The sequence below is a fragment of the Gracilinanus agilis genome, chromosome 6 (assembly GCF_016433145.1).
Source record: "Gracilinanus agilis isolate LMUSP501 chromosome 6, AgileGrace, whole genome shotgun sequence".
Classification (NCBI taxonomy): Eukaryota; Metazoa; Chordata; class Mammalia; order Didelphimorphia; family Didelphidae; genus Gracilinanus; species Gracilinanus agilis.
Genome location: NC_058135.1, coordinates 192,584,870 through 192,656,958, shown reverse-complemented (window position 1 = coordinate 192,656,958; position 72,089 = coordinate 192,584,870). Strand labels below are relative to the sequence as shown.

General features: G+C 37.4%; 2 protein-coding genes across 2 annotated transcripts in view; both read left to right on the top strand.

Annotated features, from left to right (window-relative positions):
- The window catches only part of LOC123252442 (sodium-dependent phosphate transport protein 2B-like), a 108,271-nt gene extending 90,640 nt beyond the window's left edge, over positions 1 to 17,631 (top strand). Inside the window, 7 exon segments of the mRNA XM_044681752.1 lie at positions 711 to 906; positions 1,647 to 1,742; positions 2,217 to 2,337; positions 11,306 to 11,473; positions 14,595 to 14,711; positions 14,834 to 14,958; positions 17,176 to 17,631. Of these exon segments, the coding sequence (XP_044537687.1) occupies positions 711 to 906; positions 1,647 to 1,742; positions 2,217 to 2,337; positions 11,306 to 11,473; positions 14,595 to 14,711; positions 14,834 to 14,958; positions 17,176 to 17,631 (1,279 nt within the window).
- A 26,533-nt stretch (positions 17,632 to 44,164) lies between these two features.
- Positions 44,165 to 68,472, top strand: LOC123252440 (sodium-dependent phosphate transport protein 2B-like). The gene is given in 14 exon segments (XM_044681751.1): positions 44,165 to 44,243; positions 51,421 to 51,552; positions 53,544 to 53,687; positions 54,567 to 54,678; positions 56,511 to 56,706; positions 57,439 to 57,534; positions 58,008 to 58,128; positions 60,719 to 60,886; positions 64,971 to 65,087; positions 65,209 to 65,333; positions 67,930 to 68,308; positions 68,311 to 68,346; positions 68,349 to 68,399; positions 68,402 to 68,472. Coding segments are annotated over 14 exon segments (1,827 nt in total).
- The last annotated feature ends 3,617 nt before the right edge of the window (positions 68,473 to 72,089 follow it).

Here is a 72,089-nt window from a genome sequence, read left to right as displayed (position 1 = left end):
TGGGTAAAATATGAAATGGAATTGAACATAATATAAATAAAAAAATTATAAAAATAGAATGGAAAGAACACATTTATTAAGTGTTATTTTATTTATTTATTAAATATTATGATTCACATTACAAGTCTCTGATCTAATTCACCCTTCATACAATGAGCATACCTGCTCCCCCTCATGACTGCTTGGGACAACATCATTGTACCTGGGAGGGAAGAACACTTAAATGAGAAATGAAGAGGCCCCTTCCCATGTGACACTGGTTGAGCAAATCCCAAGAAGCATTCCTTGTCTTTGAAATGAAAACATCAACTATGTTGTCTACCTGCTTCACAGAAGTGTTCCCCCAAATACAGAAGAGCTTTGAAACAGGAAGCTCTATACCAATGCAAGAAAAGGGTGGTATTATGGTAGTGTGTGTGGACTATGGGGTTGTTATTCCCCATGTGCTCTGTCCATTTTGGGGAGGGAAAGAGGGACCTGGATCTATGCTGTCACTGCTATGTAGGAACTTTTGGCAAGTGCAGGACAGGTTTGGGTCACTGGAAGTGTTCAGTGACTTGCTCTTGGTCCTAAACTAGAGGTGGGCCCTGAATCTTGGTCTTCCTGACTTTAAGTCATGCTTTCTCATTCTGCACACTCTAAGCACTTCATGGTATGCATTGAATTAACAGACTTGTCACTCTCTCTTTCTTGGGATGTTCTTCCTCTAGAGTTTTTACAGCAGCTACTCTCCATGATTTATTTAATTGGTTGTCAGTGCTGGTGCTACTGCCTGTGGAGTTGATCACGGACTTCCTCTTCCACATCGCTGAAAGAATAACGACTTCCTTTAATATCCAGCCTGATGATGATGCCCCTGAACTCATGAAAGTCCTCACAGTTTTCTTAACAGAACTCATCATCCAGGTGTGCATCAAGACTTATTCTGATTTTACATCTGAGTCATTAAGAAAGTGAAATAGCACCTGTGGTGAACTTGATTCACTTGGAAAGGGTATTAAAAATGTCCTCTCACAATCTGATAGAGCTAGTTGGATATTTTTATACTATGATTCACTCATTTCATTCCCAAATAGAGAATACAGCTAAGGAGCAAGCTCTGAGTTGCTTCTGGTACCACATCAGTAGTTTTGCTCCACTCCACCACTTTGGCAAAAGAGAGACCCAACTATGTAACCATTTTGCACTTGAGGCCTTTTTTTTCATGATGTGCCATAATAGTTGTGTCTTCATAATAGAATGTACCTTCAAATCAGGTCAAAGGGGAAAATCTTTCCCAAAGGATGCTTCATTGTTCATTCCATAGCTATCAACCAATAAGCATTCATTAAACACCTACCACAGCCCAAGCATTGGGGGATACAAAGACAAACATGAGATATTCATTGGTCTCAATGAGCTGGCAGTGTGCTGGACCCCCCTAAAATGGTATAAAAGAGTTTAACTGTCCTCATCCAGATCAATAAGGCAAAGGTTAAATATTTAGCATAGTCTTAGGGAAATGAGACCAATCTGTCTCCCTTTACACACATTCTGTTTTTCTCTTCTGTACACTGGAACCCATAGGAGAGTAATTAACTTTTCATTCAGAAATCATAGCTGAGGAACAGGGCAAGTCTTTTCCTCATGTCTGTTGTTTTCTGCAGCTGGATAAAAAAGTCATCACTGATATTGCTGCAGGAGTTGCAGAAGCTAAAAACAAAAGCCTGATAAAGATTTGGTGTAAAACTTTTAAAAATGTGGTAAGTATCATAAAATGATTCCAAGGGCATAGAGAGTGATTCCTCCTGTGATACTGAAAGACTTCAAATCCTATGGGTTTCCTATAAACTCAATGCCCAAGACCAAAGCTCTAGTCACTCTGCTCTAATTAAAGCTCAGAGTAAGGGGCAGAGTAAGATTTCTCCAAGATAGGGATAAAGTAATTATCTGTATAGGTCTTCCTTCTGGGGTAACAGCTCAGCCTGGGTGCAACTCAGCTGGCTTTTAGGAAAGAGCCAGATGTTGTATACGTTATTTTCTATTCTTTCAGCAAGTGTTCCATAGCAAGAAGGGTGAAAGTCTTCTCTGGGGATTAAGGGAAGGATGAGATAGAGAAGAAGGGGAAGGTGGGGATTTAGTGGCCAATGGTGGTCACGTCCTCAGGGCTATGAATTGTATCTTCATATAATACCATCCTTACTAACAGATTTTTCCCCCTGTATGGTATCTTTTAGACTTTTAGCAATGTTACCGTTCCCTCACCAGAAAGCTGCACCTCTCCCCCTCTCTGCTGGACTGATAGGAATATGACCTGGACCCTCAAAAACACAACGTATAAACAGAACATTGCAAAATGTGAGTAAGAGATCTGCTAGAAATTCGACTCTGCTGAATTTCTAACTCCATTCTCAATTATTGCTACAGTGAAGGACAGGACCAAAGAAGTCATGGGCAAACAATACCTATGAGGTACAGGTGTATGAAACCTGGGAAGATGTAATAGTCATCAGCAGGGTCCAGACTGATCACATTCTGCATTTATTTCTCTTCTGGCAGTAATTGTTCTTGATTTGAGAACAGATTACCAGACCAATAAGGCAGCCTTGTAAAAGGAGTCTTGAAGGGCACATCCTTGGGGAAAGAGAAAGTGGGCTAAGTCTCCCTAAGGAACAACCCAGCTCCTTTTTGCCTGGTACTAATGGGTGCCTTCTTTACCTGTGATACAGAAGACAGGGCAAAGAACTAAATAAATCTTCATCAAAGTTGTCTGGCCTACTGATACCAGTCAAGGCTAACCCCTGAGTCATTTGGAGGAATTCACCCAAAGTCTAAAACGAGACATATAGCTCTTAGAAATATAGGATGCTAGAGTGAGGAAAACATTTACTTTCACATGTAATTCTTTTTTTTTTCATTTTTATTTAGAGTATTTTTTCATGGTTACATGATTCATGTTCTTTCCCTTCCTTTTTGCTTCTCCTCTCCTGTAGCCAATGTGCAATTCAGCTGGATTTTTCAAGTATCACTGATCAAGATCTATTTACATATTAATATTTGCAATAGAGTAATCATTTAGAGTCTACATCTCCAATCATATGCCCATCAAACCATGTGATCAAGGAAATGCCTGTCTTCTGTGTTTTTCCTCCCACAGTTCTTTCTCTAGATGTGAATAATGTTCTTTCTCTTAAGTTCTCAGAATTGTCCTAGATCATTGCGTTGTTGCTAGTAGAGACGTCCAGTATGTTTGATTGTGCCACAGTGTATCCATCTCTGTGTACAATATTCTCCTGGTTCTGCTCTTTTTGCTCTGCATCAATTGCTGAAGGTCATTCCAGGTCACATGGAATTCCTCCAGTTCATTATTCCTTTTGGTACAATATTATTCCATCACCAACAGATACTACAATTCCCCAATCAAAGGACATACCCTTATTTTCCAATTTTTTGCCACCACAAAGAGAGTGGCTATGAATATTTTTGTACATGTATTTTTCCTTATCTTTTTGGGGTACAATCCCAGCAGTGGCACGGCTGGATCAAAGAGCAGGCAGTCATTTAAAGCCCTTTGGGCATGATTCCAAATAGCCTTCCAGAATAATTGGGTCAATTTACAACTCCACCAGTAATGCATTAGTGTACCAATTTTGCCACATCACCTCCAACATTTATTACTTTTCTTTGCTGTCATGTTGGCCAATCTGCTAGGTGTGAAGTGGTACCTAAGAATTGTTTTGATTGGCATTTCTCTAATCATAAGAGATTTAGAACACTTTTTTCATGTGCTTATTAATGTGGTTTCTTTATCTGAAAACTGCCTATTGATGTCTCTTGCCCATTTGTCAAATGGGAAATGAATTGATTTTTTTGTATAGTTGATTTAGTTCCTTATAAATTTGAGAAATTAGACATTCATCAAAGGTATTTGTTATAATGATTTTTTCCAATTTGTTCCTTCCCTTCTAATTTCATATGCATTGATTTTGTTTATACAAAACCTTTTTAATTTAATGTAATAAAAATTATTCATTTTATGTTTTGTGATATTCTCTATTTCTAGCTTGGTCTTAAATTATTCTCTTTCCCCTAGATCTGACACGTGTACTATTCTATGTTTATTAAATTTACTCTTCTTTTTTTAATATTTAAGTCATTTACCTATTCAGAATTTGTCTTGGAATAGGGTATGAGATGTTTACCTAGACCTAATTACTCCTATACATTTTGCAGTTTTCCCAGCAGTTTTTGTTAAACATTGGGTTCTTGTCTCAAAAGCTGGGATCTTTGGGTTTATTTTATTCTATCTTGCTGACAGCATTTACTCTAAGTCCATTCCATTGATCCTCCTTTCTGTCTTTTAGCTAGTACCATATTCTTTTGATGACCATTGCTTTGTAGTACAGTTTAAGATCTGGTACTGGTAGGCCCCGATCTTTCAATTTTTTTTCATTATTTCCCTTGGTATTTTTTAATCTTTTGTTCTTCTAAATGAACTTTGTTATATTTTTTTCTAATTCAATAAAAAAGTTTTTGGTAGTTTGATAGGTATGGCACTGAATAAGTAAATTAATTTGAGTAGGATTGTCATTTTTAGTATGTTAGCTCATTCTTCCCATGAGCAATTGATATTTTTCCAATTATTTAGATCTAGTTTTCATTGTGTGGAAAGTGTTTTGTAGTTGTATTCATATAATTCCTATGATTGTCATGACAAATAGATTCCTAAATATTTTGTATTGTCTAGAGGGATTTTAAATGGAATTTCTCTTTCTAACTCTTGTTGCTGAGATGTTTTGGAAATATATAGAAATGCTGATCATTTATGTGGGTTTATTTTGTATCCTGCAACTTTGCTAAAGTTGTTGATTATATCCACTAGCTTTTTAGTTGTTTCTCTAGGATTCTTTAAGTATAACATCATGTCATCTGCAAAAAGTGATAGTTTAATCTCCTCATTGACTATCTTAATCCCTTGAATTTCTTTTTCTTCTCTAATTGTTACTGCTAGTATATTGAGTACAATGTTAAATAATAGAGGTGATAATGGGCATCCTTGTTTTACTCCTGATCTTATTGGGAAGGCTTCTGATTTATCTTTTGCAGATGATACTTGCTGATGGTTTAAGATAAATACTGTTTATTATTTTGAGGAAAGGTCCATCTATTCTTATACTTTCTAGTGTTTTCAATTGGAATGAGTGTGGTATTTTGTTAAAGTCCTTTTTCTGCATCTATTGAGATAATCATGTGATTCCTGTTGGTTTGGTTGTTGATATGGTCAATTATATGGATGGGTTTCCTAATGTTGAACTATCCTTGCATTCCTGGTACAAATCTCACCTGATCATGATGGATAACCCACATGATCATTTGCTGGAGTCTTTTTGCTAGTATTCTATTTAAGATTTTTGCATCTATGTTCATTAAGGAGATTGATCTATAGTTTTCTCTGTTTTTGGTCTGCCTGGCTTTGGAATCAGTACTATATATGTGTCAAAAAAGGAATTTGGTAAAACTCTTTCTTTGCTTATTTTGTCAAATAGTTTGTATAGTATTTGGTCTAGTTGTTCTTTAAATGTTTAATAGAATTCACATGTGAATCCATCTGTTCCTGGGGATTTTTTCTTAGGGATTTCCTTAATAGTTTGTTCAATATCTCTTTCTGATATTGGATTATTTAAGTATTCTATTTCTTCTGTTAATCTAAGCAATTTATATTTTCATAAGTATTCATCCATTTCACCAAGATTGTCATATTTATTACCATATAATTGGGCAAAATAGTTCTTAATAATTACCTTAATTTTCTCTTTATTAGAGATGAAATCACCCTTTTCATGTTTGATAGTGTTAATTTGATTTTCTTCTTTCATTTTTTAAATTAGATTAATCATTACTTTGTCTATTTTAATTGTCTTTTCAAAGTACCAGCTCCTAATTCAGTGCCTCCTTCATTTTCAATTTTATTAATTTCTCCTTTGATTCTTAGGATTTCCAATTTAGTTTTTATCTGGGGATTTTTAATTTGTTTTCTTTCTAGTTTTTTAATTTGCATGCCCAATTCATTGACCTCTTCCTTCTCTAATTTGTTGATATATGCACTCAAGGATATAAATTTTCCCCTGAGTACTGCTTTGGCTGCATCTCAAAGATTTTGATATGATGTCTCCTTATTGTCATTCTCTTCAATGAAATTATTGTTTTAATGATTTGTTCTTTTAAGAACCAATTTTGGAAAATCATATTATTTAATTTCAAATTTATTTTTGATTTGCTTCTCTATGTACACTTAGCAATTATAATTTTTATTGCATTATGATCTGAAAAAATTGCATTTATTGTTTCTTCTTTTTGCACTTGTTTGCAACATTTTTGTTCCCTAGTACATAGTTAATCTTTGTGAATGTAACGTGTGCTGCTAAGAAGATGTATTCCTTTTTGTCCCTCTTTATTTTTTTCCATATATCTATTAGCTAAAATTTCTAAGATTTCATTCACGTCTCTTACCTCTTTCTTATTTATTTTTTGGATTGATTTATCTAGATCTGATAGAGGAAGATTCAGGTCCCCCAGTAGTCTAGTTTTACTATCTATTTCCTCTTGAAGCTTCAGTAGTTTCTCCTTTAAAAATTTGGATGCTATACCAATTGGTGCATACTTGTTGAGTACAGCTATTTCTTCTTTGACTATACTGCCTTTTATCAGAATGTAATTACTTTCCCTATCTCTTTTAATCAGATCTATTTTTACTTTGACTTTGTCAGATATCATCATTGTGATTCCTGTCTTCTTTTTCTCAGTTGATGCCCAATAAATTTTGCTCCAGCTTCTTAACTTTACCCAGTGTTTGTCTATCTGCCTCCTGTAGACAACATATGGTAGAATTTTGGTTTCTAATCCTCTCTGCTATTTGCTTTCATTTTATTAGTGAGTTCATCCCATTCACATTAAGAGTAATGATTGCCACCTGTGTATTCCCCATCATTTTGATTTCTTCACCTAGTCTTGCCCTTTCTTCTTTCACTGTTTCCTTCTACATGAGTATTATGCTTTTAATCAGTCCCTGTATTTCTCACCCTTATTTTACTTTCCTTCCCATCCCCTCCCTTCTTATTCCCCTCTTATTTTTCTTTAGGGTCTATTAAATTCCCTCCCCACTTTTCCCACCCTTTTGGTAATCCCCACCACATTTACCCCCGTTGTTTTCCCCTCTCAGCTTCCCTGTTGGGCGACATAGAATTAATTCTATACCCCAGTGGATCTAGCTGCTCTTCCCTCTCAGGATTGATTGCACTGAGAGTAAGGTTTAAGTAATACCTATTACCATTCTCTTCTCTTTTTATAATCATATTCTTCCCCTCCCCCTCCCATGTGCCTCTTTATGTGGTATAAATTATCCTATTTTTATTCTTCCTTCAAATTTCTCTTGGAGGCATCTTCTATTCTCACCCACTCTTTTTTTTTTTGTTGTTGTTGTTTTACATATTATCTTAAACAACTTTGTATCCCAACCTCTACCTTTGAATAGTTCTTCTATCTACTATGATAGTAAAAACAGTTTTTGATCATTACAAATATCCTTTTTTTCCATACAGGAATATAAACAATTTCACCTTACTGAAGCACTTACAAAATAATTTCCCCCTCTTTCTTTTCATGTTTCTCTTGAATTTTGGATTTGGACATCAAATTTTCCATTTAGTTCTGGTCTTTTCTTTAGGAATACTTGGAAATCCACTATTTTGTTAAATGCCCATACTTTCCCCTGGAAGTATATAGTCAGTTTTGATGGGTAGGTGATTCTTGATTGTGGACCCAATTCTCTTTTCCTTTTGAATATCATATTACAAACCTAGCAGTTTTTTAGTGTGCAGGCTGCCAGATCCTTTGTAATCCTTACTGATGCTCCTTGATATTTGACTTTTCTCTTCTTGACTGCTTGCAATATTTTCTCCTTAACTTGGAAGTTCTTGAATTTGGCAATTACATTCCTGGGGATTGTCTTTTGAGGATTTAATATAGAAGGTGACCAAATGTCTATTTTGCCCTATTGTTCAAAACTATCAGAGCAGTTGTCTTGGATAATTTCTTGTAGTATGTTTTTAAGGCCTCTATTTTTTCCAGGTTTTCCAATAGACCAATGATTCTCAAATTGTCTCTCCAAGATTTATTCTCTAGGTTCATTGCCTTCTCAATGAGATATTTCATGTTTCCTTCTATTTTGTCATTCTTTTTCCTTTGCTTTATTAATTCTTACTTTCTTGTGAGATCATTAGCTTGTACTTACCCAATTCTAGTCTTTAAAAACTGGTTTTTAGCTATGATATTTTGATTTTCCTTTTCAGTTTGGTCTATCTTGCTTTTCATGGCATTTAGAAAGTCAATTCTGGTCTTCAATTTGCTTATCATTTTTATAATTTCTTGGCTTCTTTTTCCATGTGGGAGATTCTGTCTTTTAAACTGTTCTTTTCTTTTTTAATTACTTTCATTTCTATTTTCCAATTTTCTTCCCATTTTTCTTCTGTCTTTCTTACCTGGTTGTGGAACTCCTTTTTAAATTTCTAGAGGTCTTGTGACAAATTTCCTTTTTTTAAAAATTTTGGATGTTTTTGCTTGTTTGTCACTCTCTTCTGTCACTTCTGTTCTCTGCTCTTTTTTCTCTATAGAAGTTTTCTAGTGTCAAAGGCTTTTTCTTATTTTTTCTTTAGTAATTGTAGATTATAGTTCTTGGGTATTGGTGGCCATTGCTCTGTTAGTTTTTCTTCCCTTCCCAGCCAGAAGTGTGAGGAAGGAGAGCAGGCAGTTCTCTGTGTATCAAACTACAGAGTGTTTTTTGCCCTGAGGCTATTTTTCCAGACTCTGCCACATCTGATTTATCTCTTTGAGGTACAAACACAGCAGTGGTATGTCTGGATCAAAGGGCAAGCATTAATTTAAAGCCCTTTATGCATTGTTCCAAATTGCCCTCCAGAATGTTTGTACCAATTCACAACTCCATTAGCCGTGTATTACTCTCCCAATTTTGCCACAACTCCTCAAACATTTATCACTTTCCTCTGCTGTCATATTGGCCAATCTGCTAGATTTCGCATGTAATTCTTATAGACACTAAGGTCATTAAACAACTGCCTCTGAGGACTTGACCAACTTTATTCCTCTGTCCCTTAAACATTTGCAGGGCATTGTTAATAATCCAGATATTTGAAGTTTCTCACCTGCCTGACACAGTAACCTGTTGAAAGGGAGGAATAACTTGCCTTCCTGAAGTGAAATATTACTATCCCCATTTTGTAAAAGATAAATGATGCCCATAAAATCACATAACCAGTTAAGGAAGAGATGAGGCTAAGACAGTGATGGGCAAATAATTCCCTGTGGGCCAGATCCAGGCCTTAGTTTGCCCATCACTGCCTTAAGTAATTCCCTAATCACTAAATCTGGATGCGGAGGCATAGTGATTAGGGAATTGCTATGCCTCCACATCAAGATTTAGTGATTAAGGAATTACTTAAGGCAGTGATGGGCACACTACGGCCTGGATCTGGCCTGCAGGGAATAGTTTGCCCATCACTGGTCTAGGGCATTCTTTGCATGACACCTTGGCTCTTGGATACCATTTTTAGCTCAAAAGATGTGAACATTGCTGAGTGCTGTTACTACTATTATTAATATTTGCTTATCTTCTCCCCAGAGCTTGATCCCTCCCTTGCTGGATTTATTTAAGATTTGGGATAGGGGCTACTCTAGGAAGTTCCATTAACTCTTTGATGTTTCCAGAATAAAATCTGTAAAACTCCCTGCAATTCTATTTTAGTCAATCAGTTAATCATATTGTGGGATACTCCAATGTACTGAGATGAGGGAGATTTATTAAGGCTGTAACTGGGTCTTGGCCCTCAGGGTACAAAAGTTTTCATAAATCTCTATATGCATGTGTGAGAGAGAATGAGAGAGAGAGAGTATCTGTGACAGAGAAATATATAAAGATACTTATATATGAATTCCAGATTCACAACTGCAATGGAAACAGCCCCAATCCTAGAGTGAGAAGTTCTGGATTCAAATCCTACCTCTGGTACACATTAACTGTGTGACTGTGGGCAAATCACTTTACTTCTCCCTGATGTTGCTTTTCTCATCTGTAAAATGAGAAAATGTAATAGAGAGTTTCTCAGTTCACTTCCAGCAATATGCATTCAGCTTTATAGAGTACAGGGTTAAAAAAATTCTGTAATGGTTTCAGAGAAAAACAACTATTTCTACCTACTAAATGTCTAGTTTACTACTAGGGAGAAATTTAGGAACTGAAGTTCAAACATAGTCCCATCAATATGAATAATCTCCTCATAAAGTCAAGTGGATGATGTTAGGGTTCCAGAGTCAAAAAGACCTAGTCTAAATCCGGCTTCAGAGACTTATCTGGGTGACCCAGAACAAGTCAACATAATCTCTGTCTGTCTCAGTTACCTCATCTATAAGATGAAGAAAATAGTAGCATCTACTTTTCAGGGGTATTGCGAGGATCAAAAGACATTCTATTTGTAGAGTATTAAAAATATCTTAAAACACAATATAAATGTCAGCTATTATTATTATAATTATTTACATGACATTTTTAGTGTACAAATCACTTCATTATTATTCCTGTACAATTAAACTAAACTGCAAGTAAGTGATACCAACTCAGACAAGTCAATTCCTAGGAAGGGGGAAATGTTATCTATGGTATAAAGATCAAAGAATGTTGGAGCAGGAAGGATCCCTTTGGGTCATTTAGTCCAACCCTCTCTTATTAAAGAGCAGGAGGCACAACCCACCCATATAGGTGAAAAAATCAGCTTACAGAGAAAGGATCAGAATCAGGATTCAAACTCAGAATGTCTATATTACAATGAAGTGCTATTCACAGTTATATTGGGTGTACAGGAACTTAACTGTCAGAGAATATCCCCACACTCATGTATCAAGACTTTTTAAGAATCAAAAATGACTTCTTTTAAAAAAATATTAGAGATCTTTACTGTAAATCAGAGTCCCAGGGTTAAGTATTATTTAGACTTAAATACCTTTTGCTAGGTTTCTCCAGAGTGTATAAATGTTTTCTGAATTAGAATCATTTTACATAAAGAATGGTGATTTCTACAACACTAATGTACCCAGATCTGGAGATGAGGAGAAAGAGAAAGATGATTGGGTCACAATGAAATACTTAGAAAGAGAAACAAAGCTGAACTCTAGGTAAAAGCTCCAAGAAAGCCTTCTGGATGACTCACTCTTACTAACCATGACTCCTCTTGATAAATGGTTCTTCTGATCCCTCCAGGCCATCACATGTTTGTGAACACCAGCTACTCTGATACGGTCGTCGGATTCATTCTTCTACCCCTCTCCGTGTTCATCTTGTGTGCAAGTTTGATCTTGTTTGTCAGGGTCTTGAATGATGAGCTCAAGGGACCATTTGCTGCAGTGATTAAGAACTACATCAACATAGGTAGTCATTTCACCATCCCTGGGCCTTTCTGTGGGCAGAACCCTTAGAAAAAAAAGACACTCACTGGCTCTCCCCACATTGTGCTCACTGAGGTACACATCTGTCCTAAATGTCTAGAAACAAGTACTCTATTTGACCTTGGTCTCCAAATGGGTTTTCTCCTACTGATTGACAATCCTGGGAGTCCATATTGTCTCAGTTTATTTTGACTTTGTGTTATTATCTTGGGAATGTTCCTGAGCCCCAGAGAAAACTCATTGCTCTGTTGCTATTTACTGAATAAGAAAGAACTGGTCCTGGAGGATCTGTCTTAGCTATATAGAGAGATCTAGGAAAATATGAGTAGCCACAGAAAATTGACAGAAAAAATTTTACAACACATTTAAGATATAGAAAGAGCATTGTCAAATTTATATGAATGAGAGCCATTCCCTGATTGATAGGGGACAAAATATATGAACAGACAATTTTCAGATGTAGAAATCATATAGATATATGAAAAAATGCTCTAAACCACTACTGTTCAGAGAATTGTATCACCTCATACTCAACAAACTGGCTAAAATGACAAAGGGGTAAAATGAGAATAATTGGAGGGGATATGGAAAAATGGAAACACTGATATACTTTTGGCTGAGTTGCAAACTGATCCATCCATTTTGGAGAGTAATGTGAAATTATAGTTATAAAACTTGGACCCATTATATAGCTGGGTCTGTCTCCCAAGGAGATCAGATAAAAAGAGTTCCCATATGCTCCAAAATATTTATATTAATTCTCCTTCTGGTTGCAAAGAATTGAAAACTGTTCATCAATTGGGAAATGGCTAAGCAAATTGTGGCATATGGACGATTTTAAACAAAAACAAAAACACCTTGGAGAGAACTACATCAGAATAGTGAAATCGGTAGAACCAGGAGCATATTATGCACAGCCATAGAATTAATTCATGAAGAATAAACTGTGAATGTTATTTCCAGAAAGTGAACAGAAAGATGAAACATGAAATACTTAAATTATGGGTACATGTTGGTCTCCAGTATGACTACTAAGATTTGGAGATGGTGGGGAAGGGCTGGAACATTTATGGATGGGATTTATTATAGAGATTTTAAGAAAAGTAAGCTAAAAATATAAAAGAGAAATGTGTGTTTCAGTTGATTTTATAAAATTTGGAATAAAAAAGTCTTCAAAAAAAAAGAAAAAGCAATGAGAATAAAATAAACCCAAAGATGAGTTAGTAAGAGAGGAAAAAAAGGGGAAAAACCTACATTCTACCATGTTTCCCATATGGAGACCATTCCTAAGATCCTAGTGGGATTATTCCCCTTGGGGGACTAAGAATAGTAATGATAAGACAAGAGATAGTGTAGGAGAATTGATAGAAAGCTGACCTAGCAACCAGGAAAATCTATATTCTAATCCCAATTTGTACACATGCTATTTGTGTGAACAAGACTTTAAAAGGTCTTTAGAATATATTGGGCAAGTCTTCAGGACTCTGCAATACAGAGAATCTTCCAGCTGGCAGAGTTCCCCCACCGGAGAGATCCCTATACCAAAGAAATCACAGGACAAGTCTGAATGCTTGTCTCCTAATAAACTCTCTAGAGCTCTAGAGTTATCAGAACCCTTACAGACATCTATGCAATCAATCCTGTGAGGCTGTCACATCTGGAAGATATAAAATAACTTGTCTGAGCCTCTAACATCTCAGGTGAGATTTAGCTTGGTCTTTTGGATGCCCAAGTCCAAAACCCAGATGAGCCCTGTGGTACAGTAGAAAAGAGTGTTCAATTGGGAGTCAGAGGTCCTGGGTTCAAATGCTGGCTCTGCCTATATGCCTTTGGGCAAGTAAATTGAAGTCTCTGATACTCCAGTTCTCCCTCTGTGAAATGAAGAGGAATAGAGCAGTTGACCTAAAGTCTCTTTCACCTCATAATTTGAAGGTCCTATGATCTTCTGTAGAAAAAGAGAATCTGAAAAAAATGTTCTACATGTACTATTCCTACTAGGACACTGTAAATGATAAAGAGCTCTGGAAATTTCACTGTTAGGAAGAAAGTCCCAAACTGGGACATATCCCTGCTGCTTCATACACAACCACAGAAGCAGGAATGTTGGAGAACAAGGAAGGTGATGGCAATATGGTGACAAAGCATTGGCTTTGATGGCCTTCTCTGGCTGACAGAAGTACTTATTGGAGATGAAGAGGTATAGGCTGAGCATACAAGATGACAAAGTAGATAAAGTAGTAGGCTTTCAGTCAGTAAGAAATGAGTTCAAATCCTGTGTCAGACACTTACTCTGTAGCCTTGGGCAAGTCACTTAACTTCTGTCTCAGTTTACTCAATTTCCTACTTCCAAGGTTTGTTGTGAGGATCAAATGAGATATCTACAAAGTGGGTAGCACAGTACCCGGCACATAGTAGGCACTTAATAAATGTGTAACTCCCTCCCCACTTCTCTACTATGCAAAGGATTAACAACTTCCAGTAATTCCTATTGCTTTATGGTTGTTTTTTTTTTGTTCCGTGCTACATGCCAGTTCCCACAACAACCATGTAGGAAAAGATTGGGATGTTTGCAAAGTGAACTCTTTTTCACCTCAGCTTCCCTTCCTGTTCCCCAATCTCACCTCTTAACTAGCTGGGTTGTTGTGAATTAGGATTCCAATGGGACTTGGAAGGAGTGGGTTCTTCCAATCCTCCCCACCCCCCTACTCACACCCTAACTGTTCCAGGCAAGGAAGATGAGGTACAGAAGAGGGACAGTTTGCCCTGATCTGAGACCTACCTAGGTGTGAGAACAATGGGGCATGAGGAATGGGATAAGTATCTTATGTCTTCCATGTGCTGGGCACTACGTTAAGTGCTTTTTACAAACATTATCTCTTTTGTGCAAAGACAAGTATAAAAGTCCTTTCTAAGAGTTTGAATGGGAGTTCCTGAGACACCCAAGGAACCTCCTTACTGACTGCTTTTAATTGTCTGTTTTGACTAGAAGTTTTAGAATACATTTTAGTTAAAGGACTGTTTTGGTATGAGGATGCAATGTTGATCAGAACCCTTACAGCAATGGTGCCTTTTACTTTTTCTCTTCCTTTACGTCTATTTCCCAGATTTCCCCTTCCCGTTTACCTGGTTAGCAGGCTACATTGCCATTTTTGTTGGAGCTGTTTTGACCTTTGCTGTACAAAGTAGTTCCGTGTTCACCAGTATAATCACTCCTCTAGTTGGTAAGTCTTCCCTTTCTCCCCATTTTCCTTTTTATATGCCTATGTCTCTATTTTTATATTTGGTTCTGCCATGCACAATCATTTCCCCACAGGAAGCAATCTGATGTCTTTTTTCCCCTCAGGCATCGGTGTGATCACCCTTGAGAGAGCTTATGCTTTAACATTGGGCTCCAACATCGGCACCACCAGCACTGCCATCTTGGTTGCATTAGCTAGCCCTCGAAATTCTTTAAAAAGTTCACTCCAGGTCAGGATGCACAATTGTAACTCATTACCTCTTTCAATTAAACTCTCTGTTCTTAACCCACTATTAAATTCTCCCTCAAATCACACCCTGGTTTCTTTCTTATCAGATACTTCATATCACAAGGGGACATACAATACTCCGGAGGTCACACATACATCAAAATAGTAACCTAGACTAGAAAACTGCCCTACCTCTTGTTCTCAGAAGCTGAGCTTCCTTAAGAGTGACCAAATCTCTCCAGTTTGTGTTGATAATAAACAAATTCAGATGGTGAACAGTCTAAACTCCCCATCCTTTGCCTTTTGCCCTCCTATCAGTCAGAAAAAGGTGATAGTGTAAGAAGAGCTTCTGAATGTGATGTCAGAAGACCTGAGTCCCAGCTCTGTTCCTTGGTAGATAATTGGCATAGATCACTGTTTCATGTTGAGAGGAGAGATGAAGGTTTGTTTCATGGAGGGCAGAGAAGCCTCTTTCTGGAAGGATGTTTAGGATCTGTTTGGACAGAGAGCAGGAGGAAAAGCATTCTGAGAGGGGGAAGAAAGAGAACAAAGGTTCCAGGGTTCCGTGACATCAATGACCACTTTTGAAGAACAGTTTCATTGAACAGTTGGTACTCTGTTTTTTACTCACTGGCCCTTAATTCCATTTGGGATGATGCTTTTAATTTACTAAATTGTTTTTGGAATCACTGTTTTAGGACTGGGGAAATGGCTTTAAATATCAACTTTGTTCTGTTTGTAAACATTTAGTTCATTCTTGCATGTCTATTTACAAATAGGTCAATTTTCATAGGACTTAGATTTGGAAGAGATCTTTGAGATTCTCTAGTCATAACTTTATAGAGAAGAAAAGAGTTTTTCTAAAGAACACAGTCATGCAGGTAATAAGTGGAATAAGTAGAATTTAAAGGAGCAGAGTGTGAGTTCGTTTGGGACAGGTACTTTTCCTTTCTGTGTCTCTAGCACCTAGTATGATGCCTTGTATATTTGTTGTTGTTCAGTCATTTCTGTTTCTGATCTCATCTAGGCATTTTCTTGGCAAAGATCTTGCAGTGATTTGTCATTTAATTCTCCAGGACATTTTATAAATGAGGGAATGGAAGCCAACAGGGTCAAGTGTCTTGACCAGGGTCATACAACCAGTGTCTGATAACAGATTGGAACTCAGATCCTCCTGCCTCCAGACCTAACATTCTATGAACTGTACCACTTAGCTGCCCCAAATTGCCTTCATACAAGAGGCATTTAATGCTTGTTTAATTACAGTTTATTTAGGCCTCAGACTCACATATGCATTGTCCTATTCATTGCATCCTATAAATGAGCACTCCAATTTATGGAGTACATAAGGTTCCCAAAGTGCTTTTCATAATGATCTTATCTGATATCCAAAGTAACCCAGTGAATTAATGGCTCTGATGTTGTATTCACAAATGAGAAAACTGAGGCAAAGGCAGGTTCTAAGATAAGTCTTCCTGACACTGGGTCCAGCACCCATGATGTCACTAATAATGTCTATCCATCTGCTGTTGCTCAGTATTCTAGCAAAACTGAAGGGAGTGGCCTTGATGATTGTTCGAGTCCCTCCTGGCTCTTAAATTCGTTCATTTAAAAAATAAATTCATTTTTATTATTTTGAATTTGGTAAATATCCTGAAATGTAAATACTTCCATATACCAAGAACGGAAAAAGAGGAATATATGAAAATTTACAAATCTCTAACAAATCCATCTTAGTTTCTTTTAAAATATGTAACAAACTCAATATGCTAATTTTAAAGTTGTTATTTTGTCTACCTGTCCTTCAGAACTCCCTTCTTTTCTTTCCTGTGAACTAAGAAAATGCTTCCAAAGAACCTCTATTCTTATTTTTTTTTCCTTTGGACATAACTGTCAATAGCTTCCCTCTTCCCACCAATGCCCTCTCTGTCATAAACAAAACAAAACAAAACAAAACAAGAAATAACCCTCTCTCCCTCTCATTAAAAAACAAAAACAAAAACAAAAATAAAAAACCCTGATGGCACATCTGGGAAGTTGACTGGCTCTTAATTTTATAAACGCAAGATGAAAATATTTATATTGATAGTTTCAGTGACACCACTGATCTTTGCCTTCCCTTCTCATTCCTCATTATCTCATTTCTCTTTCCCTTCCCTAACTGATTCCCAGCATGTGCTAGATGAGCCTTCATCTTTTTTAATCCTTTTCATTTCAGATTGCCCTGTGCCATTTGTTCTTCAACATCGCCGGGGTCATTCTGTGGTACCCAATCCCATTCATGCGACTGCCTATCCATTTTGCCAAGAGGTTAGGGAATACCACAGCCACCTATCGTTGGTTTGCCATCGTCTACCTGGTCATCGGCTTTTTCCTGGGCCCATTGGTGGTGTTTTGCTTTTCCATTGCTAGTAGGAGAGTGTTGATAATTGTAGGACTACCCCTATTTTTTCTGCCCTTTGTGTTAGTATACCTGCATGCCTTCAACATTTTTCACCTGTTTCCCTTGTGGATGACATCCCTGAAACCCTGGGATGATCTGATAACTAGCATCATGGACAGATGCAGGCAGTGTGGTGAAAACATTTCACACAAATGCAAAAACTCCAAGCTAAACAGGTTTATTTCGAGGAGACCTCTCCCACAATAAAGCCAGCCCCTAGTCCAGATCTGAACCAGAGACCCTGAGCTATAGGAGATAGCCTTTTTCATGCCAAGAAATCTGATGATACAGTGACAGAAAATACAATCAACAAATGGGCATTTCTTAATGACAAAAGTGGTGATTCAGCTAGAAAATGTAAAAAAAAATCACTATGGGTGGTAACTTATGTTTATTTTTATTATCTGACCTTTCCAAGGCCTCAGCAATAAGGGGTTGGGAGCTAGTTGTTTTCCTGCTGACAATTATTATGAAATACTAGGACTCAGCAGTTGAGTGCCTGTCTCACTATCTTGTTATACAAAAAAAAGGGGAGTGGTGGGCTATGTGGAAATTCTTGAGTTATAGGTTTATGGTCAAGATGTAAACATGATTTGATATCACCCTAAACTGTGTTTTTACTAGCTAATTCATATGAAGCAATCTGTATTATTTGACTATTAACTCCAAAATGAATGATTGTGTTATGAAAATAATCATAAAGGCTAATACAATTATAATCATAAAAGGGGGCAAGAGGTTTCACACTCACAGCAGTAAAACCACCACTCTTATTTCTGAATTTGCTGTTGACTGTTGTTCTTGCCTTGGAACTGGACCTTTTCTAAGTACATGGTAATCCGGAGTAGGACAAAGCAATCCCCAACTGAAAGGTTTGAAGACACTGAAGTAATAGCTAAGAAGTCCCAATCTGAGATCCAATTTTAGGAGAAAGGCTGAGACATAATGATATCCCATAGGAGCAGAGCCTTAAAGTGAATGGAAGAGGAGAAAAAATGGATTATTTCTTGTTCCACATGCCCTTTCTCCCCTGTAGTGAGTTATGGTAGGGGGCAGATGGGTAATTATCCACTACAAAAATTAAGCCCAGAACATTTGCCATCTCTACCTTTGACTCTAGAACCCAAAAGTATTGGCAGAAACAGGGCTCAAAATATCATCCTTACCAGGACCGCAATTCTGTCTCATGTGAATTCTGGCTCACTTAAAGACCTGGGACAACAGTGAACCAGACAGATTTTGCAAGACAAAACCCAACAAGGCCTTGTTTTTAAAGCCTAAATAAACAGTTTTCAGAAGGGAAAAGCCCAAGGAAAGAGCTCCATGGCTCAAATAAACTTAGTTCTACTTTAATTTTTAAATAAATGTTAGGTTATTGAGGCACATGGCTTTTCCCAGAAAAGTCCTGACTGTAAATAGAACTTCCCTGGCCCCACAAGGCTGGGAGACAGGGCATTCCTAGGTAGGGAAGATGCCAGTGAGTGACCTGTAACACCCAGCCCAGACCTATTAAGCCATGTGTCCATCTATTCCTGGCCACATTGAAACTTGGAGAAGGGGGTAGGTGGAGAACTGTCCATGCCCAAGAGAAACTTGAATTCATCCACAGAATGCTGTGACAGCATCTATGGAATGGCTGGATATATATGTTTGAGCTGCTTCCAAAGGCTAATGACCACATTGACCAATACCAAAGATAAACTCTCATATGTGACCATGCCCTCCGTGTCCTCATCTTCCTTCTTATAATCCTGGGCAGCCTATAACTAATTTCCAGAACACTAATAAGGTATTTCTGAGGGGTAAGGTACCTTAAGATCTGTGTCTTGTCTGAACTAGAGACATTACCTGTTATATTAGCCACCTAGCCCTTTACAGGAGTGGGATAGTCCTTGAAGGATTCTGAGGTGAATGGCCTTGTTGTAAGCCCTGGATCCTTGCATCTCTGCCTCTTTCAAAGAGGGGAAAACATGCCAGGCCTTTGGAGAGGAGGTAGACTGTCAGGTGGACATGCCATAGGGAAAATATGGATTAAAAAAGCATGACTATCTTCAGACAAACTGTAGCCATTTTTTCTCAAAGGATAACAGTCTGGCTGGACAAGAAGCACCTTTGTCAACTTTGAGCTTTAAGGTGACTCATTAAAGACTAATCTGGAACCACCTTCAAAATTTTCGTTCACTTTTCATTTCCATTTCTTGTCCTCTTTGGCCCTTAAAATCCTGCTTTTTAGAAAAGTCTGATTTGTGAGAATGTGACTGGAAAGGTTTGAGTCAGTCAATATTCCTAGAGGGTATTCCTGAAGGTTAAATTGTCTGTCAGCCTTGGTCCCCAAATCCCTTTTCATAATGGTGTGTAGAGATATGTGTGTGTGCATTCTAGTAGCTCAGATGCCCTCTCTTTACCTTTCATGGGGCCTCCATCAAAGAAAGAATAATTTTCTCTTGCCTTTCAGCCATATCCATCACTTCCCTCTAAAACAGCCTGTCCAGTATTTCTACCTGATCCTACCTATCTAGGCTCTACCAACAATTCCTCATTTCCAAAGAGTATATAGGAAAGGGAAATATATAGATTGAGGAAGGCCAGCCCATTCTCTAAATCCTGTTTTACTCCATTTTGGGTCATATGGAACCTTACCCTAACTTTAGACTATACATAATTCTTTGTAGGCAGATACCAATAAATTATATATATATATATATATATATATATATATATATATATATATATAATTTATATATATATACTGAATTGTACAGCTTTTTATGTTTTATTTAAAGTAACTTACATGATTCTGGTTTTATATTGCTCAACTTGGGAAATAAGAAAATGTTTATCAATAATATATAGGTATATATAAGCTAGAACATTTGTATATTTTGTAGCATCTTTTAAACTTGCCGACATCATGCTATAAATACAGAAATTAAATATCTCATTGGTCCCCTTTGCATGTTATATGCTTTTCCAGTTGAATTATTCTTGTGATTTATTTGCAAGTTGTAATTTTAAATATTTTTAGAAAGAAAAAAAGGTATATAAACCAAAAAGGATACATTTTTGAAGGCTAGGGTGTGGGTTACTTTGATTCATTCTAACATCTNATATATATGTATATATATATATATATAATTTATATATATATACTGAATTGTACAGCTTTTTATGTTTTATTTAAAGTAACTTACATGATTCTGGTTTTATATTGCTCAACTTGGGAAATAAGAAAATGTTTATCAATAATATATAGGTATATATAAGCTAGAACATTTGTATATTTTGTAGCATCTTTTAAACTTGCCGACATCATGCTATAAATACAGAAATTAAATATCTCATTGGTCCCCTTTGCATGTTATATGCTTTTCCAGTTGAATTATTCTTGTGATTTATTTGCAAGTTGTAATTTTAAATATTTTTAGAAAGAAAAAAAGGTATATAAACCAAAAAGGATACATTTTTGAAGGCTAGGGTGTGGGTTACTTTGATTCATTCTAACATCTTTGCTCCAAGATATTGTTTGTTCATGAGCCCTTCTTCCCAGGTTCTCTCCCCAGTTAGCAAAAATCAGTGTCAGATCAGGTTTCTTGCTTTTGGTGTGATCAAAAATCTGAGAGGTAGAACTGGGATCCATTACCTACAAGATCCTTTCTTAAGCTAAGAGAGAATAAGCAGACCATTATTTTTCCTTATTCCAGTTACTGAATCTGGAAGCCTGAATTAATCTAAAAAATTTTTGCAGATGGTACTTTTTCCTCTACCCTTCTTTCTAATTGACCATTTCCAGGTTGAGGAGTCATAACCCCCAAGCCAGAAAGCATGGAGATGCCACCTAAGTGGCACCCTGGAAGATTAGAGGCTTCTTTGCACTCCTTTGGCAGAGGGCATCTCCTCTTTTGGGAGCACCATTCCTCCATGGCTGCTTAGCTGAGGGGTGCTAGGAAGAGTGCTGAACTTGTAGCCAATCCCCATGCTTATATTAAGAGAAAAAACTGCACAAGCTTTGCAAATGCAATATAAATATCAACTCTCATTCTGTGAATCTCACACTCAGGAGTTTAGTGAGATGGGGCACATTGAGTAATCCATTGGAGTTGGCTTTTGTGGGAGATGGCTTGAGATAAAACAGAAACTTTGAGAGTGGGGCCCAAGGAGCCTAGGCAAAGGACTGTAGGTTGTGAAAGCCAAGGGGATCTGGGTTGGCAAATATGACTACTCCTACCAGAGTGCACCATTTTCTCAATTTTCCTCATATATGACTTTATATTCCAGTCTATCTGTGCCATGCCACCTTGGCTAGTTTTACTTGTAAATATAATTTCCTTTACACATCTTGTTTCTTCAGTGTTGATTTGGGACCTCCGAACCAACTTTCCAGTGAACCAGTGCTTTTAAAAAACCCTTATCTTCTCTCTTAGAATCAAAACTAAATGCCAGTTCCAAAGCAAAAGAGCAATAAAGGCTAGCCAAGTAGAGTTAAGTGACTTCCTCATTGTCCAGTGCTAGAGCGAGTTGTGGGGGGGAAGAGCAGAGCAACTGGGCTGCTCAGTAGATTGAGAGTCAGACCTAGAGACAGGAGGTCCTAGGTTCTAATCTAGCCTCAGATATTTCCTAGCTGTGTGACCCTGGGCAAGACACTTAATCTCCATTGCCCAGCCCTTACTGCTCTTCTGCTTTGGAACCAATACATGGTATTGATTCTAAGACTGAAAGTCAGGGTTTTTAAAAAAACAGTGCCTGGCACAGAGTAAATAGTATATAAATTTTAAATCTTATTATTATCATTCATCTTCGCACAAAGAGGAGAGGAAAGGAGCATTTATTAAGTACCTAATATGTCCTAGGGCAGTGATGACAAACCTTTTAGAGACCAGGAACCCTGCCCCCACTCCTTACTCCACAGAGGGGAGATAGTTAGTGTTCCCACTGGGCTACTGGACAGAGGGGTGGCAGGTGTGAAAAAATGTCATCAGGCACAGTGGAGAGGGAGAAAGGAGCAGCTCTGTCCAAGTCCCTCGTAATCAACTCTGGGGGAAGCGAGGGAAGGTGTACTACACATACCTACAGAGAGAGACACCCATGTCTTTCGTTTACCATCAGTGAACTATGCACTTAAATATTATCTCATTTGGTCATCACAAAAACTCTGGCAGGTAGATGTTATCATCCCCAATTTAGAGTTTGGGAAACTGCCTCTGCTCTAGTGTTCCAAACATTATACCACCTAACAGTCTAATGAGATGTGGAACCTGACTCTAATATTATATAGTTAATCCCAAGAACATTTTTTTTATTTGGTCCCGTAGGTTGTATTTGACTCTTCACAACCCCATTGGAGGTTTTCTTGGCAAACATAATGGAGTGGTTTGCCATTTAGATTGTTAAGGGGGGCTCTTCTTGCACCCATACAGAATGAAATCCATCTATGCCTTCAAAGCCTGGTGATAATTCTTTATGACCTTCTAGAACTCCTCCATAGAGAATTTACTCAAACTTTTATGTCCTTGCTTTGTCTCTTTTCTTAAAGTTCAAGAAACTGTTTTTGTGAACTTAATTTTTTTCAATGAGTAAGCATATTGTCCCCTTTGCCTTGTTACTCTTGTCCTCACTTGGAGGGATAAGAGAAAAAACAAAAGCCTTGGAATGAATATGAATAATCAAACCAAAGTCCAGCACTGGCCATGTCCAAAACATTCATTTTTCATTCTGCATCTTGAGGTCATCCCTCCTCTGTCAGGTGAGTACCATGCTTCACTGTGTTGATCAATAATTCAGTAAATATCTAATGACTCAATAAATACATTCTTCTCATTACATAATAATGCCATTTATTACAAGGCTCTGAGCTAGGTCTAGATTTTTTAAAACCAGACTAATGATTTCATCAGTTTTGGATGTATTTTTGCAGCAACTTAGTTACCAGAAATGTAGAAAGATCAACAAACTTGCCCTATTTACTTAGTGAATCTTTAGGTTATTTGTGGACAAAAGCAAAAAAGTCCTTTACTTTGAGGAGCTTTCAATTTGCAAGATACAATGGGTACAAGTAAATACAATTTAAATACAAAGGATAGTACCTTAAGGAGGGAAGGAAATAAATGTATGACACTTGCTAGCTGCCAAGCACTGTGCTGAGGACTTTACAAATGTCTCATTTAGTTCTCACAATAACCCTGGGAGGCAGGTGCTCTTATTATACCCGTTTTACAGTTAAGGAAACTGAGGCAAATGGAGGTTAAATGGGTTGCCCAGGCAACACAGCTGGTAAGTGTATAAAGCTAGATTTAGATTCAGATCTCCCTGACTGCAGTCCAGGACTCTGTCCACTGTAGCTATTACCTGTCTCTAAGGGACAGAGTGTTAATAACTGGGGTGGGAGGGAAGGAGAGAGAGAAGGTCAAGAAAGTATTCATATAAGAGTTGGCATCTGACTTTACTTTGAAGAATGCCAGAGATTCTTCAAAGGGGAGGTTGGGAGTGAGTACATTACAGATGTAGGGAAGACAAAGTAATGTGGAATGTCATGTATGGGCAACAATTAAAATGCCAGTTTGACTAGATCAGTCGGTGAATGGAGGGCGTATATTACAAAATGATTGGATGGGGAAAGGAAGTTCATGGAAGGCTTTAATATTTGGTAGTTTATAACCAATAAACAATAGAGAGCCATTGAAAGACTTTTGAGTGGAATGAAAGTGTGAAATGGAAATTTAAAAAAAATTTAGTGACTTTGTTTCCTGTCTTCTATATTTTCCATTGTATTCCTCATTCTCTCCCAATCAAAGAGTCCATTCTTTATTACCTTATGATAAGACAGAATTTTTTTAGAAAGAAGAAAAACAGCTGAGCAAAACTAAACTTTTTTCTCAAAAAGGCTGATATTTAGTATTTAGTATTCTATTCCCATAGACCATTATCTCTACTAAGACTTGGGAGAAGTAACATCCCCTATATGTTGTTAGGAGCCAAGTTTGGCTGCTAGAATTTTGCAACTTTTTATTCCGATTGTTTTATTTTTCTTTTTTCCATTTCTATTGTTATTTGTAATCATTGTATATATTGTTTCTTCCTGTTACTTCATTTTATAACAGTTCATTCACGGTTTCCCAAGCTTCTTTGTATTCATCAAAATTGTTTTTATAGCACCATATTATTCAATAAATGCTTTTTTTGTGGTCAAAAGATAAGCACAATGTGATGTAGTACTCCATGTTCCTTCTAGTTCTCCCTCTCTCTGCATGGGATTTGTCTTTGGCCAATAGAGCTTAATGCATCTTTGTTCAACTGGGGCTCTGCCTCTACTTCACCACCTTGACTCCTTTCTGTGAGTTACTATTTAAAATTAAAATCACAAAAAATTATATATAAATGTAAGCTATTATTGTTTCCTCTGTTACCATGTTATCTCTATAAGAGGTCACAAAAGTCTCAGTACAGTTTATTTATATGATAGTTATATTTGAAGATATCATTCCAAAGTCCTTTTCCAGGTTTGACAGTTTCTTTGAAATGGAAAGTTTTGGAGTGGGTGATAGGAAGGGAATACGTTCTTAATGACTCCATAATTCCCCTATTCCTAGCCTAGAATGAGCTAAAAACCACATTCCCCATGATATAACAATGCACTACTTACCAAATGACTGGAAATGTTTGGCATGGGGGTTGAGTAGAGAGAAGAGATTAGATAAAGGTTTTAAGTTACCAGTGCATCTCTTCCAACCAAGAATTTATAGCTCCTTTCAAATCATTGGGTTAATGTGGTGAGAAAGGATGAAATCAGATTATTCTCAGTCTGGTACTTTGGAATTGATGTGATATGAGGAGATGAAAGATTCAAGTATGGGTAATTGAAGTCAGTTAAAAAGACCAAAGGAAACCCTTGGTTTGGTTTTGGGTGTCCTACCAGATAACCTTGGTTCCCCTCTGTGCTAAGCCTTGCATCCTGCTATCTTTCACACCTTTTTTCTCTCTCTCACTCCACCTATAATGTATTAGGTAAACTATATAGGTCTTATGTCCCTACTTGAGAACACTATGTGGAGGTCAAATAAAGTCTTTGTTTTTGCTTGATTCTTTCCTTCCTTTCTTCCTTCTCTTTCCTTCCTTTCTTGCTTCTCTTTCCTTCCATCATTCCTTCCTCCTTTCTTTCCTTCCTTCCTTCCTTTTTTCCTTCTTCCTTCCTTCTTTCCTTCTTTCCTTCCTTTGTAGATAGACTGTATAAGAAGACTCTTTTTGGAAAATCAATGGAGTTCAGGGGCAGCTAAGTGGGAAAGTATATAGAATGTCAGATTTCATGTACTTGAGATGAGTACTTTAGAAGTTTAGAACAGTGTGCCCTCTACCCTAGGAACAGAGAAGAACCTCAACAGATAAGGTAATGGGAGGAAAATATCTAGAAAAATGAACAAAAGACAAATACAGAGAGAGAGAGAGAGAGAGAGAGAGAGAGAGAGAGAGAGAGAGAAACACAAACTCTGACCTTAGAAAGTTACTTTACTGCCAGGGAAGACCAAAATGGAAATTCAGAAAAGGGCAACAGTACTAAAAAAGGAAACATGTGAAACCCCAAAGGAAAGTGTGGGATGATGTCAAGACCCAAAAAAGCTCTTGGAAGAACTTGAAATGAAGTTTTAAAACTAAATAATTGGAGAATTGGGAGAAAAATTCAACAGCTAGGGGAAAAATTCACTGAAGATATCAAATTCCTAAAAACTAGAATAGGCCAAAATGAAATGGAGGCATAAAAATACATTGAAGAAAAACAACTACCTAAGGAATAGAATGAACCAAATGGAAATGGAGGCAAAAATAACAACTGAAAAAATGCTTCTTTAAAGAATAGAACTAGCCAAATGAAAAGGAAACACAAAAACTCAAAGAAAAAAATAACTTCCTAAAAAGTAGAATTGTACAAAAAGAAGGTAATGAATCCACAAGACATCAGGAAACAATAAGACAAAATAAGAAAAATTAAAAACAAGGGAAAATTTAAAATACTTCATTGGAAAAATGATTGTCCTGAAAAGTAGATCCAGAAGGGATAATCTAAGAATCATCAGAATATCTGAGAGCTACAAAAAAGAAAAAAAGCCTGGACACCATATTACAAGAAATCATCAGGGAAAAGTGCCCTGATATCCTAAAACAAGAGGGAAAAATATAAATTGAGGGACTCCACAATCATCCCCTGAAAAAAGACCCCAAAATAAAATATCCTAGGACTATTATAGCCAAATTCCAGAACTTCCAGATAAAGGAAAAAGTACTACAAGCATCCAGAAGGAAACAATTACACTATTATGGAACCACAGGTAGGATTACACAAGACCTAGCAGCTCTACATTTAAGGACCAGAAGACACGGAATATGATTTTCCAAAAGGCAAAGAATCTGGTATATATACCTAACAAAACAGTATAATCCTCCAGGAGGGTTGGGGGAAATGGACATTTAATAAAATAGAGGAGTTTCAAACTTCCCTGACCAAAACATCAAAGCTGAAAAGAAATTTCAATGGGCAAAATTAAACACTCAAGAGAAATATAAGAAGGTGAAGTGAAAATAGAAGGGCTTTGATAAGATTGAATTGATTATATTCATACATAGGAAAATAATTGGAATAACTTAAATATCTGTGATACTTCAGAAAGATGATACTTAAAATATTCAAGATGCCTAAAGTAACTAAGCTGTTTAAGAACTTTATCCCTATTAAAGCAATTAAAAGGAGTATAAATAGAAAGCAAGAATGAGGGACACAGCTAGGTGGCTCAGTGGATTGAGAACTATGTCTAAAGAAATGGTTCAAATCTGGCCTCACATACTTCCTAGCTGTATGACCTCAGGCAAGTCACAACCTCTATTGCCAATCCTACCATTCTTCTATCTTGGAACCAGTAAACCAAATTGATTCTAAGGTGGAAGACAGAGGTTTTTTTAAAAAAAAAAAGAAAGAAAGCTAAATAACATGGCCTGACAGAAAAAAAATGAAGGGATAGGAAAGAGGAATATTTGGGGAGAAGTGAAAAGGAGAGATAGGTGGAGCTAACATCTCTCATTAAGAAGCTCATAAGAAGCAAATAAAATGGAGGAGAAGCTAGGGTGGTGAGGTGGTAGCTTTACTTGAACCTTACTCTTACTGAAATTAGTCCAGGGTGGAAATAACACCCACACTCGGTCAGCTATAGAAAACCTACCTTTCCCTGTAGGGAAAAAGAATAGGGGAAAGTGGTCAACAAAAATCTGTGAACAGAAAAGGGCTAAGGAGGAAGGGAGGAAGGGAGAGATAAAGAATAGAGAGAATAGAGAGGTGAAAGGAAGAAAGGGAGAGAATGAGAGAGTGAGATGAGAGAGGAAAAGAGAGAAGAAAAAATAGGGGGAAAATAAGATGAAGAGAAATACACAATTAGTAATCATAGTGAATGGGATGAACTCATCCATGAAATGGAATAGGTTAACAAAGTGGATTAAAAATGAGAATTCTACAATATTCTCTCTACAAGAAAGACATTTATAATAGGGTGACAGAGTAAAAACTAAGAGGGCTGAAGCAAAATCTACTAGGTCTCTACTAAATTAAACAAAAATAAGCAGGGTTACCAATTATGATTTCATACAAAGCAAAAGTAAAATCAGATCAAATCAAGAGTTAAACAAGGAAATTACATCATGGTAAAGGGCAACTTAGGCACTGAAACAATATCAATATTAAACATATATGCACAAAATGGCATAGCATCCAGGTTCCTAAAGGAAAAGTTACATGAGTTACAGGAGGAAATAGATAATAAAATGTTAGTAGTGGGAGACCTCACTCTTTTGTTCTTGGAAGTAGATAAATCCAAACAATAATAAATAAGAGAGAAGTTAAGGAGATAAATAGAACTTTAGAAATGTTTGGTATGATAGACAGCGGGAGAAAACTGAATGGAAATAGAAAAGATTGTACCTCTTTTTTTCAACAGTAGATGGCACCCTCAGAAAAAGAGACCACTTAATAGGGCATAAAAATCTCACAACCAAATGTGGAAAAGCAGAAATATTAAATACATACTTTCAGACCGCAAAGCAACAAAAATTATACTCAACAAAATGCAGCAAAAAGAAATCCTAAAAATTAATTGGAAACTATAGCCCCCAGTAGTGAGAGTAGGCCCCAATAAAATCAGAGCCATCAGCTAGCTAGAGCTAGATGCAAAGCTTCCCCACCCTAGCAACAGAACTTAATCCAATTCCTTCCCAAATATTAGATGTTCTTCCAAGAAGTCAGTGGTGTAAGAATTCCCAGAGAAACTCTGTTAGATGGTTATACATTGACACATTGTATTATTATGCTATAGAAAACTATCTAAATTTTGGTGGGGTAAACTAATTCATTGTACTAAGATTTTAAATCACTAATAACCATTGTCCATGTAAAAAGCTTCCCTAATCCCTTAGTCTACATCACTTTCTCTACAAAATACTAGCTATGATGGATAAACCTTGCCTATGATTGCTACCCGCTTCATTGGCCCTCTGGATACTTGTCATTCTTCTCACATCTCATTCTCCTTTACCCCTTCGGGACCTCTGAATGTTTTTCAGGACTCCTTAGGATTCCCTGTCAGGAAATGTGTTAATCACATCCTAAAAAATTAATAGGTCAAAGAACAAATCATAGAAACAAAGAATAATTTTATTTTTTAAATGACAATGAGGAGACAATATGTCAAAATTAATAGGATGAAGCCAAAGTAATACTTAATGGGGAATTCATGTCTCTAAATCCTTGCATCAATAAAGTAAAGAAAGATCAGATCAAGAAATTGAGCATACAACTAAAAAAAAAACTAGAAAAAGAACAAATTAAAAAACTATGACTAAGCACCAAATTGGAAATCCTCAAAATTAACAGAGTTTAATAAAATTGAATGTGCAAAAACCAATGAATTTTTAAAATAGAGAAACCATTGTTCAACTTGATTTTAAAAAAGAAGAAAATCAAATTATCGGTACAAAATGAAAAAGATGAAATCACAAGCAATGAAAAAGAAATTAATGCAATTATTGGAAGTGATTTTGCCCAATTATATGCCAATAAATCTGACAAACTAAATTAAATAGATGAATACTTAAAAAAATATGAACTACCCAGATTAGTAAAAGGGGAAATGAAGCACTTAAATAACCACATCACAAAAAAAGAGATTGAACAAACCATCAAAGAACTCTCTAAGAAAAAGGCCCCACGGCCAAATAGATTCACAAGTGAATTCTACCAAACATTCAAAGAACTAACTTCAGTACTATATGTGCTATTTGGGAAATAGTAAGAAGAAGGAATCCTTCCAAACCTTTTTTATGACACAAATATGGCACTGATACCTAAACCACGAGAGCTAAAACATTAAAAAAAAACAACTATAGATCAATTTTCCTAATTGATGAAAAAAATTCTAAGTAAAACACCAGCAAGGAGATTACAGCATTACATCATAAGAATCATAAAGCACAATCAGGTCTGTTTTATACCAGGATTGTAGAGATGGTTCAATATTAGGAAAACTATCAGTATAATTGACCATATAATTAACAAAACCAATAGAAACCAATTGTTTCAATAGATGCAGAAAAAGCATTTGTCAAAATACAATACCCATTTCCTTATGAAAATGATAGAAAACATCAGAATAAATGGAACCTTCCTTAAACTGATAAATAGTATCTATCTAAAACTATCAGCAACTATCACCTGTCATAAGGATAAACTAAAACCCTTCCCAATAAAAACATTTCCTAAAGAAGCAAACCAAAAAAAAAAATGTAAATGGCAAATATTTAACAAAATAAAGTGATATATTCAACGAAAAAAAGAAACAAGTCAAGTATCATGGAACCAGTTGGTACCACACAAGATTTAATAGCTACCACCTTAAAGGATCAGAGAAGTTGGAATAAGATATTCTGGAGGGCAAAATAGACTACAATTAGATAGATAGATAGATAGATAGATAGATAGATAGATAGATAGATAGATAGATAGATAGATAGGAGATAGAGAGATAGATATTGATAGATAAATATCTCTTACTCAGTAAAACTGCTTATAATCCTTTTAGGGAAAATTGATATTTAATGAAATAAAAAACTTTCAAGCATTCCTGATAAAAATAGACCAGATCTGGAGGCAGCTAGGTGATTCAATGGATAGGGACCCAGGCCTAGAGATTGGAAGTTTTGAGTTCAAATCTGATTCAGACACTAACTAGTTATGTGAACTTGGGCAAGTTAATTAGCCTGAATTGCCTTGCCATTACCTCTTTTTCTGACTTGGAACCAATACCTAATATTGATTCAAAGCAGAGGGTAAGGTTTGTTTATTTGTTTTTTAAAGAAAAGAACAGACCTGAATAGAAAATTGACTCTCAAATATAAAACTGAAGAGAATCATAAAAAAGGAAAGAGGAAGGGGAAATCATGAGAGATTCCATAAGGTTAACTGTTTACATTGTTACAAGTGAATATTTGTAATTCTTGAGAAATTTAACATTGCTAGGGCAGTTAGAAGGAGTATACACTGATAGAGGACAAGGTTCTGATTTGATTATGAAGGAAGTAGTTCTTAGTTTTTTCTATGTGTCCTGGACCCCTTTAGCAGTCTATATCTATGGATCTTTTTTCAGAATATTATTTTGAAACATGTAACATAGAATACATAGAATTACAGAGGAAACCAATTATGCTGAATTACAATGATGCAATATTTTCTTTTGTTCTTTTTTAAAGTTCACAGATGCAAAATAAGGATCTTTGGGGGTAAATTAGTGGAGATGCAGGAGGCTACTGTCTATAAAGAAGGAAAAGTCTTTTTTTGTTTTATTTTTAAGTCACAAAATTGATAACAGAATTCCAGAAAAATATAAACTCCTTGAGGACAAGGCCTTTTTCATTTTTGTTTTTATGTACCCAATGCCTAATAAAATGCCTTTCACATAGCTGTGGCTTAATAACAATTTGCTGAATAGAAATAAATTGAAGGCAATGTATATAAACCTCTGAGACAACTAATTTCTAAATTACTAAATGTGAAGATATCCAAGGTATGTAAAGTACCTCATTCACTCATTCAATAAATGTCTTACAATTTCAGAGCTGGAAAAGATCCTTAGAAGACATCTACTCCCACCTTCTAGTTCATGCAAGAATCTATTCTATAACATCTTTGAAAGGTGGTGGCCATCCAACCTTTATTTGAATATTTTGTGTAACAAACAACTCAAACATCCTGTGAAGCAGGCCATTTCATTTTTACATAGTGAGTTATTAGAAATTCTAATTAGAAATTAGAAAATTATTAGAAATTAAAATTCATTTATCTTTGTCTTGAACTAGTCTGCCTCCCTGTAACTTAGATTCTCCTATTCTCGGTCTGCATCCTGGAAGAGTACATTAAAAGTATCCATTTTCATATAGTTGCTAATCCTACAAACAGTAGACAACAGCTAGGTTAAGTAATGGATAGAGTGCTGGACTTGGATATTGGTATTTTTTCATTCAAATCCTGTCTCAGAGACTTAAGTTATTTAATCTATCTCAGTCTTAGTTTCTTCTTTTGTCAAGAGGGAATAACAAAAGTAACTACTTCCTATGCCTATTGTTAGGATCAAATGAGATCATATATGTATATAAAGTGCTTTGCAAATCTTACATGGCTAGATATATGCTAGCTATTATTATTATTACTATTATTATCAATTTCTCAGAGTCTCAGTTACCTTATCTATAAAATAAGAATAATTATGCTTGTAGTGAGACCCACTAGGTGGCTCAGTGGATAGAGTAGTGGGCTTGAAGTTAGGAAGACCTGAGTACAAATTTGACTTCAGACACTCAGTATGACCCTGGACAAGTCATTTAAACTTTGATTGCCTGACAAAAAGATCCACTAGAGAAGGAAATAGTAAAACACTGCAGGGTCCTTACCAAGAAAGCACTCTAGGATCCAAGGGTCACAAAGAACCATAAAGGACAGACATGGTATCTACCTCACTGGGTGGTTGGGAAGGTCAAATCAGATAATATATGGGAAAGGCTTTGAAGGAAATTCAGTTCCACATTTATGAAGCCCACCTATTGCTTGGTACAGAAAAGGTTTGATAAGACAGATAATCCATATTCCCATCCTTATCTGGTCACATGGTCCTGTTTTCTATAACTTACTCTAAGGCATGAGAGGCAGGGTGACATAAAGGCCAATGAATCCACCATGGAATCAGGAAGCCCTGGGTTCAAGTTCTGCTTCAGACATACCAGCTGTTTTTCAGCTAAAACTCTAAGACCCAAACTTTCAGAGAAGGTGCTGACCTGGATTGGTAGAGGCAGCTCCACACTGGGAGTTCCCCAGACTAAAGAAATTCCAATTCCTTTCTCAATTACAAGGCACTATTTTCAAGGAAAGTCATTCCAGAGTTACTTACAAATGGTCCTTTTTTAAACCTGTCATTTAACATTTAATGAGGACATAATGATAAAGACTCAAACAAACAAGCCAATAATATAACTAAGCAGACATGAGACTCCGAATGCCTGAAAGGGGTATTTCATGGAATGCAGATGCTGTCACAGAGTCATGTAATTAATTGATGGAGAGCCATTAGTGATATTAGAGACTCTCTGGTCCCAATTCATCCTTTTATAGCTTAGAAAACCGCTGCTCAGAGGTTAAGTGACTTCTCCTGGCTTGGCAGGGAGGTGGTACAGTGAGTAGGGCATCAGACCTGGAGCCAGGAAGACCTGGGTTCAAATTCCTTTAGACACATATCAGCTGTGTGAACCTGGGCAAGCCCTCTTAGTCTCAGTTTCTTCAGCTATAAAATGGGGAGAATAATAGTACTCACCTCCCAGGGGTGTTGTTAGGGTCAAATGAGATAATGACTGTAAACTGCTTAGCAAATGCCCTGTAAATATTAGCTATTATTATGGCTGTTGTTCTCAAAGGTCACCAAGAAAGTTACTATTCAAAATGGGATTTGAACCTAGTTTTTCTGACTTTAGTTCCAGTGTTAATTCTACTATATCACACGGACCCACCAAGTTCATGCCTCTTGTCATCTCCAGAGTTGCTCTCTTAATAATAGCATTTGTATATTGGTGGATATTTTTATTCATGATTCCAAGCTTAAATAAGGGGCCAGCCTTGGGAGAAGATGCAAGAGAGGAGGGAGGAAGAGGAGAAAGCCTGGTATATCTTCTCTTCTCCATTTCCCTTTACCTAGATTACTCCATTACCTTGATCACTTCAAAGGAAACAATGATAGGAATACTAGACAAAGTGTGGAGGGGAGGGAGGTGGGGACAGAGTTCAGGAAAAGTTTCTTATAGAAGCCACTTCTTCAGCAGAGCTTTGGAGGACACTTTGGTTGTTGTTCATTTGTGTTTGATTCTTTGTGACCTCATTTGGAGTTTCCTTGGCAAAGATACTTCAGTGTCCTGCCATTTCCTTCTCCCAATCATTTTAGAGAGAAGGAAACTAAGGCAGACAGGGCTAAGTGACTTTCCCAGGGTCACATGGTTAGTAAGGGTCTAAAGATGGATTTGAACTCAGGCCTTCTGATTCCAGACCAGGTACTCTATCCATTCAGACAATTTATGTTTCTTTTTCCTACATTCCTAATCTGCAAAAGGAACAGCAAAAATAACCATAGCTACTCTAAAAAGGTCTTCCAGATTTCTGTTTTGGTTTGAAAAGATTTGTGGAATGATTTCTAATTGACTTGCCTTTAAAAAATGTCCTTTTCCTTTAAAATTGACCTATAAATGCACAGAGATTAAATCCTCAGAAGAGCATGGTTGGCACAGCATTTTCCCCATCTCTTCTTTAGAATGAATTTTTCTAACCTGGAAAGATTTGCTTGAACTAATGCAAAAGAAGTTAGCAGAACCAGAAGAATATTGTACGCAGCAAAAACAATATTGTTTGAGAAACAACAGTGAGTGATCTAGAATGAAGTGATCCAAAACAACCAAGAGAATGATGACGAAAAAATGTTATTTGCCCAGGTGAAACAGGTACTAGACTCTGAACACAGACTGAAACACACTATGTTTCGCTTTCTACTTCTTTTTTGTTTGCTTAAGGTGTCTTCCACAGAATGTCTAATATAGGAAAATGTTTTACATGATTACCTATGTAAAAGTGATACCAGATTGCTTACCCCCTTTGGGAGTTGGAAAGGTTGGAAGGGTGGAAACTTGCAGGGTGAGATAGAATTTGAAACTCAAAACTTAAAAAAAAAGGTTAAAATATTATTTTATATGTGAATGGAGAAAAGTAAAATATCTTTTTTAAAAGGGAGGATCTTTTTTTTTGACCCTGGGAGAAACTCAAGGTCTCCACAAAGTGCCTAGTTAGAACCTCCAGAATTGTTGGTGGCCTAGACACAGCTCCTCTGGGCATGCTTATGGATGGAGTGAGAAGGGCCATAGGAGAATTAAGGGCATGAGAGTCCCTGGGATGTTTTCACCCAGCTGCCTACCATTCTGCTTTGGCCTACCCAGACTTGCTCTGCTTTGCTCTACCTAGGAAGTATGGCTGAGAATCAATGCTTAGGAAGCAGGTGCGAATTTTCAAGTCTCCTTAGCATTTCTATTCCTTGAAGTAAAGCTGTCCTCTGCCCAATAAAATTCTTAGTTTTCCTGACCTATTTTCAAAAACCTTGAGAAGAGTTTATTTGTAGCCTAGGACAAATGCCAGCTTTAGGAAGAAGGACAAGATAAGAAGGAACAGGGAGTATCTTTACTGTTCCAAGCTGAAAATCCCATGATAGTCATGGGGTTTTGATCATGGGAGTCTTTAGAGGTAAATAATGATGAAAATCACGTGTTCAAGACTGTGAATGTCATAGCCTTACCTTGTATAGGATTGGACAGATAGAAGGAGGAGAATCCTGCAACAATATTATTATAAAAGGGGGAAGCTGGGTAGCTCAGTGGATTGAGTGTCAGGCCTAGAGACGGGAAGTCCTATGTTCAAATCTGGCCTCAGACACTTCCCAGCTGTGGGACCCTGGGCAAGTCACTTGACCCCCATTGCCTACCCATACCACTATTCTGCCTAGGAGCGGATACACAGAAGCTAAGGGTTTAAAAAATATTATTATAAAAGTCTGTGCTTACACAGAGAGAAGACATTTTTACTCCATGAAAGAAATTTGTGTGGGCAGAATTCCTTTTCCTTCATTTCTCTTCTCCCTTCCCTTCCTCTCCCACTGTCTGCTGTTTTCTCCAAACAAAGCTGCTTTTTCTCTGCCAGCATCTTATCTAAGTCTCCTGTCTGCTCATAGATTAAAGAGGGTACAATCTCCTCCAAAATTCCACTCCACACAGGAGGAACCATTACTGAGGAAAAGGCTGACTCTTCATTTTCTACTTAAAGAGCTAAAGAGGTTATAGGTAAAGTCCTTAGTTTACCTTAATTAAACAAAAGATCGTGAATGAGGCAGCACAGTTACATCTTTCCAAGAATATTGAGCCATCTAATTGACTTGACTATAGTAATTTATACCATGAATATCAAAACATTTCCTCCTCTGCCCTCCCAGTCACACTTACTGGCTCCATCATTGAACTCTTAATTCTTCTTGAAAGGAATACAATTCTGCTTCAAAGCATTGTTGTAGGGTTTGAGAATCCCTCATCCTTATATCCCTTGAATTCATCATCTTGCTGTTACACAGAAACCCTAAGCATCCTAAGCTGCTTTGAGAATGGCTCAGCAACTCCTAGATAACTGAGAGTTTATTTTACTTTAACCCTTGGGACCAGGCATTAGTGACTGAAGATTCCAAAACAGTTGGATTCTGCAGAAGTCTGTTGAAATGGGTGAATGAGTCTCTCCTTGTCTGTCTTGAAAAGATTGTCAACTGCTCTGGTGCCAACATCCTTCCCCAACAACATCTTTTGGACTGAAGATGCCAGGTGCACTTATCAGATGTTTAATTGTTTATCATCTGCATATCACAAACAGTTGATAATTTTGAGTAGAGTTTAATCTGGAAAAGGGATGGAGTCTGTGTGGGATGAGACTTAGCGTGTAATTCTCAGAGGAGTATTTAGCTTGTAGCTCCAATTTTCAAGGCTCCTGAATATTACTATTTCTTAGACTAAAACTGTTCCCCCCCACCCTACGCATAAAATGTTTAGTTTTCCTGACCTATTTTCAAAAACTTTGCAAACTATGAGATAGCCTGAAGGAAGAAGTGAGTTTCAATTGTCCTAGGCTGAAAATCCCATGATAGTCAAGGGTTTTTTGATCACCCTACCCACCCCCCTACTACCCATGTACAAGACTGGACAGAGGGAAGGAGGAGAATCTTTGCCAGGATTAATATGAAAGTCCGTTATTGTACATAGGAGAAAAGACATTTTTGCCCTGAGCCAACCACTTCTGTGGGCAGAATCTCTTTTCCTTCTCTTCCTCTCTCCTCCCCCTTCTCTGCATACTACTGTTTTCTCCAAATAAAGCCACTTTTTCTCTCCAGCATCTTATCAAGTCTCCTATGTGCTCATTAGAGTAATTTCTGGAGTGGCAAGCTCCCCCAAAATGCCAATCCACACAGGTGTGGGGCCACCCAGAATTCTAGAGGGATAGAAGTGCCTCAATTTGACCATCAGGGCATATTTGAAGCCTTCTGTATACTTCAAAAAATCCATTCGAGCAAAGGAGAAGATAGGGTCTGGTAGATGCAAGGGAAAAAGAGAAGAGCTCTGAGACAATATTTCTAATGTGGACACCATTCATTTTGCCTGAGTATAAGCAGGACATCTTGGAAGGGGAAGGTATGGTTTTGTTTTTCTTTTTTTTTTAAGCTTGTGTTAATGAAGGTCAGAGAAAAACAGCTGAGAAGAAAGCAGTGTAGTGCTTGTGTATTGTGTGACCTTAAGAGAAAGAGATAAGTCAGAGAGAGAGACAAGTCTGGAGAAAGGAATTTCTAATTAGGAAGTTTGAGATGACAGTAGTAATAATAAGGCTAAGTAGAGAAAGAGAGTGAAGTTGAGCTTTCAGACTGAAAAGGGGAAATCCCAAAGTGTCCAGTGCCAGGTAGAAAGATTCAGCAAGTATGATAAGTTGATCTGAGCTGGGATCTTGTCAGAGGCCTGTGTATGGTCAAGTTGAAGGGCAATTTTCAGGGTGGAAAACAGAAGTAGTTCCCCCAGTTTCCTGTATAGGTACAAGCCAACTTAAAGGCGCACCTGGCTTGGCTATCAAGGTTGTGATCCAGAAAGGAGTATTGATCTGAGCTGAGATAGCAGTGGGTGGAGATCAATAATTTCTGGATCTGAGCTAACTGGCAAGGTAGAGGTGCCACAAAATTAAGCCTTTTGTATAAACACAGGACCTCTTTGTTCTGAGGAGCTTAGGAAGATTAGCAGGAGTAGGAGACATTCTGGACTAGTCTTGAGACCCTTGACTGACTTTCTGAGTTGGGGTAGAATGAGGGAAGCAAGATACTAAAACTCTGAAAGAGAATAATAAAAAGTCTTTTTTTTTTTGGCAAATAGCAAGAGAACAGCAAGAGATATAGCTTCTGGGCAATAGGATAAGTTGTGCTATAGCTAGGCCACAATTTTAGGGAGAAAACTAAGGAAGGATGGAAAGGGTAACACCACTAAGATGGAGAATTGAATTAATAATTGAATTCACTAGTAAATCCTTAAGTAGCTCTGAGGGAGAAACAGAATGTTCCTCAGAAGCTGAGAGAGAGGATGAGGAAGAATGTTCCCCTTAAGACCAGAACACTCCAGTTCCTCAAGGGAATGTGGTTCAGGGAATAAGAACAGATGTGCCCCTGAATCAGGTTTAGAAAGTCAAACAGGAGAAGGATGAAACCACTGATTTTTTGAATTCTGGCCTACATGTAACTGCTAATCCCTTTCCAGATAGTAGTAGAAAGCTCCAGAAAATGGAAGATTGGGCGAATAACACATTAAAGAAGTTCTTTCAGAAAACTCAGACTAAGACAGGACAGATTCCTATGAAGAAGAGTTGGAACAATACCTTTGGAAAGGCAGCAAAGGCTGTGGAAATATAGACCACTTGAAAGAGAATTGTTCCAAACAACAGAGAAAACAGGACATCCTCTTACTGAGATTGAAGACGCCAAGATGTTGAAGTAAGAGGCCATCTTGTTAGAGAAAGATGAGCTAGTTCTGATATGAGCTTACAATTTGGACCCTGCAAAGGCTCTGTGGGGAACTGGGAAAGAAAATTGTAGAGAAGTAAAGGAAACAGAGATGAAGTAATAGACCAGACTAAAGTGAGGAAGAATATGTAAATCTCCCCTGCCTCTGGAAAAGAACTTATCTATAGATGAGTCCCCAAGAGTCTTAGATGGAAAAGCCCATCCAATCCTAACACAGGGGGGCTTCTATGCTCCTGCTGTGAGGGTGGGAACTGAAAGGCCAGTCAACATGTGGGTTGAAGCTGTTCCTAGTTAAAGGTGCACAGCAGCCAGTACGCACAAGTGTAGCGCCACCTGCAGACAAGGAGTATTATAATAATTAATAATAATAATGATAATGATAATTTTTTACCTAATGAAATTAAATTGAATACACCAAACTGAATTGAATCAAATGGATTATATTTAAATAAAAATTTATAATTAAAAATTAATAATATTGAATTAAATTAAATAAAACCAAATTAACAAAATTGAACAAAAACAAACTAAGCCAATCTAATTCAATGCAATATTAATTAATCAAATATATTAATTCAGTACTTTATTATTTCAAACACCATAATAATAACAATCATTATTATAAATATATCTATTATTGGTACTATTGCCTTGCAACAATTACTAGCACCTTGCATTAGTTTCTTATTTAACCCCACTCTAGTTGCCTTCTAAAATAAAATTAAAGGGAGTTGTGTCGCAATTTTTTTTTCTTTAGGTTTTAGTATCCTTTCATTGTTTAAATTGCCCATTCACCAATAGTCAGAACAGCTCCAAAAGGCAGCTTAAGACAAAAAGATTAGAAAATTCTCTTCTAAATTCGGTCTAAAGACAGAATAAAACCAGTAAAGTGCCTGAGGGTTCTCCATTACATAAGATACATACTATGTAGTAGGAAGGAAGAAGGGTTTCCTAAGGAGGACTGGATGACCAAAAAAGATATGAAAAACTTTTACAAAGCCTGGACAGATAAGTCCTTTAGATTACCAAAGTATGGTTCTTTTGAATTTAAGGTTTGAAAGATTTGAAACTGGCCATTGATAACAAGGGTTCAAAAGATTTTGCCCACTGGCTCTTATGGACTTGCCATCTTGATAAATCAAGCAAGCCAACTTCCTTATTGCCCTCCAGTGGTAACAGGTTCCAATTTCACAATACCCCTGGGATTCTTTGGAAGACTTGTCTCCCCAATGGATTTTCTAAAGATAACCAACTTATAAATTACAATAATTTGTGAATAAAAGGAAAAGAGAACAAAACCAATGATTTCTAGGAGCACTGACAAAAAGCCAATTAGGGGGCAGTTCCCTTTGGCATGAGAGTATACATACAAAATAAATGCATTCAACCCCCCATAGTTCAATTTAGCATATCCCAAAGTTCACTCTGGATCTTTTGGTGCAGTGTGTGGTTTCTGCAGGCATCTTCATTGTGCCTTCTGCAAACATTTCACTTTCTGGATTCAGGGAGATACCAAGTTTCTTATCCTAAATTTACTCTCAAAAGAATTTAAACTTTGCATTATAGGATCATAATACATTCCTCCCTGAGACGGATATTGTCAAACACAGGGATCACTCAGGGATCAGCCCGAGTTATGAGACATATGAATCAATTGGCAAAAGAAAATTTTTAAAAATCCAAAAAACCAAAAAAAAGAGAGAAATAACTTCTGGATGAAATATAGAATGTCCAAATCTTATGTGTAAAAATTCTAAGTAAAAGAAAAATAAACTTATAACAGGTCCTTGAATCAGGACCCAATTAAAGTGATTTAAGCAATTATGCACTTACCCAATCAGTAGCCAGGACTACAGAAAGTTTGCCACACTATGAAAGACAGAAAAGGGACTAGATTTAGCAGCAAATTGAGAAATAGCATTCCTTGGTCTGATTTTTCCTTTTCTCTCAGGGATACTGGAGCCAAGATGGCAGCCAAAACGAGGGGTTTGATAGAATGAGGGACAGGGAAGACCTGCCTCTGACATATGTCAAAACAGCCGCAACCTCAAACCCCAAACAATTTCAAGCAATCCCATTGGGATTATTTGGTCTCTTTGAACTTGTGTTTGATTGACACTATGCTGGTTAGCTTCGTGCTTCTTTGGCACTGTGCAGTGGCTCTTTTTGTGTTCCCTTCTCCTGGAATCAGACACAATCATTAAGCAAAGTCCCATAATATTTATCAATAAATGGCAACTTTCCATAGTCTAAAGCTTTGGGGTATGCATTAATACTAGAGCAAATATATATTTTAAACTTACGTTACTGCAAAAATCAAGAAAAAAAGAAAAAAAATTAATATTGATTATAATGTATTTTGAGTACAAGAAATAATAAAGAGAAAATTCAAATACGCTATTGCACATACAAGGAAAAACAATGATAAAAATATTTTAAAAATCAAAAATATATAGCTTACAATCATTGACACACTGTGTTAGCCAAGGAAAGATAGAATACAAAGGTTTTTCACCCCAAAATGAGATCCATTTCCTTTTTCACTTAGCTATGATTCACAGTGTGAGTGTACATAATTTTCACTAAGAAAACAGCTTTATAAAAAAAAAGTAGTATAGCAGTTAATTCATATTCAATAAGTACCAAAACCCCCAGAATCATAAGAGCACATTTAAATGACAATAGCAGACAAATCCACTATCATATAGGATTCACATGAGTTGCTGTGTGACATTTTTAAGAAACCTATGAACTCATGGATACTTGTCACCAGTTCTACAGATGTAGCAAATCTTTCAAACTTGACTGAGATTTTTAACAAAGTCTGTTACTGCCATCATTCCAAAATGTGGCAGAGAAGCCCAGAAAAAACACAAACCTCTCTACTGCTGATGAAAACCTTTTAGGTCCTAAAATGTCACCAAGAAGATCATCCTGGTGTGGAGGTAGATTAAGCTGAAGAGTTACATATCATCCAGAAGCTACTTAGACTTCATGGGAGAGGCTTCCTCTTGGGAGCCATCCAGGGCTACCATGCCCTAGGAATACCTTCTCAGCTCCTCTGGTATAAGATCTTAATTTGTCTCATCCATTACATTTTTATGTGAAGGTAGGGAATATAATAGTGCTACAACACTTCACTTCAGGTATTAAATGGGCCCTGTACCTCTTGTTATAAATAACACAAAGGCAGGCAAATGAGCAGTCAGAATAGGGATGCTACTAATTATCTAAACATCACTCCTGAACACCCCTTAAAATTAATTTAAATTCTTAGCTCAGTAAATTCTCCAAAGGTTGTTAACCAGGATGATGGAGTCTATCCATTAACTACAAATGTGACAATTAACAAAGGCAAAAAGGAACAAAAAGTCATTTAGGCAACACGTGACCTCAATGGATCTGGTGACAAACCCAGTAGACATATGATTTTGCCAGGAACAAGGTTTGTGCAAGGTGTTTATGGGTTTTCATAGTGATATGTTCTTCAGTACAGTCATAGAGGAAAGGTACAAATAAAAATAATGTAACAGAATATATCTAATAACCAAAACACAGTAACTTAAAATGATTCAGCGTAACAGAATAGTATTGATCAGATTAATATATGAACTTAACAAACAAAATTAAATGTTAAAGCAATCAGCAAAATACAACAAGCATGACAGGATACAGACACTGAATTCAAAAGTCCTTTTTTTTTTCCAATTCCAATACAGAGACTTTCATAAAACAATGGAATTTAAAAATGCTTAAAGATTTCAACTCCACACTCTTTAAGGTTCCTTCCCTTTTCCAGGATCATTATCCATTTAGGTTCCTTTTGTCATGCCTCTGGGATCTCCCATAGTGAGGGAGAATTCCACGCTGAACATAGTGTGGGGGAATCCCATAATAGATGTATTGTAGAGACTGGGCAGGCCAGAATGGCAAGGCGATGTAGGGAGATGAATCTCTCCTCATAAGAACCAGTGCACCCAGGAGTGGTAGGAAGAAGAAACATTCTAAAATAGGGAGCAATTTGAGATAGGTAATATACTGCTCTTTTATAGAGTGAGCCATACTTGCAATTCTACTTCCTATATGGAAGAGTAACCTTCCTTCCTCTCCTCGCCTTGGGGTAAAATGCCAAGGGGCATGTACTACCTCAGTTCCCTCCCCCACAGGCAGGATCATGGAAGCCTATCTGGGTTAACCAAACCGGGGTAGGGGTGGGTGTGTTCCCCTGCTGAAAAGTGGCTAGGGATTTATACTTCACCCTCTACAGAAAAAACAAAGGTGCTTCTAAATGTCTCTCCAACCCTTGGGCAATTGGGTGTGGACTGCAGTAGTTCATGGATAGCAGAAATGACAAGGTCCCCCAGGCAGTATCTGGTCAAACCTGAGGGCAGTGGCAGGAATAGGAACAGGAGCTGAAGAAGCAGGAGGCTGGGACCACCAAGGGAATTAGCAGCAGGAGGCTGGATTGGCAGCAATGAGAAATGCTGGTTCCACCAGATAGGCACTAGAAGTGGCTTATCCCTTTTCTGCCAAGCACCACCAGCTAAGTAACTCAATCAAAAGCAGGTGGGCAGGCAGGGTGGCCAGGAAAAATGGGGGGGAAATACCCCCAGCAGGAGCAGAGCACCAGAAATTACAGGAGAGAAATGCAGCTTCACAAAATTTATCTACTCAAATTGAGAATTCTTTTGTCCATCATGGTTGCCATAAATTAAATTTAATGTACAACTCTAAATATTATACTTTACAAGATTTATTATTAATCACTAGAAGTAAAAGAATAAAAAGGTAATCATCTAACAAAATAAAATCACATGCCCAAGCTAACCTACCTGCTTAAAATGGCCTGCTCCACCAAAGCCACAATAGGAAGGAAAGAATGTTAGATATGGAATCCCATCCAATTTATCTCCTGTCTACACCAGCACATAATGACAGGAAGTGAGTGGGCTCCTGGGAATCGTAGTTTTGTTGGGAATCATAGTTTTTAGGGTAACAGATTCAAATTTCACAGAGGGGTGAAAGGAGGTACCTGCTCTATTGCTTTGGACTGTGGCATGGAGGACCATGGCTGAGAGACACAGCCATGTCAGAATTAGATTAGATTAGGCTTTAATCTCTCTCTCTATATATATACATATATATGCTTTCTCTATTTCAAGTGATTATTAATAAACTCTATGGAAACTAAGATCGTGGAGTTTTAATTTAATTGTAACACAGTTCATGTAAGTCTTTTCATGTTTTTCTGAGCTCTTCCTGCTTCTCATTTCTTATAGCAAAATAGTATTCCATTACATTCATATACTATAACTTATCCAGTGATTCCCCAATTGATGAGTATCCCCTTGCTTTCCTAATCTTTGCTTCTCTAAAAAGAGTTGCTCTAAAATTTTTATATACATAGGTCCTTCCCCCTCTTATGGGGAAAACCAGGGGAGATAACTTAAAACTAAAAATGTGGGTCTGGAACCTTATAATGGTATCACTGCATCAAAGTGTATGTAGTATTATAACCATTTGGGCTTGGGTCCAAATCGCTCTCCTGAATGATTGAATCAGCACACAACTCTCCAACAATGTATTCATGTCTCAACTTTGTCAACTCTACTCCAAATTTGTCATTTTCTTCTTCAGTTGTAATAGCCAATCTGAAAGGTACGGGGTGCTAACTCAAAATTCCCTTAATTTTCATTTCTCTAAATAGTGAGTTAGGGCATTTTTTTGCATGACTATAGAATGCTTTAATCAATTTGTTTGAGATCTGCCTGTTCATATCATTTGACTATTTATCAATTGGAGAGTGACTTGTATTCTTATATATTCAACTCATTTCTCTATATATTTGATAAATGAGGCCTTTATTAGAGATACTTGTAAAAATGTTTGTACCATTATGATTCCTTTGTATTACTTTCTATCCTATATACCCATTTAGTTTCTGGATTTCAACTTCCCCAATATGCCCTTTTCCCCATCATCTCCACTCCTCTTCTCTTATCTCCTTCCTCTCCTAATTTTCTGTAGGGTAAGATAGCTTTCTATACCTAATTGATTGTGTATTTTCTTCCTTCATGAGCCAATTACTTTGAGAGTAAGTTCACATGCTCTCCCCATCTCCCTCGTCTTCACCTACATTATGAATACTCTTTTATGCTCTTTCCTCTCCTTCCTCCTAAAGCATTGTTCTTTCCCATGCCTTAATTTAATTTAATTTAATTTTTTATATCATTCCATCATATTAATTAACACTTGATAACAGTTGATGTATACTCATCAGAACTACCCTAATAATGACAAAGTTATTTGGCATCACAAGAATCAGCTCCCCATTTAGGGAAGTACACAGTTTAACCTTATTGAATGTCTTTTGATTTCGCTTTCCATATCTCCTTTTCATAACTCTCTCAAGCTTTATATTTGAGAGTCAAATTTTCCATTCAGCTCTATTTTTTTCCTCAGGAATATATGAAAGTCCTCTATTTCAGTTTTTCCCCTGAATGACTGTGCTCAGTATTTCTGGGTAAGTGATTCTTCATTGAAATCCTAGTACCTTTGCCCTCTGGAATATCATGTTCCAGACCCTCTGATTCTTTAATATGGAAACTGCCAATTCTTGTGTTATCCTGACTGTGGTTCCATGATATTTGAATTTTTATTTTTTGAGTGTTATTTTTTGGCTATAATATTCCTGGGAGTTATCCTTTTGGGATCTCATTGATGAGGGGACAATTGGATTTTTCCATTTGCCTAATTCTCTTTTTTAAGACATTGTTTTCCTGATTGAGCCTTTGTACTTCCTTTTCCACTTTGACAATTCTACTTTGTAGGAAATTCTTTTCCTCTGTGAGTTTTTGAACCCCTTTTTCCAAAGGGCCATTTCTGTCTTTCAAGAAGTTTTCTTTTCAGTGAATTTTATTATATCTTTTCCCATTTGGCCAATTCTGCTTTTTAAGGTATTCTTGTCTTTGGATATCTGTGGCTCTTCTACAAATATGCCTGTTTTTGGTTTTTAAGATATTCACTCCTTCAGTATTTTTTGTGCTTCCTTTATTAGATTATTGACTCTTTTTTAATAATTTACATCTATCACTCTCATTTATTTTCTAAATTTTCTTTCTTCCTCCCTTATTTGTTTTTTGAGAACCTTTTTGAGCTTCTTCATTAATTCTTTTTGGACCTGAGAGCAATTCATATTTTTCATGGAGGCCTTGGATGCAGCAAGATTGATTTCATTGTGTTCTTCTGAGTTTGACTGTACCATCACCAAAATAACTGTCTATGTGGTTTCCTTTTTTGTTATTTGCTTAATATCCTGTATTTCCTTTTCTTTTTGTGCGAAAACTGTTAAAGTTGGGGTTTGTCACTGTGATGAACGGAGCACTGTTCTAAGCTTTATGTTCTCTGTGCAGCCTCCTTCAGAGCTAGCACTGGAGATCTAACTGCTTTAAGTCCTTCCAAGATGGAATGTTAAAGATAGGTATGTTTAATACACTCCCCAACTGTTCTCTGGTGTGTGGGTAACCCCAAGCACTCCTTTCCCTCTTGGAATTATAACCAGGATCTCTTCTTCCTCTGTAGTTGCAAGTACTGGTATATGCTGGTACAACTCCTCACGCTGTGACAGTGCCCCAAGACTGAGACCTGGTTTTCCATGTGTGAAATACAACAAGAGTCTTGCACCCAGAGATACCAAAAGAACTCCTGTAATCTCCTTCCAAGTAATTGTCTGCCTCCCCTTACCCTTTGTGGTTGAGAGTTCCAGGAGCCTCCTTTGATATTCATGACTTTTGATTTTTCCAAATCAATGTTGACTTTTTCTAGTTCAAAAAAATTAATTCTCTAATTTAATTAGGCTGGCATTGAATAAGTACATTACTTTAGGTAGAACTGTCATTTTAATTATATTGGCTCTGCCCACCAATGAACAATTAATATTTCTCCAATTATTTAAATCTGACTTTATTTGTACAAAATGTGTTTTATAATTATGTTCACATACTCTCTGGATTTGCTTTGGAAGATATTTTATTCTATGTATGGTTAATTTAAATGGGTTATGTCTTAGTATGCCATTGCAAGATATTAGTAGTGATATATTTTATATCCTGCCAGTTTGCTAAAGTCAATTTTTTAGTTGAACCTCCAGGATTCCCTCTCATATATAATTTTATCATTTTCATATCATCTTCAAAATAGAATTAGTTTTGTTACTTCTTTGCCCATTCTGAAACTTCAATTTCTTTTTCTTCTCATAATTATACCTGGCATTTCCAGCACAAAATTAAATAAAATTAGTGATAATGGGAATCCTTGTTTTACTCTGTCTGATGCGGAAGCTTTCCAAATATCCCTATTACAAATATTATTTGCTGCTAGTTTAAAATGTATGCATCTGGGGTTTCTGGGTTAAGATGGCAGCAAAGTAAAAAGCACCTGCTTGACCTCTCCTAACCCACGCATTTAGGACTCCTCAAGAAGTCATAAAAACAAATTCAGACGAACAAAGGGACCCCACAACAGGGTGCAGCATTGAAGGTACGTGGAATCAGGGCACTTCCATGCTATAAAGGGGTGAAATAGCTCTCAATAAAATGCAAGCAGAGCAACCCCTTCCCTCCTCACACCACATACAGTGACAAAACCAGCGCAAAAGAGAGCAAGTTTGGGGCACCAATTAAAGTCATTGGCAGCTCCAGGGCCTGTTCCTGAGAGCAGCAAGACTTAAGACCCCAAGAGGCTAAAGAACCCGTGGACTTTGAACACAGACCCTGAGCTCAGTCACAGACTCGGATCCTGAGAGCAGGTGGTGCATGACTGTGGAAGCACTGCCCTGAGACTGTTAAAGGAGCTTCAGGCAGAAGAACAAGCAAGGGGACCACCAGGAGGCTTGACCCCGGGAACAACTAGACCTGAGACCTTAGGAGACTAAAGAGCGTAGACAGACCCTGGACATGAGGATAACACAGCTCACAATGGCAAGCCAGACTCAAGAACCCCAGAAGAGAAAGATGAAGAAGAAACCTTTAACACTCAACAACTTTTTGACAGAAAAAATCCAGACAACAGAGCAAACAGCAGAGGAGAACAAGTAAACATATCCAAACCTTCCCCAAAAAATGAAAACGGATCACAAGGTCTTGAAGAGTTCAAATCTGAGATGATGAGAAAGATGGAAGAGATCTGGCAAGAAAATAACAAATGCAAAAGAGCAGAAATAATAAATGTAACCTTCTCAGATCATAATGCAATGAAAATAATAATTAGTAAGGGCACCTGGACAGGCAAATCAAAAACTAATTAGAAATTAAATAATATGATTCTCCAAAAACAGCTAGTCAAAGAAGAAATCATAGAAACAATCAACAATTTCACTGAAGAGAATGACAATGATGAGACATCTTACCAAACTCTGTGGGATGCAGCCAAGGCAGTACTCAGGAAGAAATTTCTATCTTTGAGTGCATGTATTAACAAATTAGGGAGGGCAGAGATTAATGAATTGGGCATGCAACTTAAAAAATTAGAAAGCGAGCAAATTAAAAATCCCCAGATGTAAACAAATTAGAAATATTAAAAATCAATGGAGAAATTAGTAAAATCAAAAGTAAAAGAACTATAGAGTTAATAAATAAGACTAGAAGCTGGTATTTTGAAAAAACAGATAAAACAGAAAAAGTACTGGTCAATCTAATAAAGAAAAAGGAAAGAAGAAAACCAAATTGGCAGTTTCTAAGATGAAAAGGGAGACCTCACCCCTAAGGAAGGGGAAATTAAGCCAATCATTAAAAACTATTTTGCCCAATTATATGGCAATAAATATAGCAATCTAGGAAATATGGATGAATATTTACAAAAATATAAATTGCCTAGATTAACAGCAGAAGAAATAGAATACCTAAATAATCCCATATCAGAAAAAGAAATTGAACAAGCCATCAAAGAACTCCCTAAGAAAAAAATTGCCAGGGCCTTATGGATTTACAAGTGAATTCTATCAGACATTCAAAGAGCAACTAATCCCAATACTATACAAATTATTTGATATTATAAACAGAGAAGGAGCCCTACCAAATTCCTTTTATGACACAAATATGGTACTGATTCCAAAGTGAGGTAGATCAAAAATGGAGAAGGAAAACTATAGACCAATCTCCCTCAAGAACATAGATGCAAAATTTTTAAATAGAATACTAGCAAAGAGACTCCAGCAAGTGATCAAGAGCATCATCCACCATGATCAGGTGGGATTTATATCAAGAATGCAAGGATGGTTCAACATTAGGAAAACCATCCACATAATTGACCATATCAACAGTCTAACAAACAAAAATCACATCATTATCTCAATAGATGCTGAAAAAGCCTTTGACAAAATACAGCACCCATTCCTATTGAAAACACTGAAAAGTATAGGAATAGAAGGACATTTCCTAAAAATAATAAACAGTATATACCGAAAACCATCAACAAGCATCATATGCAATGGGGATAAATTAGAAGCCTTCACAATAAGATCAGGAGTGAAACAAGGATGCCCATTATCACCTCTATTATTTAACATTGTACTAGAAACACTAGCAATAACAATTAGAGAAGAAAAAGAAATTGAAAGTATCAAAATAGGGCAATGAGGAGACCAAGCTATCACTCTTTGCAGATGATATAATGGTCTACTTAAAAAACCCTAGAGAATCAACCAAGAAGCTGGTAGAAATAATCAACAACTTTAGCAAAGTTGTAGGATACAAAATAAATGCACATAAATCATCAGCATTTCTATACATCTCCAACACATTAGAGCAGCAAGAAGTAGAAAGAGAAACACCATTTAAAATCACCCTAGACAATATCAAATACTTAGAAATCTATCTACCAAAACAAACACAGCAATTATATGAAAACAACTACAAAACACTTTCCAAACAAATAAAACTGGATCTAAACAATTGGAAAGCCATTGATTGCTCATGGGTAGGACGAGCTAACATAATAAAAATGACAATTCTACCCAAATTAATTTACCTTTTTAGCACCATACCTATCAAACTACCAAAAACCTTTTTTTACTGAATTAGGAAAAACAATAACAAAGTTCATTTGGAATAACAAAAGATCAAGAATATTAAGAGAAATAATGTAAAAAATTGTGAAGGAAGGTGGCCTAGCAGTACCAGATATTAAGCTATACTATAAAGCAGCGGCCATCAAAATGGTATGGTACTGGCAAAATGACAGAAGGGAGGTTCAGTGGAATAGACTTGGGGTAAGTGACATCAGCAAGACAATTTATGAAAAAACAAAGAGCCCAACTTTTGGGACAAAAACCCACTATTTGACAAAAACTGCTCAGAAATTTGGAAAGCAATATGGGACTCTACACTCTACACCAAGATAAATTCAGAATGGGTGATTGACTTAAATATAAAGAGGAAAACTATAAATAAGTTAAGAGAACATAGAAGAGTATACTTATCAGATCTCTGGGAAAGGAAAGATTTTAAAACCAAGCAAGAGTTAGAGAAAATGACAAAATGTAAAATAAATAATTTTGATTATATCAAACTAAAAAGCTTTTTTACAAACAAAAACAATGCAGCCAAAATCAGAAGGGAAACAACAAATTGGGAAAAGATCTTTATAACAAAAAACTCTGACAGGGGTCTATTTACTCAAATATACAAGGAGTTAAATCAATTATATAAAAAAATCAAGCCATTCCCCAACTGATAAATGGGCAAGGGACATGAATCAGCAATTTTCAAATAAAGAAATCAAAACTATCAATACACACATGAAAAAGTGTTCTAAATCTCTAATAATTAGAGAAATGCAAATCAAAACAACTCTGAGATATCACCTCACAACTAGCAGTTTGGCTAAAATGACAGCAAAGGAAAGTTTTGAATGTTGAGAGGATGTGGCAAAATTGGAACATTAATGCATTGCTGGTGGAGTTGTGAAGTGATCCAACCATTCTGGAAGGCAATTTGGAACTATGCTCAAAGGGCTATAAAAGAATGCCTGCCCTTTGATCCAGCCATACCACTGTTGGGTTTTTACCCCAAAGAGATCATAAATAAACAGACTTGTACGAAAATATTTATAGCCGCAATTTTTGTGGTGGCAAAAACTGGTAAAGGAGGGTATGTCCTTCAATTGGGGAATGGCTGAACAAATTGTGGTATATGCTGGTGATGGAATACTATTGTGCTCAAAGGAATAATAAACTGGAGGAATTCCATGTGAACTGGAAAGACCTCCAGGAATTGATGCAGAGTGAAAGAAGCAGAGCCAGAAGAACACTGTACACAGAGACTGATATACTGTGGTAAAATCGAATGTAATGGACTCCTGTACTGGCAGTAATGCAGTGACCCAGGACAGTTCTGAAGGATTTATGGAAAAGAAAGCTACCCACATTCAGAGGAAGAACTGCAGGAGTGGAAACACAGAAGAAAAACAACTGCTTGAACACATGGGTTGAGGCGGACATGATTGGGGATGTAGAATAGAAACTACCACACCAATGCAACTATCAACAATTTGGAAATAGGTCTTGATCAATGACACATGTTAAAACCAGTTGAAATGTGCATCGGCTATGGGGGGGTAAGGTGGCGGGGATAAGTCGGGGGGTGAAGGGGAAAGTAAGAGAATGAACCAAGTAATCATGTTAACTTTTCTAAAAAGTAAATATTATTAAATGTTAAAAAAATAAAATATGCTTCTTTTAGTGTATGGAAAAATAAATTTATACCTATGCTTTTAAGTATTTTAATAGGAATTGATGTTATATTTCCTAACAGTTTTTTTGCATTTATTGTTTTTTCAGAAACTGAATACATAATAGCAAGAACTGTAGATGTTATCATCATTGTTATGAAACTGATTCCCCTCCTGGTATGCCTCACCTGTTTTTTCTGCTCCTTGGATATTCTTGGCATGGCCTTTCAGCTGGTTGGAGGTATGAAAAACAGTTTAATGAAGGGTCATATGTTTGTGGGTGGCTTTTTTTTTTTTTTTTTGCTTTCAGATTGATTTTGGTTCAGCTCATAGTCAATCAACAAAAAATCTCAACCTAATTAATCTTCCTTCTTTTAAACTATATTTTCAGGGGTCTCACTTTGACTTGGATTATTCTTGATTTATATTTTCCACCCTTTTCTCCTTTCCCCCCACCAGCCTTTCATCCAAAACCCCTTACTTCAACTCTAGCCTCTGGAATTGAGATGGCTTAGGGAATATATTTCATATCTTGTTCTCTCTCTTTTATTTTTTTCTCTTTTTGTTTCTTTCTCCCTGCCTCTCCATGTCTACATGTATAGCGCTATCTCTCTCTCTCTCTCTCTCTCTCTCTCTCTCTCTCTCTCTTTCTCTCTCTCTTTCTCTCTTATCTATCTATCTGGATATAGATATATTGCCATCAGATTACAGTTTTGTGGTAAGAATCTGTATTTTGATCCCTCTATTGATGTCTGAAACTTAATCTCTCTTCTTATAGATTGAAATCTAGGAAATTTGAAAGTGTATATGTTTTATGTTGTGTTGGCAACAGGAGTGATTTTATATGAGAAACATAAAACACTGGATTTATGTCAAAACAAGTGAAGATGAGCTAAGGAGTCATTTTGCCAAAAAAGGTCTATCTTTTGGGCCTTCCCCTTCCCACACTTTTACATTTTTCCATTAATTCTCCCATTTGTACCTTAAAACAACCTATGTTTGTAGTTAGAGATTCTGGGGTAGATGAGAGAGAGAGAGAGAGAGAGAGAGAGAGAGAGAGAGAGAGAGAGAGAGAGAGAGAGAGAGTCTTTGTCTATGTCTGTGTATTCTCCAACCTGGTCTAGTATCTTTTCTACCTCGTTGACTTTAATTAGTATTGTGGTTATATGGTCATTTGTTTTTTTATTCCAACTATTGGGATAATTGACTTCATCCTTCACTCCATTTCCTTTGTATGAAGTCTGACCTTCATGCTTCTACTCAGGAAACTAATAATGCATTGCCATTAATATGACTAAGCTCTAGAGCAGGGATGGAGTCATAGAAAGGAAATGGAAGACCATCTTTTTCTTCAGGAAGAAACTTTGTCATTGTCATTTTGTTAAGATAACACGACAAGCAGATGAAAAGCATTTAAGGTCTTTATTATACTCTACAAAGGTATATACTTTAAACCAAATGGGGGAAGGAAATAAGTATTTATATGTCATTTACTATGTACCAGGCACTGTGCTCAGCAACTAAATATCCTTATTTCATACAATAGCTCTGTGAAGTAGGTTCATTTTACAATACAGAAAACTGAGACTGAAAATGGTTAAGTGACTTGTTAAGATCACATAGGAAAAAAGTATCTCTGAGGCTAGAGTTTAATCTGATGACTTCTTGATTCAAGGCCCAGTTTTCTATACACATACACTACTCAGCTGCCTTGTGGCCACTCTGATAATAGAGATGCTTAGTAAGAGACAGAGAGTGCCCTCCCTCCAACTGAGAGGATCTTTGGGGATGAGGGTGAAAGAGAGAGAGAAGAGGCTCTGATAGGCCATAGTAATTATTCCAAGGAACAGGAATGAGTAAGCCATGTATGAGGGGAACAGCAAGTGAAATCATCCTAAAACAGGAGAGAGGCTAAAATGGAATAAGAGAAAGTAACATTCAGGGCCAAAGATGATAATGGCTGGCATTTTGTGGCACATTAAAATTTGTGCAGAAAATCAAAGTGCCTAACCTATGCTGATAGAGGGAAACAGAGGCAGGATCTGAACTCATGGCTTCCTAAAACCAAATTCAACCCTCACTGCCCTCCACATGGTGACAGCTTTGGCAGCCAAGTGACTGTCCTCACTCAATCCTCATTCCACAGGTTGGCCTCTAGACTTTGATGTGTACCCTAGCAGTCTCAGCCAACCACCATTTTTATTTTCTTTTTTTATGTCTTTACCTTTTTAGGAAAATTGGCTGGAGGATTTTTCTTTCAGGGTTCGGTACTTTTCAACCCCGTAGCCGCCTTCATAGTGGGTTTGCTGGTGACTGTTGTGGTGCAGAGTTCCAGTGTATCCACCTCCATTATGGTCAGCATGGTGTCATCTACAGGTGAGTTAGTCCTGACAAATAAGCACAAGCAAACATACTACAGAGCTGAGTTAATTAGGCAAGCCTGTATCCATTCAGAGTTTCATTTAAATTTTACAGTCATATAATCATTTGCAATGTGCCCTGGCCTTTAAGCTTATCTTCTTGCTTTTTCATCCTTTTGTCAGGTTGAATCTCTTTCCTAATGTCCATCTACCCTCCCTATTCTTGGTAGAGTTGGAAAATTAAGCTCTACCTGGCAGAATTGGGTTGCATATTCCTAGCTGAAATCTTCATGCTTATTGCTTTGGAAGAATGGAGCTCAATGTGAAGTACTTCTGAATTCCATTTTTTCTGTCTGATATTTAACCCAGCTGAGTCTGAATAACTGTCTTTGATGTAGCTACAGTTTGAGTGGGTTTCTTTTTCTCTTAGAGATAATTCAGACCAGATCCTTTTGTATCACTGCTTTGTTTTTCAAATGAGCTTGAATTGAACCAGATCTCTCCAGATCCTAGGACTGGGTCCCACACCCCCTTTTTTTGTGAATATATGTCAGTTGGGCATCTAGTGCAAGGGAGAGATGTGGGGTCAAGAGCTGAACTTCCCTAGAGTGTGGCTGTGGAGGAGAGAAGGGGATGAAGCACTTCCATGGAAGACAGAAGTTTCTAAGTCTCTGAAGGGGGAAGAGATAATCATGAAACCAGAATGTTACCACAGCCAACAGAATCCTCACCCTTCAACATTGCTGCCAGTGATCTCTGGTTTTCTTACTTTTGCAAAAGTCCCAGCGTCCTTGCTCTATAGTTTGGGGCACTTGGTCTTAGGAAGAGAGTTGAAGTGTTCTTCCTGTGAATTTCTACCATTTTTCTTATTTATTGACCTTTTTTCCTTTGACAGTGTTGACAGTAGAGGCAGCGATTCCCATGATCATGGGAGCCAATGTTGGGACTGCAATCACCAATACATTGGTAGCCCTCATGTATGCTGGAGACAGGGATGAATTTGGAAGGTAGGAAGTTTTCCCTCACTTGTTTACTAGTCATTGCTTTCTTTGGAACTGCAGTAACTACCTCTGATTAACAAAGGTGAGGATTTTCATTCAGCTCTGAGGTACCTTCCTGGCTTTTCCAATTGACTTGTAATATTGCAGCGCAGATTGTGGGATAAGCCCATACATTGAGCATGTTAAATAACTCAGATTAGTCAGAGATAATTATAAGTTGGCAGCGACTTCATTTTTGGTAACATGGATTCCCCTTTACATGTTGTTCTTCTAGACTCATAAAAAGCAAAACACTATTTTGGTGAAATGGTCTGGAGAGAGATTAAGAAGTCATGTTGGAGAGGGGTAATTATGACTAAGGGAATCTTTGTGTTCCTTGTGAAGGGAATATCACCAGCATTTTTTTTCTGAACGGGAGGTCTTTAGGTTTTATTGACTCCAAAAAAGTTCATAGCAAACCAGACTACAAAAATTTATAAGTCTGGCTGCTCTACTTACTGTGCTACATAGCTGCTCCTAGAGGCATATTTTTAAATGTACAAGAAAGAGAGGCAATTACAAAAAATAAAATAGAAAACTTTGATTATTTGAAGCTGAAAAACTCCTTCACAGACAACATTAATGCCTATAAGAAAAGAAGGCAAGTGGTTGAATGAGAAAAAACCCTTTACATCAAATTCATTTGACATGGGTTTGGTACTAAAGATATATAACCAACTTTGAAAATTGGCAAAAATGACTGACCTCTTGCATGTCATACCAAGAGAATCCTGGAGAATCAACTAGGAGATTATTCAAAATAATAAATGACTTTAGCAAAGTTGAAGGATACAAATTAAACCTACATACTCAACATTTCTATGTATTTTAATTAAAACCTAGCAGAAAGAGAGAGAGAAATTCTATTTAAAATATCTATAAAGCATTTAAAATATTTGGGAATGTAAATTAAAAAATATAAAAACAGAAAAGAAAGAACTAGCATTTACCAACCACCTACTGTGTTATTATTTACCTTACAAGTCTCTGATCTAATTCACCCTTCATACAATGAGCACACCTGCTCCTCCTCATGACTGCTTGGGACAACATCATTGTACCTGTGAGGGAAGAACACTTAAATGAGCAATGAATAGGCCTCTTCCCACATGACATTGGTTGAGCAAGTTCAAAGAAGTGTTCCTTGCCTTTGAAATGAAAACATCAACTATGTGGTCTACCTGCTTCACAGAGGTGTTCCCCCAGATGCAGAAGAGCTTTGAAACAGGAAGCTCTACACCAATGCAAGAAAAGTGTGGTATTATGGTGATGTGTGTAGACCAGTGATTCCCAAAGTGGGCACTACTGCCCCCTGGTGGGTGCTGAAGCAATCTAGGGGAGGTGGTGATGGCCACACTTTTTTTGTATTACAGTCTATTCTGAGTTCAATAAATAATTTCCAGGGGCACTAAGTAAAATTTTTTCTAGAAAGGGGACGGTAGGCCAAAAAAGTTTGGGAACCACTGGTGTAGACTATGGGGTCTTTATTCCCCATGTACCCTGTCAATTTTGGGGAGGGGAAAGGGGACCTCAATCTATGTTGTCACTGCTATGTAGGAACTTCCAATGTGGAAATCACGCAGTGCTCATGCTGATTGGCAACTTCAGGATTGGTTTGGATCACTGGAAGTGTTAAGTGACTTGCTCTTGGTCTTAAACTAGAGGTGGGCCCTGAATCCTGGTCTTCCTGACTTTTAAGTCATACTTTCTCATTCTTCACACACTAAGCACTTCATGCTATACATTGAATTAACAGACTTGTCACTCTCTCTCTCTCTCTCTGGATGTTCTTCCTCTAGAGCTTTTGCAGGAGCTACTGCACATGGTATTTTTAACTGGTTGTCAGTGCTGGTGCTGCTGCCTCTGGAGGTGATAACAGGCTTGCTCTACACTGTCACCAAAAGAATAACAACATACATTAAAATCAGTAGAGGAAGTGGTGACAATATACTCTTGAAAGCCCTCATAGAACACTTAACGGACCACATCATCCAGGTGGGCATCAAGACTTACTCTGATTTTGAGTCTGAGTCATAAAAAAGGTGAAATAGCACCTGTGGTGAACTTGACTCACCTGGAAAGGGAGTTAAAAATGTCCTCTCCCAATCTGATAGAGCTAGTTGGATATTCTTAATACTATGACTCCCTCATTTCATTTCCAAATAGAATGGAGTTAAGGAACAAGCACTGAGTTGCTTCTGGTCACACATTAGTAGTTTTCCTCTTTTCTACTCCCCTTTACCACGCTGACCATTTTGTGGTAGCCTGTGCTACCATTTTGTGCCTGAGAACTTTTTATTTCATGATGTGGACATAATAGAATTGCTTTCAAATCATGTCAAAGGGGAAGATCTTTCCCAAAGGATGCTTCATCGTTCATTCCATAGCTATCAACCAATAAGCATTCGTTAAACCCCATAATAGCTTAGGCATTGGGGGCACAAACATGAAAAAAGAGAAGTTTGTTGGCCTCAAGGAGCTGGCAATGTACCGAGCCCCCTAAAACAGTGTAAAAGGGTTTAAATGGCCTCATTCCTAATCAATAAGGCAAAGTTGTATATCTTCAGCATAGTTCTTTGGAAATGAGGCCAATCTCTCTCCCCTTTATGCACATTCTGGCTTTCTCTTCTCTACACTGGAGCCCTTAGGAGAATTATTAACTTTCAATTCACAAATTGTACCTGAGGAACAGGGCAAGTCTTTTCCTCATGTCTGTTTTTTCCACAGCTGGATGAAGACATCTTCAATGCACTTGCTGCAGGAGATGAAGAAGCTAAAAACAAGAGTCTGATAAAGATTTGGTGTAAAACTACTCAAAATCTGGTAAGTATCAAAAAATGATTCCAAAAGCATAAATAGTGGATCCCCCTGTGATGTTGAAGGACTGCAAATGCTGTGAGTTTTCTATAAACTCAGTGCCCAAGACCAAAGCTCTAGTCACTCTGTTCTAATTAAATCTCAGACTAAGGGGCAGAATAAGATTTCTCCGAGATAGGGACAAAGCAATTATCTGCATATGTCTCCCTTCTGGGGAAACAGAGCTCAGCCTGGGTGCAGCTCAGCTGGCCTTCAAAAATGAGCCTGATGTACAGATTATTTTCTATTCTTTCAGCAAGTGCTCCATAGCAAGAAGGCTGAAAGTCTTCTCTGGGGATTGTGAGGAGGATTAGGTAAAGAAGAAGGGGAAGGTGGGGATTCAGTGGCCAATTGTGATCATGTCCTCAAGGCTGTGAATTGTATCTTCACATAATACCATTTTACCTAACAATTTTTTTTTCCTTCATGGTATCTTTTAGACTTTTAGCAATATTACCGTTCCCTCACCAAAAAACTGTACCTCTTCAGTTCTCTGCTGGACTCAAGGGAACATGACCTGGACTCTTATGAACATATCATATGAAGATCATGTTGAAAAATGTGAGTAGGAAATCTGCTAGGAATTCAACTCTGCTGAATTTCTAACTCCATTCTCAATTATTGCTAAAGGCAAGGACAGGACCAAAGAAATCATGGGCAAACAAGACCTATGAGGTACATGTTTATGAAACCTGGGAAGATGTAGCAGTCATCAGCAGTGTCCAGACTGATCACATTCTGTACTTATTCCTCCTCTGGCAGTGATTGATAGAAAGATAGTCCTTGACTTGAGAAAAAATTCCCAAACCAATAAGACAGCCTTGGAAAAGGAGTCTTGAAGGCCATATCCTTGGGGAAAGAGAAGGTAGGCTAGGTCCTCCTAAGGTTTTGCCTGGTACAAATGGGTGCCTTCTTTTCCTGGAAGAAGACAGGGCAAAGAACTAAATAAATCCTCAGCAAACTTGTCTGGCCTTCTCTGTGATACCAGTCCAGGCCAGCCCCTCAGTCATTTGGAGGAATTGGCCCAAAGTCTAAAACAAGACACATAGCTCTTAGAAATATAGGATGCTAGAGTGAGAAAAACATCTACTTTCACATGTAATTCTTACAAACACTGGGGTTATTAAGCAGCTGTTCCTCTGTCCCTCAAACATTTGCAGGTCATTGTCAATAATCCTGACATTCAAAGTGCTGCACCTGCCTGACACAATAGCCTGTTGAAAGGGAGGAATAACTTGCCTTCTTGAAGTGAAATATTACTATCCACATTTTCTAAAAGATAAGTGACACCCATAAGGTCACATAACCAGTTAAGGAAGAGATGAGTCTAGGACATTCTTTGCATGACATCTCACTGGGACTCAGATACCATTCCTAGCTTGAAAGATGTGAACAGAGCTGAGTGCTGTTACTGCTATTATTAATATTTGCTTTTCTTCTCCCCAGGGCTTGATCACTCCCCTGATAGATTAATTTCAGACTTGGGATAGGAGTTACTCTAGGGAGTTCCATTAACTCTTTGATGTTTCCAGAATAAAATTTGTAAAACTTCCTGCAGTTCTCTTTTAGTCAATTGGTTAATCATGTTGTGGGATACTTCAAAGTACTGAGATGAGGGAGATTTAGTAAAGATTATAACTGGGTCTTGGTCCTCAGGGTACAAAAGTTTTGTTCCTGAGATGCAGGATAGGGAAGCATATAAATCTGTGTGTGTGTGTGTGTGTGTGTGTGTGTGTGTGTGTGTGTGTGTGGTGTGTGTGTGAGAGAGAGAGAGAGAGAGTGAGAGAGAGTCTGTGACAGAGAAATATTTTGAATTACAGATTCAACACTACAGTGAAAAGCAGCCCAATCCTAGAGTGAGAAGTCCTGGATTCAAATCCCACCTCTGGTGCATATTAACTGTGTGGCTGTGGACAAGTCACTTAACCTCTCCCTGATGTTGTTTTTCTCATCTCTAAAGTGAGAAGTTGGAATAGAGGGTCTCCCAGTTCTAGCAATATGCATTCTGCCTTACAGAGTGCAGGGTTAGAAATAAAATTCTGTAATGGTTTCAGAGAAAAATAACTATTTCTACCTACCTAAATGTCTACTTTACTCCTAGAGAAAAATTTAGGAATTGAGGTTCAAAAATGGTCCCATCAATTTGAATAATCTCCTCATAAAGTCAAGTGGATGATGTTACAGATCCAGAGTCAAGAAGACCTAGTCCAAATCCAGCTTCAGAAACTTATCTGGGTGACCCAGAACAAGTCACACAATCTCTATTTGTCTTAGTTTCCTCATCTATAAGATGAGGAAAATAGTAGCATCTACCTTTCAGGGGTATTGCAAGGATCAAAAGACATTCTATTTGTAGAACATTTAAAACATCATAAAACACAATATATATGTCAGCTATTGATTTTATTATTATTATTTACAGGACATTTTTAGTGTATAAATCACTTCATTATTATTCCTGCACAATTAAACTAAAGTGCAGGTAAGTGATACCAACTCAGGCAAGTCCATTCCTTGGAAAAGGGAAAATGTCATCTAGGGTACAAAGATCAAAGACTGTTGGAGCAGGAAGAATCCCTTGGGGTCCTTTAGTCCAACCCTCTCCTTTCAAAGAGCAGGAGACCCAACACCCATATAGGTGAAGAATTCTGCCTGCTGTTACAGAGAAAGGAGCAGAATCAGGATTCAAATTCATAACATCTAGATTTCAATGAAGTGTTCTTCACTGTTATATTGGGTGTTTAGGAACTTAACTGTCAGAGAATCTCCCCACACTCATGTATCAAGACTATTTAGGAATCAAAATTGGCTTCTTTAAAAAAATTATTAGGGATCTTTATTGTAAAGCAGAGTTGCAGGGCTAAATGTTATTTAGATTTAAACTTAAATACCTTTGAAAGGTCTCTTCTGAATCTATAAACCTTTTCTGAATTAGAATCATTTTACCTAAGGCATGGTGCTTTGTACAACACTATGCACCCAGATATGGAGAGGAGGAAGGGAAAGATGATTGGGTCACAATGAAATTCTTAGAAAAGGATACAAAGCTGAGTTCTAGGAAAGATATTGTTAGCTCCAAGAAAACCTTCTGGGTGGTTCACCCTTACTAGCCATGAGTCCTCTTAATAAGTGGTTCCTCTGGTCCCTCCAGGCCATCACATGTTTGTGAACACCACATTATCTGATTCAACTATCGGATTCATTCTTCTACCCATCGCCTTGTTCTTCTTGGGCTTGAGTTTGATCCTCCTTATCAAGGTATTGAGCATGGAATTCCATGGACCACTTGCTGACATGATTACAGAGAGCCTCAACAAAGGTAGTCATTTCATCATCCCTGGGTCTTTCTGTGGGCAGACTCCTTAGAAAAAACACTAACTGTCTAGAAAAAGAAGTGTAGATGACCTTGGCCTCCACTTGGGTTTTCTCCTACTGATTAACAATCCTGGGAATCCATATTGTCTCAGTTTATTTTGAGTTTGCATTATTGTCCTGGGAATGTTCCTGAGCCCAAGAGAAAGCTCATTACTCTGATGTTGTTCACTGAATAAGAAATAACTGGCCCTGGAAAATCTGTGTTAGCTGTATGGAAAGATCTAGGAAAATATGAGTAGCCACAGAAAAGAGGCAGAAAAAATTTTACATCATATTTAAAATATAAAGAGAGCTTTGTAAGATTTCTATGAATAAGTGCCATTCCCCGATTGATAAATGGACAAAGAATATGAACAATTTTAAGATGGAGAAATCAAAGCCATATATAGGTATATGAAAAAATGCTCCAAATCACTAATGATTAGAGAATTGCAAACCAAAACAACTTTGAGACATCACCTCTTGCCCATCAGACTGGCTAAAATGACAAAAGGGTAAAATGACAAATGTTGGAGGGGATATGGGAAAATGGGGACACTAATACATTGTTGGCTGAGTTATAAACTGATCTAACCATTTTGGAGAGTAATTTGGAATTACAGTTATAAAACATTGGCCCATTATATTGCTGGGTATGTCTCCCAAGGAGATCAGGTAAAAAGGAAAAGAACCAATAAGCTCCAAACTATTTATAGCAACTCACTTTATGGTGGTAAAGGATTGAAAACTGTCCATCAATTGGGAAATGGCTAAGCAAATTGTGTTATATAATTGTGATGGAATACTACTGTACCACAGGAAGCAGTGAGCAGGCTGATTTAAAACAGAAACAAGAACACCACCAGATTAGTGAAATTGGTTGAACCAGGAGTACATCATATACAGACAAAGCATTATTTCAGAAGAATAGAGTGAATGCTATCTGCAGAAAGTGAACTGAAAGGAGAAACATGAGAAACTTAATTTATGGGTACATGTTGGTCTCCAGTATGATGACTACTATGATTTGGAGATGATGAGGAATGACTGAACACTTATGGTTGGGATTTATTATAGAGATGTTAAGAAAAGGAAGCTAAACATATAAAAGAGAAATGTGTATTTCATTTGTTATAAAATTTGGAATAAAAAAGCTTCAAAAAATAAAAATAAAAAACAATGAGAATAAAATAAACCCAAAGGTGAAATAGTAAGAGTGAGGAAAAAAAGAAGGAAAAAAAGTTACATTGTACCATGTTTCCCAGACTGAGAACATTTCCTAGACCTTAGTATTATTCCCCTTGGGGGACTAAGAATATTAAGGATAATGATAAGAAGAAAGAGAGTGTCATATAGTGGATAGAAAGCTGACCTAGAAGCCAGAGAAATTTAAGTTCTAATTCCAATTCGGACACATACTAGTTGTGTGAACAACACTTTAAAAGCTCTTTAGGATACTTTAGGCAAGTTTTCAGGACTCTTGAATACAGAGAATCTTCCAGCTGGCAGAATTCCCCCACCAGAGAGATCCCTATACCAAAGAAATCACAGGACAAGTCTGAATGCTTGTCTCCTAATAAACTCTCTAGAGCTCTAGAGTTGGCAGAACCCTTACAGACATCTCTGCATTCAACCTTCACATTGGTCCTGTGAGGCAGCCACATCTGGAAGATATTAAATAACTTGTCCAGGGCTCTAGCATCTTAAGTGGGATTTGACTTGGTCTTTTGGATGCCCAAGTCCATCTTTGTTAGTCAGGCATGTATTCTCTGTGTAATCCTGAATGAGACACTAAATCCAGATGAGCCTTTTGATACAGTAGAAAAGAGTGTTCGATTTGGAATCAGAGGTCCTGGGTTCAAATGCTGACTCTGTCTATGTGGTTTGGGTCAAGTAAATTGAGGTCTCTGGTACTCCAGTTCTCCCTCTGTAAAATGAAGAGGGATAGAAGAGATGACCCAAAGACTCTCCTACCTCATAAGTTGAAGGCCCTATGATCTTCTGTAGGAAGAGAATCTGAAAAAAAGTGTTCTGTATGTACCATTCCTACTAGGACACTGTAAATGATAAAAAGCTCTGGAAATTTCACTGTCATCATTAGTTAACTACGAAAGAAAGTCCCAAACTGGGACCTATCCCTGCTGCTTCATACACAACCACAAAAGCAGGAATGTTGTAGAAAAACAAGGAAGGTGATGGCGATATGGTGGCATAGCATGGTTTTGATGGCCATCACTGGTTAACAAAAGAGTTTATTGGAGAGGAAGAGGTATAGGCTGAGCATATAAGATGGCAAAGTAAATAAAGTGCTAGGCTTTCAGTCAGGAAGACATGAGTTCAAATCTAGTCTCAAACACTTACTATGTAGCCCTGGACAAGTCACTTAACTTCTGTCTCAGTTTACTCAATTTCCCACCACCAAGAGTTATGTTCAGGATCAAATGAGATCATGTCTGCAAAGTGGGTAGCATAGTACCTGGCACATAGTAGTCACTTAATAAATGCTTAACTCCCTCTCCACTTCTCTACCATGCAGAGGAATAACAACTTCCAAAAAACTTTGTTTTTTTGCTTCCTGCTATATGCCAATTCCCACAACTAACATCTAGGAAAAGACTGAGACATTTGCCAAACGACCTTTTTTTCTCCTCAGCTTCCCTTCCTGTTTCCTAATCTCACCTCTTTCCAAGCAGGTTTGTTGCAAATTACGATTCCAATGGGACTTGGGAGGAGTGGGTTCTTCCAATCCACCCCTACTCACACCTGCACTGTTACAGGCAAGGAAGATGAGGTACAGAAAAGGGAGAGTTTGAATTGATTTGGGACCTACCTAGGAGTAGAGAAAATGTGGCATGAGGAATGAGATAAGTGACTATATTATGCCTATCATGTGCTGAGCACTTTCTTAAATGCTTTTTACAAACATTATCTCCTTTGAGCAAAGAGGAGTATAAAAGTCCTCTCTAGGAGTTTGGCAGGGAGATCCTGAGATGCCCAAGGAATCTCCTTATTGACTGCTTTTAATTATCTTAGGAACTGTTTTGGCCAGAAGTTTTTAGTCAAAGGACTGTTTCTGGATCACATTTGGAGAGATCTCCAGCATCAGGATGCAATGTTGAACTCTGAGGTACCACCTCACACCTAGCAGATTGGCTAACATGACAGCAAAAGAACGTAATAAATGTTGGAGGAGATGGAGCAAAATTGTGACACTAATGCATTGGTGGTAGAGATGTGAATTTATGCAACCATTCTGGAAGGCAATTTGGAACTATGTCCAAAGGGCTTTAAATGACTGTCTGTCCTTTGATCCAACCATATCAGTGCTTGGTTTGTACCCTAAAGAGATAAATTAGTGTAAAAAATATTTATAGCCATGCTCTTTGTGGTGGCAAAAAAGTGGGAAAATGAGGGGGTGTCCTTTGATTGGGGAATGGCTAAACAAATTTGGTAAGTGTTGGTGATGGAATACTATTGTGTGAAAAGGAATAATGAACTGGAGGAATTCCATGTAAAATGGAATGGCCTCCAGCAATTGATACAGAGTGAAAGGGGCAGAACCAGGAGAACATTGTACACAGAGTCTGATACACTGTGCTACAATCAAATGTAACAGACTTCTCTACTAGCAGCAATGCAATGATCTAGGACAATTCTGAGGGCCTTATGAGAAAGAACGTTATTCATATCCAGAGAAAGGACTGTGGGAGTAGAAACACAGAAGAAAGACACTTCCTTGGTCAAATGATTTGATGGGGATATGATTGGAGATGTAGACTCTAAATGATCACCCTATTGCAAATATTAATAATATGGAAATAGGCCTTGATCAATGATACTTATAAAAGCCAGCCAAATTTCCCATTGGCTATGGGAGGGTGGTGGGAGGAGGGGAAGGAAAGAACATAAATAGTAAAACCATGGGAAAATATTCTAAATTAATTAATTAAATAAAAACTATTAAAGAATAAAAGAATGCATAGGTCGATCAGAACACTTATAGAAATGGTTACGTTTTCTTCTCCTTCTCCTTTACTTCTATTTTTCAGATCTCCCCTTCCCATTTGGCTGGCTTTCAGGCTACCTTGCCATTCTTGTTGGAGCTATTTTGACCTTTATTGTTCAGAGTAGTTCTGTGTTCACCAGTATAATCATTCCTCTGATTGGTAAGTCTTCCCTTTCTCCTCATTTCCCTTTATACATTCCCATGCTTGCATTTTCCCATTTGGTCCTGCCATGCACAATCATTCCTATCCTGGAAGGAATCCGATGTCTTTTTTCCCCTAGGCACCGAAATGATCACCCTTGAGAGAGCTTACCCTTTAATCTTGGGTTCCAACATCGGCACCACCACCACCGCCATCATGGCTGCATTAGCTAGCCCTGGAGCTACTTTACAAAAGTCACTCCAGGTCAGAATGCACAGTTGTAACTCATTAACTCTTTCAGTTAAACTCTCTGTTCTTAACCCACTACTAAATCCTCCCTCAAATCACGCCCTGGTTTCATTATCAGGCAATTCATATCACAAGAGGACACTTATTACTCTTAAGGTTAAACCTGCATCAGAGTAGTGTCCTGTAGACTAGAAAACTTTCTGTACTTCTTGTTCTCAGAAGCTGAGCTTCCTTAATATCTGCAGTCTGTGTCAATAATAAACAAATTCAAATGGTGAACAGTCTAAATCCCCCATTCCCTGCTTTGTGCCCTCCTCTTAGTTACAAAATGGTGATAGGATAAAAAGAGCTTCTGACTTTGAGGCCAGGAGATCTGACATTAAGCTACTTGGTAACTGACTGGCATAGATCAATGTTTCGTGTTGAGAGGACAGATTATGGTTTGTACCCTGGTTGGTTTCATGGAGGGCAGAGAAGCCTCTTCCTGGAAAGATGTTTAGGATCTGTTTGGGCAGAGAGAAGGAGGAAAAGCATTCTGAGAGGGGGAAGAAAGGGAACAAAGGTCCCAGGAATATGTGACATATTTGACCACCTTTGAAGAGCAGTTTCACTAGTTGGTGCTGGTACAGTGTTTTTTCAGACTGTCTATTAAGATTCAAATGTAGAATAACAGACTGGGACATCTTTGTGGACTGTCTGTCTAAATCCATCTCCTGGGGTACAGTTAGGTGGCTCAGTGGATTTAGAGTTGGGCCTAGAGACAGGAGGTTCTGGGTTCAAACTTGAACTCAGAAGCTTCCTATTGTGTGACCCTGAACAAGCCACTTAACTCCCATTGCCTATTCCTTACCACTCTTCTGCCTGGGAATGACAATATTGGTTCCAAGATGGAAGGTAGGGCTTTTATTTAAAAACAAATAAATCCACCCCCACATCCATAAGTGAAATTAGATTAGACAAACAGAACAGAAAGTTCAGGTTAGTAAAATAATCATCTAGTCCAATACTCCTTCGTTTTTATAGATGAGGACATTGAGATTAAGTGACTTGCCCAAGGCCACACAAATAATACTAATCAGAGGGAAAGAAGCATCCTTTTCTGCAATACTACATCCAGATGACAAAAATGAAGATCTAATGGTGTCACTAGGAATGGAAAGGATAGAAAGAATAGAAAAGGTCCTGGAGAAAGACTTGATAGAATAACCACATAGAAGGCAGGGAGGAAGCAGTGGTCAAGGTTGAGATATGCAGCCTTGACAAGGGCACAATGGTGATGCCTTTAACCTCCTCCTGAGTGACTTATGCCTTAGTATTCTCCTGTCTTCTCTTCCTCTCCTCTTCCTGGCAAAGAAGGCCACTGGCTGCTGGTCTATGGGAGGCCAGGTAATGCCTTTGTAGGAGACAGGTGACAAAGGAATGTGACAGGCAGGGTGAGGAGCAGAATTTGATTCAAAGCATGATGAGACAACAAAATTAATTTTGTAAAATAATGAATTCCAAAACTGATTTTGAAAGCAGTTATAATAAAAGTCTCATTGGTTCTGGAATACAATAATTATTTTTATTAATTTCATTGTTTTTTACTCTCTGGCACTTAATTCCATTTGGGATGATGTTTTTAATTAACTAAATTGTTTTTGGAATCACTGTTTTAGAATTGAGCAAAAATGGCTTTAAATATCAACTTTGTGTTGTTTGTAAGCTAAGAATCAAGCTATTTGTTTCATTTAGTTCATTCCTGCATGTCTATTTGCAAATAGGCCAGTTTTTATAGGACTTAGAATTGGAAGAGATCTTTGAGATCCTCTAGTCATAATTTTGTAGAGAAGAAAAGGGTTTTGCTAAAGAACACAGTCATGCAGGTAATTAGTGGCATAAGCAGAATTCAGAGGAGCAGAGTGTAAGTTTTTTATGACAGGTACTTTTCCTTTCTATAGCCTAAGTCTTCCTGACACTTGGTCCAGTGCCTGCACACTGGGTCACTAATAACATCTATCCATCTGCTGTTGCTCAGTATTCTAGCAAAACTGAAGGGAGTGGACTAGATGACTGCTCGAATCCCTCCTGGCTCTTAAATTCATTCATTTATTCATTTAAAAAATAAATTCATTTTTATTATTCTGAATTTGGTAAATACCCCGAAATGTAAATACTTCCATATATCAAGAACAGAAAAAGGAATATAGGAAAAATTACACATCTCTAACATATCTATTTTAGTTTCTTTTATAATATGTCACAAATTCAACATAACAGTTTTAAAGTTGTTGTTTTGTCTGCCTGTTCTTCAGAACTTACTTTTGTTCTTTCCTGTGCATTAAGAAATTGTTTCAAAAGAACCTCTATTCCTATTTTTTTCTTCTTTGGACATAATTGTCAATAGCTTCCCTCCCCCATTTAAAAACAAACTGATAGCAGATCTGTAAAGTTTACTGGCTCTTAATTTTATGAACCTGAGATGAAAATATTTGTGCTAATAGTTTCAATGACACTATTGATCTTTACCTTCCCTACTCATTCCTTATGCCTGATTTCCCTTTCCCTTCCCTAATTGATTCCCACCATGTGCTAAATGAGTCTTCATCTTGTCTAATCCTTTTGATTTCAGATTTCCCTGTGCCACTTATTCTTCAACCTCTTTGGCGTCATGCTGTGGTACCCAATCCCATTCTTGCGACTGCCTATCTATTTTGCTGAGATCTTGGGGGAAACCACAGCCACCTACCGTTGGTTTTCCATTGTCTACGTGGTCATCTGTTATTTTGTGGGCCCGAGCCTAGCATTTTGCCTTTCCATTGCTAGAAGAGCCGTGTTGCTATATGTAGGGTTACCCCTATATTTTGTGCCCTTTCTGATAGTATATCTGCGAACTTTCAATGTCCTTAAATTGTTTCCTTTGTGGATGAGAGACCTGGAGCCCTGGGATGATCTGATAACAAACATCAGGGTCCATTGCCAGGAGTTTGCCAGATTGTTTTCAAAGCACAGGGAACGTCCAAGCTAAATAAGTACATTGACAAGAGGTCACTCCCACAATAAAGCCAGACCCTGGTCCAGATCAGAACCAGAGATCCCAAGCTTTTTTTATGCCAAGAAATCTGATGACACAATGACAGAAAATACAATCAACAAATGTACAGTTCTTAATTAATGACACAAATGCTGATTCAGCTAGAAAGTCTAAAAAAAATCACTATGGGTGGTAACATGTCTATTATTATTAGCAGACCTTTCTAAGGTCTCTGCAATAAGGGGTTGGGAGCTACTTGTTTTCCTACTGACAATTATTATGAAAAACTAGGAATCGGCAGTTGAGTGCCTGTCTCACTATCTTGTTATACAAAAAAGAGGGCTGTGGTGGGCTGTGTGGAAACCTTGGATTATAGCCTTAAGGACAAGATGTAAACAAGATTTAATACCACTCAAACTGTGCTTTTCCTAGCTAATTCATATGAAGCAAACTACATTATTTGGCTATTAACTCCAAAACAAATGATAGTATTATGAAAATAATCATAAAGGCTAATAATATTATAATCATAAAAGGGGGGAAGGGGTTTCACATTCACATTATTCCTCCTTTGATACAAAGAAAGATGTGGGCATCATTCTATTGGATCAATTACAAGCTAAGGGACTACACAGGTGTTTCAGCACAATAATCAAGTAGAGTAAGGGCCAGAAATTGTAAGGGATAAAAGTTTAAAAAGGTTGGACTAAATTTATCAGTGTGTGGTTGCCAGGAGTTAATTCCAAGTGATTTTTTAGCAATTTATTTATAAAATAGAGGGAAAGAGTGAAAGTAGGGAAATGAGAAAGAGGGCAGATTAAGAAAATCTAGTTTAATTAACTAGACTATGTGCTCAAGCCCTGGATTTACTCCAGCAGGGCTTCAGAAGCCTTAGGCTAAGGGCCTAAGGGTCAGTTAACAAGGGTTTAGCCACAAGGCCTTCCCCCAGATGAGGGACCCCTCCAGAGTCTAGTACCTCCAGGAAAGCCAGGGAAGGGAGTCAGCTTTTTTCACTCACCCATGTGGTAGTCCTAATAGAAATACAAAGCAGTCCTCATCTAGAGCTCCTCCAGGGTCCAGTTGAAGGCTAAAAGCCCTCCTTACAGGAAGTTCTTGCCACTTACAAAGACCATTCCTTTCATCACTTCCTGTACCTTCCTCCCACTTTACATGTGCCAATTATTGCTAAATCTTTACTTAGGACTGCCCAAAGGGCAGTCAGTTGATTCTGATTCATCACCTAGTATTACACATGTGGGTCACAGAGCTCCCACACTTAAGGATAAGTGGGGTGTTTACAATTCTGGTGATTAAATCTAAAAATGGGCAGGGTAGACTTAATCCCATCTTCACAGTAAGTGAAGTGGGTAAACTTATGTGAATACAAGGATATTAAAGTTAGCTATTACCTTATTTGCTAATACAATAAAGTTCAAAGGCATATACATAGTTGAAAGCAAACATGAAAATGAAAATATTTGTCTGGGTCATATAGCAGTGTGACTAGGAATGTAATTCCTCACAGTCCCTAGAGCCTCTAGATACTTCTTGCAGGTGTCTTGCTTCTTCCAGGGCAATAAATTTAGCCCTCCCTCCATTTTTGTGAATCCAGTCTGTTAGTTTAGTCTCTAGGTAGGTCACCATGCAGTCCTCTATCTGTTCTACTAGTGGTTCTGAAGAAAATGAATCCCACCAGGTTGTCCCAGTTGAAAATGGGATTCAAATTTGTCTCCAGCAATATGCAGAGCCTAATGCAGGGAGTTAGATGCAGTGCTCCTTCACAATCATAGCCCTTCTGCTTTAGCTGGTAACTTACAAAATCTGCTACCAGGGCTAGAGTATCTGGAACTGGACTGGATTTGCCATGTAGGTGGATAACCTATTTGCATTTAGAAAAGTAAAATTAAGCAACAAGTCCACCTGAGACTAAATTAGGATCCTTGCAGATGTAAAAGAAACAGCTTGCAGTTGTATACTTAAAGATGACAATGCAACAGGAGGTTGAACAGAATATTAGCAGCATCTTTGAAGAGCTCATGCCTAAAAAATACACCTAAAGGACAATCTATAACATGCTTAGAAGTAAGCTAACATTTAGGAAGAAGATAAGTAGTAAAAACAGTTTACAATTATGAGAATAAGAATTCAAACAGTAATCAAGACTCACTTAAGAGTGAATTGTAATAAGCCACCATTCCCTCACTGAACAACGTGGCTATTCATGAGGGTGTGTCCCACCCAGATATAATATCCTCATTTACATGAGTGTGTTGTACTATCTGTATAATTTATCTCAAGAATTTATAATTCTCCATCATTGGTATCTCCTAAACAATTTATACATATGTAGACAATATGATTGATTAATTATAGCTCAGGTTCAATTTCCATAACCATATGAGCAAGAATTCATCCTGAAGCTAGCACTAGATGTATATAAATTAGTGGCTGTTGTATTTTGGGCAAAACTTTCAAATTTAGGTGTTAAATTTAGCAGTGACCCCTAGGTTAGGAATAAATGTTCAAAATCTGACACCATACAAAGCCTTTGTATGATTTTTATGGTCACAGTTGGGATCAGATAAGCTCAAACCATATTGAGGGAAAAGAGGGAAAAGATGACAAAGAATTTGTCCAGAGGTTACTAATCCTTAGAATAATTTTGGAATAGGCCTTGTCTTAGGTGATAGCAGCAAAAGTAATAAGAGAATTAGTTCTTCATTTTCCTGTGATATATAACAGCACAGATGAAAGAAGTCAAATTACTTTCAGGAGGAATCTCTAAGTTTATAGTAAATGCTGGAGCTCAAGTTAAGTATAGCAACTCAAAGGAGAAATCTTGGAGTTAAAATTGACATAAATTTGGTTGTAGAAACTTCATCTTAATAAGGGAGTCTAAAGGATGACTATTATTAAACTTTATTGATGGATCTCATCTCTGAGGGCTTATCTGTGTCCTTGTCATTACCAGTATCCCCAGTATTCTCAAAGTCACTGGTCTGAATTTCAGCATTCAGAATTCTAGGTTCATTAGTTTCTTGTTTCCTGTTTATAATCTGTAATTCACATTAAGAATCTATTTTTCAAGTAAGGTACTGGATCTAATCTGTAGGTATTACATCTTTAATATAATTAACACGAAAATAATATAGAGAAAATGATGTTCTTCCTTGTAGAATTGATTACAATCTTAGGGTTTGTTTTTTTTTTTAATTTTGACACTTAAAATTGAGTTTCCAGTGTTATATTGAATCTCTGGGAGCTTGAAGTTCACTTTTGATTGACAGATAAGTTAGTTGGATAGAATATTCCCAGAGAGGCATGCGGGACTCGGGAGGGAGGGCAATTGAGAACCCTGGGAGAGGTTCTGGGGTCTCTTTCCTGTCCCGAGGCTAGAGATCAGTGTGGATCCTGGTCTTGGAGATAGAGAGTTGCAAACACTACCTTGCAAGCTCCTCCTGTGTTTCCTGTACCGTTATCAACTTGCATTTGACCACCATCTCTGTGTCTACTGCCCCTAGATATTAGGAGTTTCTTCATCTTAGCTATCTAGGCTTCCCAGGGCCCAGGAGGGATCCGGGAAGTGGGCAGGCGATGAAGAAGAGGGTGGAAAAGGTGGATATATCTCAACTGTTAAGGCTTAAGATCTACAGAAGAAGAAGCTGAAGATTCCCAGCGGTTTACCTACTCTGGTTTAGCCCTGGCCAGGTTGGATCAGAGGGAAGCTATCATTTTAATTCTTCATTGCCTGCAGATAC